Genomic DNA, 59833 nt, shown 5'->3' with positions numbered 1-59833 from the left:
GGGAATTCACATTGAGCTGAGAGGGAGAAGGAAGGAAGGAGGGATGAGAGATATGGCCATGGGGGTGGGAGCTGTGCTCTTGAGAAAAGACCTTTGGCCCAGCTGGCTTTCTGTGAGATTCAGGGTAGAACAGACAAGACCAGACAAACCCTTTCCATCCTTCTGATTCTAGTCCCCAAGAGCGGTTTCCCAGACCCCAAGGACTTCGGTCACTGTTCAGCTGGACCCTCCCCACCATTCCTTTCCTGGCCAACTTCATGCTTGCCCAAAGTCTTTCCCGTGACCCACTGCAGCAGCCGGTGGTATTCTCCCTATGCCTGGCAGTACTCCTCTGATTGCCCTCCAGTCCAGACTACACAAATAGACAGACGTTGGGAAATTAGAGGCACAGTGGACGACCCTTGACAAGAGCCTTATTCAGACTAAGGCTTTAGAGGAACTTACAGAGGCTTAAGGCCAGAACTTAAACCAGGTCTTGATGGACTGACAAGTGCAGGGAGCTCTTTTGGAGGTATTTCAGGCTAGGTAAAAAAGAGGTAGGTATAGCTTGAGAAAATGACTCGAAGTAGAGATGATCATGATGTGTTTATCAAATTGGGTGGAAGCCCATTGGGAAGGTGTTAGGGTCAGGGTCTGTGTGAAGTGGTGGGGAAATTTGGGAAGGAAAGTTGAGGCCAGGCTGTCAAGGTGGGGAATTTGTGCTCCATTCAGATAGTAATAAGTAAGACGAAGATGTCATTTTTATCATTCAGATTAGGGCATTTTTGAGAATAAAGGGAGACACCACTAATAATTATACTAGGACAACAGATACAAATTAACACTGTCCCAGGCAAACCGGAGTGTCTGGTGCCCCTAGTGCTAACAGGCATTGAAAGTCTTGCTTCAGTGGGGAAGGGAAGTGCCATGGTCAGAGGTGCTTCCGGAAGAGTAAGCAGGGGCTCTGGGTCGGATTGGGAGGGGGAGGGGGAGCAGTTAGCACAAGTATAAGTGAGAGGTCACTGTGGATGGAACCAGGGCATCGGTAGATGGGAATGGGAGAAGGCAATTGTGAGAAGATGGGACTAGGTAGGGTGAAATGTCCAATGTTATGGATGGAGAAGCAGGACTGGTGACATGGAACCCACTCAACCTCCACAAACTGTACTTAAAGGGTGGCTGCTTAGACCCAGAAAATTCACTGCCCTCCATCACTCTGCCCCTTACACCCTAATGATACCGAGAGGGCTTGATGTGCTCGCTGTAAGACAAAAGGCCAAGCAGGCGGTGGTAGAGAACTTTAAGAAATGATAAGCTAACAAATCGGAAGATGGTCAACGATCATCCTAAAAAATTCATCTTAAAGGGAACTGATTTGGAAATGTCTTATATAAAGCAAACGGAGTTGGGGTCGGGGCTCAGAAATGTCACGTGATGGATGACTGTAGAACATTGGGCGCCTCTCCGTGGTGGATCTGCTGAATGCAACATTCAACATTTTGGGCAGAGGGCATAAATTTTCTGCAAATAAGTTATTCTTTCTACTGATTAGAGATTAACTAGACTACACGCAGGTCTAAGCATTTTTCCAAAGAATATTGTGAGAACAACATGAGGTGGGGAGCATGTGGCCTTGGGGGCTGATGTTCTAAGAGTCCCCTGCACCGGGTGACTTTCATATTTCTTCACGGGCCGCCTGTGCAAATTCGAGGGGACTCTATGTGTTGCATGCGGTGGATCTTTGGTCTACAATGTGTAAAGCTTGCAATCAGTCATTTTAGCTTCTCAGTGGTCCTGCATGATGCTTCGTCAGGCGGAGGGCTGTCTGCAAGCTGCTCTCTTATCAGCGGTCCTCCTGCTGTTCTTCAAGGCAAGCTCAGAAATGTGGGTTCGCACATTAACCTTGTGGGTACAGGCACAGTTTCATCCTAATCCAGGGGAACTTTAACTCTCCATCCTCAGTTTCGCTAACTTTCCAAGCTCAAGTGCTTCCAATCAAATGGACTGGACTTCCACTTCCTGTCTCAGCAACTCGAATCAGGATTCCCCTGTGGCGTATGAAATCCACCTGCATTTGTGTCAGTCACGTGACACTGTGCCTGGCCACAGAGACCAACTACATCCACAAGGGTAGAAAAAGGTCAAAGGTGCCCTGTTGGTATAGCTCCACATTGTCGCAGGATGCCCATCTAAAAGGCCAATGGCTTCCTGTATCATGCTATGTCCAGCAGGGTCACTGCATTGCATAGCTCCAAGGGGCTCCACTCACATCACATTCACATCACAGTCCCCTCAGGTCACTATAGGTGGCACAAAGCAATATAAATGGTGGCATGAGGCAGAAGGGAGAGCACTGACCTGGGAGGCATGTGACTTTGCTTATATCCCCAGAACATGTCTCTCTCACTATGTTACTTTGGGCCTTGATTACCCCATCCATAATAGGAGGATAATAAGTTTTAGGGAAGGAAGGAAGGGGCCTAACAGATGACTCCTCAAGGTCTCCTGCTTTCTCTTGGAAAACATCACTCTCTCTACCCACTGGGGCAGGGAAGTTTGGGTGAGGGCTCAGTACTCACGTACCCAAGTCAAACGGGGGCTGAGGTGACTGGCACACCTGCTCCATCTCAGATTGAGCCTTTCTGGGAAGCTTGTTTTGAGAACCTCAAGTAGAAGGACCCCAGGAGCCATCAGAGCTTCCAGTGGCTATAATCGCAGGCCCTCCAGGACCAGTTCAACTGACCCCATCTCTTATCAAAAGACTGATTAAGAATTGCCTTTCAGAAAATCTGCAAAGTCACAAAGCCAGAGCATGCGCAAAAGAAGAAATCTTGACCCAAAATGTCTGCAGAACCAAAGATCCTCCTTCCCACGGAACCCCAGGAGCAGGATGCGACCGGCACTTGAAAGTCGGACTCTTGTCAGAAGCGAGGGGTCCCTGGTTCAGGAAGATCTGGTGTAATAATCTCTTCCCCACCTCATCAAAAATGGTTAGAACCCTTTCATGAAAGTTCAGACCCTCAGAAGTGTTTAGAAACCTGTCATAAATTTTAAAACCTTACCATAAATGCTTGAAGCCCACCAATCGCAACTTGTCCCACCAGTGTTTCTGGGTGCCAGCCTGTTCTCCTTAACCTCTTAAATCTCACCTCAAATCCTGAAGTGGGGAGACAGATCTGAGGGCACATCCCCGCACCCCACCCCCGTCTCCCTGCAGGTGGATCTCACAGAATAAAGCTGATCTCTTTTCCCAAAGGCTGATGCTGTAATTAATTGGCCTTTTATGTGCATCAGGCAAGTGAACCCCAATTTTGTGTGGTTGCTGTGGCAACCACAGAATGTCTCCCATTCAGAGCAACTACTGGAACGTCCAGGTTCGAGTCTCTCTGCTTCACCTGCAGCCTGACAGACTTCAGCCCAAATGCCAGTGAGGGATGCACCTCCAAATGTCAGCATGCCCAGGAGGCAGGCACCAGCAGGCCAGCAGTGGGGTGGCCACAGGACACCCTATGATCTGCAGACCCTCTGGTGTCAGGCAAATCTTGAAGAGGGGATCAAGAAGGGAGAGTAGAAAAGTGCCTTCCATTTGTGAAAGACTAAACAGAATTTGCTCACATCCCCTAAGCCAAACTTTCTCTCTTCTCTTTCAAGGAATCCTGAATAGAACGCACCTCTAACAGGGCACAGCATCACCTGCCCCTGGAGTATGAAACTGTGGGCACAGAGCACTGGGGACATTTGAGCCTTCTGATGGCACACAGAGCTCAACTAGGAGCCACGGATGTCACCAAATGGTTTCTCCGGGAAGCAAACTCTTAGATGTAAATCATCATTCTGAGTGTGCTGGAGAGCGTGGAAAGCAGGACCAAGCCGAGAGAGAATTTGTGTTGTGACACCATCACAATACAGGTCTCGGCCAGTCCCACAGGGAGCTTTAGAACTGGGATAGCCCAAATCAGGGCGAGGGCCCAGGCTTTCATTCGCATCTCAACTTGTCATGGAAGCAGCTGCTCCCGACAAAAGGCATGACTGGGCAAGGCAACTCTCTTCAGCCCGGGGCAGGTCCCATGAAGGAGCTCAGCAGAGAGCTGTCAGCTGCCAACACTCAGCAGCCTGGGGAGGAACCTGCAGCACTGGGGGGGAGAATCTGGGCAACGCACCAGGGAATCCACTACAAGCCACCTGTTGTGCTGCTCTGATCCGACAGTTTATATGACGCATTCTCAAAAACTCCTCCAGGAATCTGTTGAGGCTCCTTTTCTCAGGAAATTTGCAAGAGGAAAGACAATGGAGTGAATTACTACCCACCCCCACCCTCATGGCTGCAGCTGGTCCTGAGGCTATGACGTTGTCATTTGTAATAAGAAACATATATTTGGTCTGCAACCTCATTCCTGGTACAGACCTCCTAAAACCTTTGGAATTTCCTGTGACAAACATGATGAAGGTGCCTTTTGCTAATTAGACAACTTTTGGAAAGCACCTAAGGATGGCTTAGGTTGCCAGGGAAACCAACCGTATGATTGGTAGGTTGGAACTTCCAATCCTACCCCAGACCTCCGGGGAGGGGAGAGAGGGGCTGGAGACTGAATTTCATCACCAACAGTCCAATGATTTAATCAATCATAGTGTCGGGGAGGAAGACATTTCCTCTACCGGCTCTGGGTCCTTTGGGCCGGACAACAAATTAAATCCACAAGAGATAGAATAACAGGAGAAAATTAAACAAAGCTTTATAACATGTATACATGGGAGAGACCCAGAAAAACTGAGTGACTCACCAAAATGGTGGAAGTTCTCACCTTAAAAACCATCCTCAGCTAAAGACAAAGGAGGATGTTGGGGGTGGAGAGAGTCAGTTATGGGAGATTACCAGAAAAGCACAGTAAACAAGAGTAAGGTTATTATGAAGATTTAAGTCTTTGCCTTCTGCATTGATAAGAGTTTCTATAGAGAAGGTCATCCCCCCTTCTTCCTGGTACAGAGAGGGAGATACCTTTACAGATGGAGATTTCCTTTACAAATGTAAATGTCTCTTAACAAAGGGTTAAATTCTACTTTTCCGAGTTTCTCTCATGTCTGCAGTTTTTAAAAGTAATCGGCCCAAAATAATCCTCTTGCCAAAGAGACATATCTTGGGGTGGCCAGTTCAGTCCCCTACAGTCCCGCCTTTGAAACTTTTAAGTTTCACAGTCCTTTGAAACTTTAAGAAGTTTCATAGTCCAGAAGCTGAGTGGTAGATGGCTTCATCTCAGCGAACACATTTCTTAGTCCTGAGAATAGATAAGTCCAGTTAAATTTATTTTAGAAAGCGGTGATGCAGGTGGGTTCCCAAAGTTAGACCTACAGTGTGGAAGCAAGCAATCAGGTATTTAATAAGTATTCTATGGAAACAAAAAGAAAAACAAGGTTAATGGTTGGAGCAAATTATAAACTAGTTCCTGAGCCCAGGGGGCAGCCAGTCAACAAGATTTCTAGATGTCAGAGTTGGAGAATCTTTTGCAGCTTGAGATGTCTCTGATGATGTCATCAGGCATTCACATATCTTTCTGAGTGGCTTACAGCTTACACAGCAGCAGACAGGAATCTCTCTTAAGTTTATATCAAGTTGTTCAGCTTCAGTTTGCAAGGCTTCAGGAAATAGGGCAGGGTCAATTCTCAAGAATTCCAAATGAAAATGAGGGAAAAAATTGAAAATGTTAGTTTGGAGATTTGTAGTCAGATATTCCAGGAGTCTAGAAGAATTCAGGATCCTGTACAGTTCAAAGACAATTAACAGAACTAGGATCTAATATTCACAAGTGTACTATAGTTTTTTACTGAAACATAATTTTTCTCTCCAAAATCACCCTCATTTTTACCAAAGATAGCCAAATTAAGACTAATTGGTTTGCAAAATAAATTTAGTTTCAATAAACTTGGCCCAATTACTTACATAAGTGCAGCAAGAATAGCAATTGATCATATAGGCTCCTTTAAATCTGCTTTGCTGGAATTTTTTTTTTTTTTTTTTTTTTTTTTGAGGAAGATTAGCCCTGAGCTAACATCTGCTGCCAATCCTTCTCTTTTCACTGAGGAAGCCTGGCCCCGAGCTAACATCCGTGCCCATCTTCCTCTGCTTTATATGTGGGACTCCTACCACAGCATGGATTTTGCCAAGTGGTGCTATATCTGCACCCAGGATCCAAATTGGCGAACCCTGAGCCGCCGAGAAGAGGAACGTGTGAACTTAACCGCTGCATCACCGGGCTGGCCCCCAGCTGGAATTTTTTATGAGGTATCTCAGATTGAACTTTAAAGCCTCTCAAGGCCAGAAAAGCCGAGCCAAGGACTTGCCATCAGACTTTGCCTGCAATACCTACAGATTTGGGTGAATTTCTCTCTTCTTGAGGTCCTCCAAAATACTTTGAGGTTCCAGGTACCTGCCAGCTAAGTAAGCTTCCTTACTTACCAGGTAAGATTGCTGGAATCTCTGTAAACAAAGTACCAGGCCAATATTTCCAAGTGGTTTTATTCCAGAAAGTCAACCTTACTCCTCAAAGACAGTATTGTCATATCTGAGCCTGTATGCTTCTCTCAAATATGACATTGCAGTCAAAGTCTTGGTAAGATAACCAATGTTTCCAATTATGTCCTGTCATAAGGAGAACAGATTCTTGTTGAACTTATGCAAATAACTACATTGCCATGAAAACAACCATACTCACTAACTAAGTTTCCAAATTCTGGAGGGATCTGGTAGGGAGAAAAAGATAAATGTTTCAGTTCTGCTCACAAAGGTATAATTTCACCAAATTGCTCTAAGTCATAGTTAGCATAAAAGAAAAGAGGAAAAGATTTCATTAAATCTGAGAGAACAAACTATCAAAAAACCAACAGTGTTTCGAACAAAATTCATAAAAAATTATAATCACCCTCATCAGTTCGTACAGTCCTGTGTAATCAATTGTTTTTATCTTAATCTCCTCTAGCAGTTTTACGGGGTCTTCAGTTTCTCCATTAGAATTCTGTAATTTTTTAACCAGTTTAGTTTTATGATCTGAAAGTTTCTCAGAAACCTGCATTCCAGAGTAGGTGTCAGAGTCCTTTCCAGGAATCTCTCTGAAAATGAGACATATTTGCAAAAGTAAAAAACATCAGAGTAAAACAATACTTGTCTGTAAACAACAAAACACTCAAAAATGAAAACTGACAAAGAAATTTGGTTAATTTTGTGACATACAACACCTTAAAATAACCGGAATTATATAACATTTTAGGAATGTTATAATTTTTTAAACACCTATATCAACAACATTGGCCCACATAATGCCATAGGTCCCTTTAAAACAATGTTTAGTTATCCATTTAACTATAGCGACAATTAAAGATTTTTAGGCAAATCCAGAACATTAAATAGCTGTAAGATCTTAGCACCTGTGATTAGAGACTTGATAAACAATACAGGAAACTTATTTTGATTAAACATAAAGTCCCTACTCTTCTGCCAGACTACTTAAAGAAAAAAACTTTCATAATCTCTTTACCAAGAACAGACTAGAAGTTCAGGAAAAGTATCCTTTGAGAGAAAACCAAATTTTAATTTCTGCACCAGCTTATTTTTAACATTAAAACTCATTTACTTTAATATTAGTCAACTTGACCAGCATAAAACTCCTTTCAGAATTTCTCCTTCACAAACTTCTACAACTTTTTTACCTTCAGAATTTGTCCCATGCTTTCCTTCTTCCTTTCTAGTACTTCAGGACAAATTTATCTTTCTTAACACAACAAACAAAAATACTTCCATTCTTTATACCTTCTTTACTGACAACATACCCTTTACTTTCCTTGAATACAGAGCTGTTTTCCTTATTAATTTTTAGTAGCTTTAATTACATATATTAATTTGAGTGTTAAGCCCTTACAGACCCTAGTAAAAACTAAAAAGTAAGCAACTATGAGCTATCCTTTACATCAGCATTCTAAACACTTTTCCTAATTTCTAGAAACACACCACTTCACAGTAATGGACCCAAACACTTGTAGCCTCTCTGCAATAAGAAGCCAAAAGTAGATAAACTTACATTTAATAATTAATGGCTAATATCTTATCTTATTTGGAAACGATCTAGATACTCAATGAATTTTATCATTTAAATTAACCTAGCAAAACTTCAAAGTTTCAAGTTACCAAAAAGATTTTGGAAGGTTTCCCAAGTATACAGACCACAAAACATAATTATCGTACCCAAAAACTCTTACCCATCTTTATCTATTTAAATCATTTTTTTCCAATACTTATGTTCAGAATACCCATGAAAACCTCATGAAATATTAGACAAAATTATCTTTTAAAGCTATTATTTTGCTGACAAATTTCTGACAGACAACATGAGCTTGTCTGACTAGTAAACCCAGGCTGCATGTCTGCATCATAGTCAAACACCGACAACTCTAAGGACATGTCTTTTTTTCAATCAAACCAACAAACTTAAACTTTTCATTTACCAAAGATTAATCTATATCATGTTAACTTAAAAGACATTGGGTTAATTTCTACTACATTTAGAATTTACATAAGCACTTGCTTTAAGACAGTTAAACAGAGCTTTTAATTTTGGCCATACCATCCAGGGGTAAAATATCACACATGTATAACATACATCTAGACACACATAAACACACAGGTAGACACAGACAAGACGTTAAATTTTTGTTATGAATCAGGTGCAATACAAAATGAACTAGTTTCTAAGAAACATTTGTATTTCAAAGAATGGCTCTCAGGTCCTAGAGAAGATGGGAGCAGCAAATTTACATCATAAAGACACAGAAAGAAGTCAAGTTCTCCTTAAGATAGAGTTTCATGGACATATTTGCCTGATCTGTTTCTACTGTCTCAATCTTTTGTCTCAGTTAATATCTTGGAGCATTTGGATGAGCCAGGGGAGGCTTGGGATTGGCAAAAGATGGCTGAACTTTGAACTGCCTTCTAGAACCATGCCTCCAGCCTTGCAGAGATTTTCAAGACAAAGATGGTTGCTTTCATTTCCCCCAAGAACCAGATTACAGCCTGAATGACAAAAAAAAAGGCTTACTCACCCCTTCAGCTACACCCTTCCAATTGCTTCTTTAAATCAGTGAAATTTTTAACCTAAGAAGTGAATCAAAGATTCGTATGTTCTAAAACTTTCTGGACAATGTAGCACACCTTTAAAAGTCTTACAATCAGGAAGGGTAAATATTCCCCAGGGAGGTAATGTCTGTCCACACAATAGAGTCTATAATACAATTGGACAAAGGGATACAATCACTTTCATAAAGGCCATAAATATATCCATTTTCTACAAATTTCATCTGAATGCCATCAACTCTTAGATACCTCTAACTATAGATTTCAGTAGGTCTTTATCAGTAGGTCTTGGTCTTATAATATTGGATAAGGGAAGTATTCCCAACCAGACATTTTAAAACACTCTCAGAGAAAGTTGATATAACCTCTTTATATATATATATTATATATATATATATATTATATATATATATAAAATCAGCTCAAGCATTCCAACCTTTGTAATCTTATCAACACTTAGACTTTTATATCTCATCACTCAACTGTAACCTGAGTCAGGGTCTTAAGGCTAGTCATTACTTTTTTTGCATGTGTGTTTCCTTTTTAATTTGGCCTTTTCATAGATACCAATGAAAATTATGAGGAAAAGGTGTGGAGCTTCCATGCCTTCTCTGAGCACCACTCTCTTGGAATTGTCACATGTTCACCAAACCAAAAGATCTCACAAACTTTTTTACCCAGTTTAGAAGTTTTCCCAATTTAAATGATCCATTGTCCGGCCACATCAACAAGTAGGATCTTAACAGCGACTCAACCAATAAGCTTAACCATGGACACAAGGGGCATCCCCAAAAGAGACCCAGAAAGTTCACTCCCAAAAATAGTCTAAGAAAGTAAAGGCCTTCATTGCACAGTAAGCAATGAAGGTTGAGAAGACAAAGGCCCCTTATGAAAACAATTGGGACCCCTTATGACAAACTCCTCTGAGAGCTGACACAGCCAGACAAAGAGAGTGTGTTGGAACCCCAGTCTACTCAACTGGCCACCAAGATGCGTGCTGGTACATGCATCCTCTGGATGGCAGAGACCAAAAGGTCACAAAGTCAAGCTCTCAAGACATAGAACAAGACAAAAGGCCCAGACAACAGGTTTATAGAGATGTCTGTGTCTTACGACAAACAACAAAAAAAAAGACAGAGACAAGGAAAAGTACTATCTCTGGGAGGAAAAGGATCTGCAACCAGTGAGTACTCAATCAAATCCTAGAGTTGCTGAGTCCAATAAGTTAGCCTCACCAAAATTTTCTTCTGCTAATCTAAATTTAGAAAGCAAAAAGCTCACCACTCTCACTTCCATTGGACCCTGCAGAGAGAGATCTGGGAGACTGATGTGGTAAGAACTCTTACCTCCTGGCAGCTCTTGTCAGGGGTCCAGGATCTCTTGGCTGCAGCCATCCAGGAGTGAGCAGTGTCCGGCCAGTGAAATTTTATCCCATCCTCGTCACCACACTGTAGAGGAGGAAAACATTTCCTCTACCTGCTCTGGGTCCTTCCAGCCAGACAAGAAAATAAATTCACATGAGATAGAATAACAAGAGAAAACTAAATCAATGTAAATGTGGGACAGACCCAGAAAAACTGAGTAACTCACCAAAATGGTGGAAGCTCTCACCTTAAATACCACCCTCAGCTGAAGACAAAGGAGAATGTTGGGGATGGAGAGAGTCAGTTATGGGAGATTACCAGAAAAGCACAGTAAACAAGAGTAAGGTTACTATGTAGATTTAAGTCCTTGCCTTCTGCATTGATAAGAGTTTCTAGAGAAAAGGTCATCCTCCCCTCTTCCTGGTACAGAGAAGGAGACATCTTTACAGATGGAGATTTCCTTTACAAATGTAAATGTCTCTTAACAAAGGGTTAAATTATACTTTTCAGAGTTTCTCTCATGTCTTCTTCAGTTTTTAAAAGTAACCAGCCCAAAATAATCCTCATGCCAAAGAGACGTATCTTGAGGTGGCCAATTCCAGTCGCCTACAATGGCTATGCCATTTAGCCTCCTTGAAAACCTAAAAATGCAGGGTTCAGAGATCTTTTGGGTTGGTGAACATGTGGCAATTCCGAGAGAGAGTGGTGCTCAGAGGGGGCATGGAAGCTCCACAACTTTTCCCCATACCTTGCCCTGTGCATGTCTTCCATCTGGCTTTTCCTGAGTTATTTCATTTCATAATAAACCAGTGGCCTAGAAAGTAAAACCTTCCTCTGAGTTCTGTGAGCTGCTCTAGCAAATTAGTCAAACCCAAGGAAGGGGTCATAGGAACCTCCAGTCTATAGCCAGTAGCTCAGTCAGTGATACCACCTCAATACAAGGCTGACATAAGGGAAGCCATATTGTAGAAAAGAAATCATATTGTAATTTTACAGAACCTCTGATTAACTAAGACAGACATGCTCTGTAGAGTTTGTGGATCTTCCCAGCTGCTATAAATTGATAACTTTGTTTTTCTGAGTTCCTTAGGAAAGTGATGACCCCCAGACAGAGTCTGTGCTGATCGCCATCATCAATGACAACTGAAAGATCCGGGTATAGGCCAATCTGGTCTCTGATGCATATCCAGTAAAACAAAAGACTATCGGGAACTGAGACTAGATATCTACCCCACCTGGAGATCAGATGGACGCCCCAATGGGATTAGGTCTATTTTTCAGAGACTGTTAACATTTGGGTTGTCTACTTCTTATCCTTCTGGTTGGACACTTAATTATTAAATGTGCTTTTAGATGTTCCAAAACTGTAGAGCAAGATACAAAATTCTAATAATGTCAGTGTGAAGCTGGCAAAAAGAGAATATTTCAAAATGATGCTAAACAGTTTCATTCCTCTAACCCAGATCTATGCCCCAATTCGGCAGGAAGTAGTTAGATCAGTAGTCACTCCGAATCCCTCAAGTATGAGGAATGACCAAAGGATAGGAGGAATTGAAACAGGCAAAGAGTTAGTCATTGATGATTAAGTAGCTAGGAACTAAAGGGTTTTTTCCTTTTTGCAATTACTGACTATAGCTTTTAGCTGTTTAACTCATCCATCACTAACTGTGCTGTTTAGGCAATATGCTACCTGACTCCCACTAGGCTTCTATAGATAACAACTCCCCAGAGCCTGGGTCACCATGGTAATGGGGGTTTGAGCTGTTTTTCAGGAATTAGAACTCCTTTGTCCACTCCAGGCCAGTTGAGACCACCAACTCATCAACTAGGCCCACACAGATGTCCGATAGGCGACCTTTTGACGTCAAGAGGCTAAAAACTCCACCATCAGATCATGCTCACACCGCCATTTTGTGAACATGGGTCCTATGAAGAGGCATGGAGTCTGACTACGCTTGTGCACATCATCAATTACCTCACCTCTCTTCACCTCCAATCACCTATCTCCACATTTCAGACCACCTTGCCACCCTATCCCAATCCCATAAATATCCCTGAGTCCCTATTTTGGGGGAAGCAGACTTGAGACTCATGCTCTTGCTTCCTCACATGGCTGCCTTGTGATTAAACTCTCTCTCTGCTGCAATCTCGACATCTTGGTCTTTGATTTTCTGGGCAGCAGGCAAAAATGAAGCTGGCACGGTAACAATAGGAACCTCCAATCTCTGGCCAGTCAGTCAGAAGCACAGATGACAACCTGGACTTGTGATTGGCCTCTGAAGTTGGGGGTAGGGGAGTGGAGTATTATAGGACTGAGCCCTCAACCTGTGGGACCTAATGCTGTCTCCAGGTAGATAGTGCCAGAATTGAGTTAAATTGTGGGACACCCAGCTGATGTCAGGGGATTGCTTGGATGTGGGGGAAAAACCCCACACACACTGGAATTGAATCAGAATCTTAGACACTTATCACCCCCTCCTCAAACACTCATTCTAGGTTCCCCTCCCTCAGCCAACACCTCTGCTGGTGTAGAGCACTTGCCTTCAGGGCTGACTCAGACCCTCCCCACAAGGAGTGGAACCCCTAGTCATCATGCTCTTCTCAGCTTGTGGCTGCTGCTCTTGTATATTTACCATCAAAACTGGGGGAGGGGAGACCAGCCCCACGGTGTAGTGGTTAAGCTTGGTGCACTTCCCCAAAGCAGCCCAGCTTTGGGGATTCAGATCCCTGGCACAGACCTACACCACTCGTCAGCCATGCAGTGGCAGTGACCCACATGCAAAATAGAGGAAGATTAGCACAGATGTCAGCTCAGGGTGAATCTTCCTCAGCACACACACACCCAAAAATACCCTAGGTGAGGGAGTACCAAGATTCATCCAAATGAATCACCTAGGTGCTGAACGTTCTTCTCTGCCCCATTGAGTAAAATCAGTTCTATCCTCTCAATTACCCCCACCAGGATGGTGACCCTTCCCCCACTTGCCTGTAGGTCTCTTCACCTGAAAGTCTAAAGAGATGGAGTATAGCCGCAGCTTGAGGTTTAATGAGACTCTTGCTAGAAACCCTGGTGGAAGCATTCTTCCTCAGGGAACCAGGACTTCCAAATCCACAGAGCCCTGAGTTGTGGAGGTAGGAAACTGCCCCAAGTGGGTCACTGAGAGGATGGTAAGTGGAGTCACTCCTACTTCCACTTCTTGATACACAGGTCCATGAATTTTACCTATTGGGGATTCAGCATCATGTAATAGTTGATTTAGGGTGTATATTGAATCCTAGAGGATGCTGCTCCATCCTTGCAGGATGTCTTTTCCAAGCTGGTACCTCAATAGGCCATTCCGTTCTATCAGGCCAGAGCTTTTGGATGAGGCAGTTACGTGGTGGATCAGTGGATCCCATGGTCATATGCCCAGTGCTGCCCCTTGTTTGCTGTAAAGGGTGTCTCTTGGTCTACAGTGATGTGATGTAGGATCTCACCCCAGTTGATGAGCACCTATAAGCCCTCAGGGAATGGTGCCGACTGAAGTACTGAGCACAGAAATGGCCAATCCACACCTGGAAAATGTGTCTATTCCAGTTAATATCAATCACTGTCCTTTTCACCATAGAAGAGATACGATGTAATTGAATGTGTATTTGCCACCAAATAATTAGTTAGTCTCCTTGATAGCTGATGCCATATCCAGGACTCAACACTGGCCTCTAGTGTCAGCAGGTAGGATATTCAGCTACATTGGTCGTGGTGACTGGGAGCCCATGCTATGGGGCTCTTGTGTAGCCTAAACCCCTCATACATGGCTATTCTCACATGTGCCCACTGTCCGACACCATGGTACCAATGTCAGGAGCTGGCCGGTGTTGACTGGCCACATCGTTCTGTTTACTTGGTCATTCAGTGCCTCTCTTGTTCTCCAAATTCTCTGATGGACATTAACAGCAAACAAAGGACTTCACATGCTGCGCCCTGTTCCATGGGTCCATCTACTTGCCTCTCTCCCAGACCTCCTTTGCCCCAAATTTTCTACCTTTCCCCTACCAACCTTCCAGGCCATTCACCACAATCTATGACTGACATGTATTCTAACCTCAGGCCACCTCTCTTTCTATACAAGTGGATGACCAAAAACACTGCCCAAAGTTCTGCCCATTGTGTCCATCCCCCCTCACTTCTGTCTTTCAAGGCCACCCCTGACCTGGCCTGTCTTGTATCCATGTGCTAACCTGAACCATTTGTGAACCAAACTCAGCCTTTTTCCTCCTTCATCAGCTGATCCTAAGTGACTTCTCAGACAGCTGTGGGTGTGAACTGAGGGAGAGGCCACGGTGTGGACAACTTGTGCGTCTGAGTCACCTGCTCACGTGACTTACTGTGCCCTCTGGTCCTGCTTGTGCCCGGTCCCAGTGCACTGCTTCAGCCATGCATGGATTGCTGCTGGGCCCCCCTGGCATTAGAACTTGATGGGTTTGAGTGAACCCAGCTCATGATGGGCAGTTCTGGCCTCAGGGTCACTGGAATTCCTATGGCCAGGCTCTTTGTCTCTACAAGGGCCCAGTAATGCTCCAGGAGCTTTTGTTCAAAAGGTATAATTTTTCCTTTTTAAGTGACATGGTCTTGGTCTGGAATCCAGGGGTCTATGTTGTGATTCTCCAATTGACCCAGAGACTCTACGGGGCACAGTGGGCTCCTTGTCCCATCACAGTTAACTCTAATACCATCAGGCCTATTGATTGTGTGGGGTGAAGCTGCAAGACTGCTTGCCCCACACGTGGACTTGCAGCAGAACCCGCTCGTGCCCAGCGCCCGGTCACAGCAGGCAGCCCTGTGTGCCCGTGGTCAGACCAGTCTCCCTGAGTATGGAGACGACCAGGCACAGGGCCTCGTTTTTAGTGGTGGGAGGCAAGAGATGCAACAATTAGTCTCTCCCTTTGGAGGGCACGTCCCAGGATGCCCCCAGACTAGTCCTATGGGTGCCCTGGAGCGGGGATGCCTCTTTAGAATTGTCCCAAATTAGGAGAAGGGAACAGGCCTTTCCAGGCCTGTATCACCCATCGCTGGATGTGGTCTGTCCCCACATAAGGAGGTGTGACCGGAGGAAGACGACTCTCTAGAGCCAAGGGCAGTTCCCAGAGGGGCAGTCAGTGGACACCTGCTGGCCACCAGCGTGGCCAAAGCTGGAGAAATGACTCCCTTGGTCCCGATGGGTGCATGGGGTTTAGGCAGAGCACAGGGCATCAGCTACAAGGATGCGGGCCTGGGCCTGAGCCCTGAGCCCCGGCTTGGTTCTGCAGCTAGCTTGTATAGAAATCCACATTTCCTCACTAGGCTTTAGTTTACCCAACCATAAAATGGATTCTCCAACTGGATAGATACAAGGCTTCTAAAGGGCTATGCATTAAAATCACCAGGGACATGTCTAAAAGCACAGATTCTAAGTTATCCTTCGCAAAGACTCGAGTTCAGTGTGTGGAGTGGGGCTGGGGCCAGCAGACCCTGTTCCACCTCCTGGACTGGCTCCGGCTCTGGTTTGCTCTGGGCTGGCTGTGTGCTCCCCAGCAAATCACTTACTCTCACTGGTAAAGTGGGGATAAGAACGCCGGCCAGTGGAGGACCATGTGAACGAAGCCCCCGACATGGTGTGGGGTGCGTGTTGAGCACAGTTAAAGGTCAGGTCCGCACAGAGAGGCTGCTCTCGCTTCTAGGAGCTTTGACCTGTCTGAGGGAGGCATTCAGCTTCTCTAAGCCTCAGTTCTTTCATCTCGATAACGAGTGTCATGAAAGCACTTCTCTCCGCTGTTGATCAGGAGGATTAAATTAGATAAACCCTGCAAACTCTTTCATCCCTGGCATGGAGAACACATGCAACAAACCTGCGTCATTATTTATTCAGTACTTACTGTGTGTCCGTTGCAATGAGCATGGAATGTTTCTTCCAGGAAGTTCCATGAAGCTTTAGAAGAAACTGATAGTAAATCCCAGCTGGTTCTCTTTTGCAGAAGGGGAAACTGAGGCCCAGGGCATGAGAACACAATATAGGGGAAGGTTCATGGGACAGGTCCGGGGACCTGGGCACCGGGACATCAAGGCCTCTGATACCCTGCGTGGCCTTAAGGATTTCATTTGTGTCCTTGGGCCTCAGTTTTTCTATCTGAGAAAGGAGAGCGGCACACAACGAGTTCTCAGGTCCTATTCGATTCTTTCTCAAGTTGTGTGGTCTCGGAGGAAATCTGAGTTTGACTTAGAAAACAAAGCTGAGAGTCTGGATTCGCAGGTTGCACCTGATCATTCTTATTCCTTGGGGACCAGGTAGGAAGCCAGGAGAACTGTTTCCACAACAGGGGGCTCGTTTCCTGCCCCCATCAGAGTTATTCCTGACCACAGACTTCCTACACACCTGCAACAGAGAAAGTGACTTGAATCTGCCTTAGATGAGGGCTGGCTGGGAAGTCACTGAAAGAGAGGACACAGAAAGAAGCCAGAGAGGACCCCCTCCCTGCCGAAGGCAGCTGAGCGGGATGGAACAGTTGCCCAACCTACATGGTCGGAAAGCTTGGGTTAACATTTCACATGAAACGCTGCAGGTGGCATAAATCTGAAGTCTGGAGAGGGAAACCGCAAAATGAACATACCGCACTGAACCCTCGCCCGGCTCTGACGCTGGCATCACTCAGAGGCTGGCATCACACAGAGGCGGTCATCCCTCGAAGCACGTCAGCCACGTTCCTCTGTGGCCCAGAGCACTTAAGACATCCCATCCTTGCCAGGGTACCTGGGACCGCTCCCCTCTATCTGGCATTCCTCGTGGTTCCTTTTACATAACAGACATTCCTGGAAAACCATCCCCACTACAACGTCTCTCAGTTTGGAAGCACGGGGCTTTTATCTCATGGACACAAGTAGGCATTTTCCCCAGTCCCAGGACAGGGACACTCTGGCCTTCCCTTTAAGGAAGTCCCTAAGGGGAAGAATCTGCATCACTTGAAGGTCATAGCCCTTGACCTCCTGATCCGACATCCACAAGAGGTGTCCAATCTCCTCTGGGCAGGGCCTCTGTGCCTTCCTCCACGCCCGTGTGTCATTCATAGATCTTCAAAGAGAACTGTCTGCTGGAGCCGAGGGAGCCTAGTCAGAAGCAGGGATGAGCACAGAGTGCAGGGGTAGCTGGACAAATGTCCCTGGAATGCTTTCAAGTCAGCGTTTTAGGCAGTTTTTCTCCAATGCCTTCCCTACACAATTCACCGTCTCTGCCCCAACCATCCACTAGAGGGAGCTAAACCGCAGCGTTAGAAACCATGTGTGGGCTGTGCTCATACATTGTCTATTACGTTGTCTCCAGTAGGGAGTCTTGATGTGCGTGTCCAGGGCAGGGAGTTTAACTGGATCAGCGCGTCTCACACTGGGCCATTCCCTGGAGCCCAGGATGTGAGAGACAGGGGCCTCCAGTTCTCCAGCTTCTGCACCACACAGACCACTCCACTTGCCCTGGTTGATAGATTAGGATTCCCTCTATGATCTCATTTGAGGAAAGACTTTGACAGCTAAGCTGAGGTTTGAAAACCACAGCACTCTAAGTTCCTTATCTATCAGCCAGCTTTGACATCCTCTGATGCTGAGATCCAAGAGCTTTATAACTGTAGGATTCCTGGAGGCCTCCATTCAGCCAAAGTTCTAACTGAATACCATCTTGGGTTCGAATGAGTTTAGCAGGGTGCAAGCATATGGTTGGGATCCCAGCCACAGTGTTGGGCCCCTCAGGGGGATGCTGCCAGAAGGTCGAAACAGGAGGAACTTTGGATGTGCTCATCTCTCTTGAGGTCAATTACCTGTCTCCCCCCCTTTTCTATAAAAGGCTCTTCAGTGAAGAGGAAGTGGAGCCCCTAAGAGGATGCAACTCAGAATGTTTCCTGTTCTTAGACGGGACACGACTGCACTGCTCCTTCCTGGCTCACCCCCGTTCGTCTTGGCCCTGGATGGACAGCATGCCCAGTCTCAGCCCACTGCTTCCCTTTCTCGCTTCCTGGAAACCTCGCTGGGGCCCAGTGCTTACTCTGCAGATTTCAGATCTCGTTTCCTCATTCCTTGACCATGAACCTACCGAGGGAAAGGCTTTCCTTTCCTTCCCCTAACTCTACCTCCTGCAAAATAATGGATCACAACTCTGTAAAAATCAGGCAGAGCAGCCAGAGGAGCAGAGAGGCTGAGACAAACCCAGAAACTGCCGTGGTCTTAGGAAGTGGGGGCCATGCTCCCAATAAATGGCCTTTTGACTTGGCTGGTCTCCTTGCAGGTTCAAGACAGACGGGGTCGTTCCAGCACTGGGGTTCTGGTGCCCAACATCAGCTCACTGGGACCCAAGGATGTCAGTTGCCTGTCCAGTACCCCCAGCCATTCGTTTCCTCACCTGCCCACCATCCCCTCCCTTCCACCCAGTGAAATTCTCCCAGCCAATCTATTGCAATAGACTTTGGGATTTCTCTCTGCCTGGGGTCCTTCCCATGCATCTGTCCTCAGCCCCAGAGAAATGCTGATCCTACGTGGACTGAGACCTCAGAGGAAGACTAGGTGACAAGACTTCCTAGTCAGATGATACTTTTCAGTGAAGAAGAGATATAAGCAGGATCTGTCCTAAAGGATGGTATGAGATAAGAGGAGAGAGTTCTCCAGTTAGATCAGGATGGACAGAAGAAGAGTAGGCAAGAAGCAGGATTTGCCTGGAATTTGGTCCAGGAACGGGAGAGAAATTGTAGAACGCAAGCTTGAGTCGTGTTTTAGAGGATCTTGAATGACAAGACGGACAGTTTGGGTTCAGTTCTGAAGGTGACAGGGAGACAATGAAGGTGTTTGACCAGTAGCGAGGGGAAGTGCCATGATCAGAAGTAGATTTGAGGAAGAGAAAGCTGGTGGCTGTGGGCAAGATGGCCTGTGGAAAGGATGACCCAAGAGTGGGTTTCTGCGATGATCCAAGCAAGAGGTAGTGGGGAGGGCGGAGGGGAAGAGGCAGCTTGTAGGAAGAACAGGATGCGCTGGCGCTTACTCAAGACATTCAGTCATGAGGAAGCCCAGTGACTCAGGTCCTAGAAACTGCTCCCCAAATACCACAAGATGGTATTTAGGGGCATGCCGACCTTGAGACCCAAATTTTCTTCTCTCTGTCTCTCTCCTCTAAACCCCAATTACAGAGGGTTAGGCACATGCATTTAAAGAGACAGGGTCTCTTCTTCCTGGATGGCCCCCTGAGATTCCACTGCAGAACATGAACTTTACCCGCTCTTCTTTCTCAAAGGGGACCCACTTGTTGGGAAACCAGCCTCCTTGCCGAGGATAGAGACCAACTAGCAGGACTCATGCCCGCTGCTGTAGGGGGAGAGATGGCTGTTGCAGACAGCAGTGCACTCAGAAGCATGGGGTCCTGGAAAAGTCCTGGCCCAGGAGGCAGGAGAGGTTCATGCTGATTATGGAAGTGGCACTGACTCTCTGTGCACTTAGGCATATCAAGCTCTCCGGCACCTCAGTTTCCCTCTCCATTAAATGGGGATAATCCTGTGTCACAGGCTGGAAGATGACAAGTCCCCCCAGCTCCGGGAACTGTGTCTCTTGGCAAATATCATCATGTGCACTGGCTGGGGAAGAAATGGGAGTGTTTCAAATATGCACACAGGGCCAGCCAGGGGGTTGAGTTCCTACGAACCCACTCCCAGCTCAGCCATTGCCTGCTTAGTCACAGAGTTTTTATGAAAGCCCCCGACTAGGTACCCAAGGTCCTGGCAACAATTAGCAGCCAGACAACTTCACTCATCCTCATGCCGGGTCCAGTAGTGCTGTGCGCCTCTTCTGCTGCCAAGATCTCATCTCCAGACACCAATCAAGGGGAACCCCTAAACTTCCAACCAAGTGTAGGAGCACACAGTGGGTTGGAATACAAATGGCTAGGGTGTCACCCCATGTATGGATACTCGGAAGATCCTCTGGCTCTCGTAAGTCTTGGGCAGAAGGCTGGGAAGGGTAAGGGGCAGAGAGTGGTGGCGTAGACTCCATGTGCACAGCCTGCGATAGAATTCGCTTGCACTCCCTTTGTGACGTCACAGCTCTTCCTTTCGAAGCAGTCCTCAGTGCATTTGTCCTCCAGCTCCTATCCATAAATCTGTAAACTCAAAGCACTGGAGACATCAGGGCCTCTGATAGAGCAGAGCTCCCACCACGTATCAGGGACCAAACACAGATGATTGACACATAATTGAGCATTGCAACCTCCACTTTTTCTTTAGGTTGCACCTCTACACTCAATTATCAGGTGAGCTTGTGCAAATCTTCCTTCCATGACACTCGGCTTACCCATCTATGAACATGCTTTTGCTCTAGATCGATGGCTTCCAAATTGGCTACGAATCAAAATCACCAAGGATACTTCTGAAAACAAAGTTTGCCAGGCCTTATCCCAAGATCCTGAATCAGGCCATGGGCTTATGGAAAAATGCCCCTTTCTGATTTTTAAGCAGTTTCCCTGGGGACCTGAGGCACAGCCCCTACTGGGACAAGGGCACGGGATGCTCTCTGAGGTTTCTTTGCTCTCTCACCTTTGGGTTCTCCCCCTTCTTTCTTGAACTTGCATGATCGTCTTTGTAATGACCTGCTTCAACTTACACGGGCACTGCTCATCTGCAGTCCTGGCTCGCCACGCACTAGCTGCGCCACCTGCTGGAAGGCACGTCACCTCTTTATTGTAATGTCTCTTACCACTGTTTCTATGATCTTGTGATCTCTGAACACATCTGGGACAAAGCTGTGAAACACAGGCAGGGCTTGTGAGTGCCAGAATCTCCTTACACCTGACGCCGCTACATTCCTGGGGAATGCCTTAAGAAGACGGAGGTCAGCTTCGATGACAGGAGACCCACTTCTTTCCCAGGGCTAACTTGTCCCTGTCCACCACTAACTTACATCTAGACCACAATTCTCGCCGTCCGCCAGCTCCTAAATTCCAAGCCTGTTGTTGTGTACACTTTAGCTAACTGCCAGGAAGGAGGGGACAGAGAGAAGGCGGGACGACCACCTCCCTGGGGACTGCAGCCGGGCAGCGGGACAGAATAGCTGCAGAACTTGGGTCGTCTTAAGTTTCGTTTTAGCTTTTCACACTAAAATTTCCCAAATCCAGATTCAAAACAAAACCAAAGAAGGGAAATTGCAACATCAAAGGGAGTTGCTGACTGCAGTCTTTGAAATCCTGTAGAACTTGGGTGTGGTGCCTCCCGGTGTCCGTCACACCTGGGATCTGTCTCCCATTCCTTCGGGGGCCCAGGGCATTCTGCACCTATGGTTCACGAGAGGCTCTGGGGACCTCGTTCCCCCCTGTTTCCAGGAGACTCTGTTTATTTCCTCACCTACAGTACAGGCCTTCCTGAAGGGCCATTTCTACCACGTGTCTTGTCTTCATCAAGAAACGTGAGAACAGCTAAGGGAACACTTCTGTCTAATAGTCCACATCCCAGGTCCCTTTGTAGCATCCTTTGATCGCTGCATCCCCCTCATTATGAAAATCTGTAACAGCTAACTTGTTAACTCTTCACCACACGCTAACAGCTCACTGTTCAATGCCCTTTTCCTGTGTCAACTCGTTTAATTCACACTCATTTTACTGAGAGGGAAACTGAGGTACAGAGAGCTGAAGTAAGCATCTAGCATCCAAATCCTGGCAGTCTGGCTCCAGACTTCATTATCTTAACGTCTACCCTGCCTTCTAGAGCTAAGCAAAGAATTCTTCCCAGCCAATTCCTAATGCCCTGAGTGTCTGGGTCCCAGACTGGACCTGTTTCAAGAAGATGGGAGAAGATGAGGGGAGCAAAGGTGTCTCCTGGGGCAGAGATAACCAACATAGCACAGACCTGGGCTCATCCTAATCCTGGGCCATGGAGGGCATCAGTAAGGAACCACATCACGAGTTCTCATGGCCAAAGATACAGCCTCACTCCCTTCCCAACAAATGTCTTGGGCTGACTCTTCGCTGAAACCTATTTGCCATCCCTGGTCTTGAGCATCCCCACGTTTCATGGATGAGGCAGGTGGACCCAACAGAATCTAGTTAGAGCACATAGCTGCTTAACTGGCAAGCCAGGATTATGCCGGCTTGACACTAATCCTTTGCATCTCTACTAACCAACTTATTGTCCTCATGATGGGCTTTCACTACGATTTCTATTTCTGGCCCCCAGATGCACCTTTTGTATCAAGCCACATCACTGGGGAATAAAAATGTCCTCAGCTTATTTAGTGGAACATTGGCCTTGCACGTGGACTGGGGGTCCCACACAAACTTAGTTCCTAAATCACACCAGACTATGTGGCTCAGGGTGACATGATGCAATTGGTGGGGACAGTCCCAAAAGCTTAAGAAAGCTGCTGTCCTGGAAGGACTTAAGTTCCTTCTTCTTCAGAGAGGAAATCCTGAGGTCAGGGGTATGTTTCAGCTTCTGTAACTTCTGTAATGTTAAGAGGTGATACCATGTTTTCGACAAATAGAATATATTCAAGGCAGAAGTGTTAAATTCTCTTATAAATAAATAAGAAAAATAGGTGAATCCCCAAGCTAAGGAAACTATCAAATAATTTACAAGATAAACACATACACCACGAACATGCACATAAAAATACCGACCAAGAAATAAATATGTAAGCAAGCTGATACTGGATGGTTTCTTTTTACTTACTTTTTAATGGAGGTAATCCTTTCCTACAATAAAGTCCAATAAAGTTGTCAGTTTTACAAATGTGTACACTTCATGCAGAACTTTTCCCAACCCCAGCAGCCTCCCTCAAGCCCCCTGCCAGTTAATATCCCCAAAAGGAACCTCTAGTGGAAATCCTATCACTAGAGGATTAGTTTTGCCTCTATATGAGATAATATTTTTATTAACAAAGCATCACACATTTTTTTACTCTTTTTTTTTTTCTTCTTTTGAGGAAGATTAGCCCTGAGCTAACATCTGCTGCCAATCCTCCTCTTTTTGCTGAAGAAGACTGGCCCTGAGCTAACATCCGTGCCCATCTTCCTCCACTTTATATGTGGGACACCTACCACAGCATGGCTTGCCAAGCGGTGCCAGGTCCACACCTGGAATCCGAACTGATGAATCCTGGGCCGCCGAAGTGGAACATACGCACTTAACCACTGTGCCACAGGGCCAGCCCTGGACAACATTTATTATTTGTGGTAAGCAGAATAATGGCCCCCCAAAGTGTCCGTCCCTCACCCCTGGAACCTGTGACTATGTTACCCTACATGGCAAAAGGATCTTTGCAGCTGTGATCAGGGTACAGACCTTGAGATCCAGGGTAAAACTTTCTAGAAAGCAAGCTGGCGAGATGTATTAAAACTTCAACATATCATACATTGTAACATATCAATTCCACAGCTACAGAAATAAACAAAGGCACGTACATATGTATACGCCTGTAAAAAGCCTTTAAAATTCAAGCAATTGAAGAATATCTAATGACTTGGAAGAGTGCATGACCAATGTTCAGTGAAAAAAAGCTGTAAATATCATCGTATGTGCATTATGTCCAGATTATGTGTGTATGTAAATACTTCTATATATGTATGTGTGTCTATGCAAATATACACATGTATGCATATATGTAAGTGTATAGATGTACACAATAGATAGAGATACAGAAACGCATATGTACACATATATATATGTATACGTATGTGTGTATACACACACACACAGAAGTGAAGAGAGTAAAAAGGGACAAAATAAACAAAAATGTCAGCCAGAGTCAATCTTAGTATTTAAAACATGGACAGGGTGACCAACCATCCTGATTTGCCCAGGGCTGATGGGTTTCCTGGGACAATGGACGTTTACCTAAAACCAAGAAATTCCAGGCAAAATTGGGACAAATTGGTAACCCTAAATGCAGATAATTTTATTCTTTCCTTTAGGCATTTCTGCATATTTTTTATGTTTTCTACAAAGAGCATGCAAACATTTAAAATCATAAAAGTCCTTCAGGTGTCCCATTCTGAGTTGGGGAAAATGCCGGAAACATTTCAGAAGTCACTCTTAGCAAAGTTACAGATCCGCACCATGTTTCAGAAAAGTGAAAACGAAGTAGACTTGACTTTTGAGAGCAGACTCTGTTACAGGCTCTTAATTATTACCAACCCTGATGTCGGTTCCCCGCCATGGAACCCTGCATACATAGGGTTAAAGCCAAAAGCATACATCCTAGTCCTTCCCTGCTTCTTTACTTACACTCATATGTAAATATTTGTTTCTTTAACCTCTGACTCCCTGAGCTATGGAGCCAAATACAAGTCACAAACTGTTGAAGCCCAGGTGGCCTCATGCTGGGCTCAAACTAAAGTTGTGACTAATGGCAAGTCTTTGAATTTTATTACAGGAAAACTAATGTCCAGAGAATATCAAGAAACTGAAGGTTCCCAGGCCCAGCTCCTCAGCTTTCTGGCGCCAGAGTCCACCACAGAGACAGACAGATGAGGACACCTGCCTGCAAAATTCCCTTATCTCCCCCTCCTTGCAAATGGCAAACCCTTAAAACTCTGGACTCATTTCTTAATGGAGCTGGCAATTCTTAAGGCTCTAGCCATTGCTTAGCTTCCTCTGCCTGGCAAAGAAAACAAAGCCTTTCCTTTCCACTCCAGACTCTGTGCTCATTATTTGGATTGGCAGCAAGTTCAGAGACCAAACTTTCGGTAACAACTCAAAGAAGCACGGTATTCCCACAAACTGCAGCAGCCCCAGGTAAGCAAACAAGACTCTTTTCCTGATTCTGTGTGATGACAGCAACCTCGGAGACTGGAAAGGGAAAAGTAAGGGAATTAAAAACCACAAAGCTAAAATTGAATAGTTGGAAGCTGTAAATTGCAATAACAATTCCTTTTTTGTTTTTCCTCAAAAATTGGCACCTGAGCTAGCATCTGTTGCAAATCTTCTTTTTTTCTTCTCCCCAAAGCCTTCCAGTATGTAGTTGTATATTCCAGCTGCAGGTCCTTCTAGTTCTGCTATGTGGGACGCCGCCTCAGCGTGGCTCGATGTATGGTGCTAGGTCCACGCCCAGGATCCGAACTGGCAAAACCCTGGGCTGCTGAAGTGGAGCACGTGAACTTAACCACTCAGCCACAAGGCCGGCCCCACAATAACGACTTCTTATTGGAGATCACCAGGGTGGGGACAAGGCCGTCCTTGCTGCTGCAGGTCAGGGTTTCGAGGTCGGCTTTGTGGGCAGTGCTGCCGCTGCTCATTGCTAAGCACCTGTGTTAGCGGATGCCTTGAGAGAGATGTTGTACATTTTTCAACTCGCCCATGTGATAGACTGTATTAATGTTTATTATACTAACCTGAACTGTCTACAGTTGACTTGACGTTATCCATTCTTATCTTTAAAAACGTAGAAGAGCACCAGTTATTATTTTTGATGTAAAGATAATAAAACATGTTTGGTTCAGAACATTATAGAGTAGAATGGGCATTATTAAATCAGATTGACTTCTTGGTCTCCATGTTTAAAAAACACTGATATAAACAAAACAAAGACTATTTTGTATGCTATGTGGAACACTTAATAGTACAATGACTCCTTCACAGTGCCTGATAGGTACTAACCTAGATGATCTGAGCCTTCATAAGCTTAATTGTAGTCTTCATCAATAATCAAATAAAAATCTCACTCTAGGGACCAATTAGCACCTGTGTCCATTAAGGGCTTTATAATAGTTTCCCACTTCTACTGAGTTGACGTGGATAGCCTGATGGGCAGTCACTGGGACATTTCTCTGACATTTAGATGGACTCAGTTGGGGTGGAGGGACAAGAATAAAGCAACATATTTGATACAGATATCAAAGATAGAATGCTGTGGCATGCACTCAATATTATGAAACCATTTAGACTCACCACTCTGCCTCAAGTTAAAATAAAAAATGTTTTTTAGGGGCTGGCCCCGTGGCCGAGCGGTTAAGTTCGTGCACTCTGCTGCAGGCGGCCCAGTGTTTCGTTGGTTCGAATCCTGGGCGCGGACATGACACTGCTCATCAAACCACGCTGAGGCAGCGTCCCACATGCCACAACTAGATGGACACACAACGAAGAATATACAACTATGTACCGGGGTGCTTTGGGGAGAAAAAGGAAAAAAAAAAAAAGTTTTTTAAAAAAGAGTGGACCACAGACAGTCCCAGACTTAAGATGGTTCAACTTACAACTTTTCTACTTTACGATGGTGCGAAAGCCATACACACTCGGTAGAAACTATACTTCGAATTTTGAATTTTGATCTTTTCCCAGGTTAGCGACTCGTGGCACGATCCTCTCTCGTGATGCGGGGCAGCGGCAGCGACCGAGGCTCCAGGCAGCCCGTCAATCACAAGGGTAAACGAGGGATCCGCTTACAACCATTCTGCACCCATCGGACTGCTCTGGTCCTCACTTTCTGTACAGTATTCAGTAAATTACAGGAGATAGTCAACACTGTACCATCAAGTAGGTTTGGTGTTAGAGGATTTTGCCCAACTGGAGGCTGATGTAAGTGTTCTGAGCACGTTCAAGGCAGGCGAGGCTAAGCTGTGACGTCCAGTAGGTTAGGCATATCAAACGCATTTTCAACTTAGGGTATTTTCAACATAGGATGGGTTTAGCAGGACGCAACCCCATGGTAAGTGGACAAAGATCTGTATTTTGACTGTGAAGTATTAGAGATTGTGTAACCTAGGAATGACACATGGCATGGTCACTTCTTTACAACGCTTAACAGCTACTAACCTGATATGGATAACAGGGAGTGTGTGGTGGTGCCTAGAGATATCCACCTATATTTCTAGTTCTTGTGTGCACAGTAGGGTTGCACTTCCACGTCATCTTGAAGATGCACAAGTTGTATAACCTACTTTGATCAATAAAACGTAAGCAGAAGTGACACGTGTCACTCCAGGCAGAGGCCTTTAAGAGCTAGTACAAGATTCTCCATGTCTCTTTGACCTGTCACAATGACTGGGGATATTCTCAATGATAAAGACTCCAACAGCCTAAGTGAGGAAAGACTAGGGCAGATCTAGAACCCTCCACTCAGTTACTAGTGAGTAAACTATCAGAAGCTGGATGAGAGGCAACCCATGTTATGCTGTGCCATTCTGTACCACACTGTTCCATGCATTACACTTGAAACCAGGGGTGCTGGGAAGAGCCTGGCCTGGACAGCCAGAGACCTGGGTGCTCTGTTTTGTGACAAATAGGACATATCAAGACTTCATCCTGTTCTTTGGCTGCTCCATCAATAAAGCTGAGATAATGTGTGCATTTAGGAAATGTGAGTATCCCATAGATAAACCCCATTTCACCTCTTGTTCTTGAAGCCACGTCTCTCGGACCACATCACCTTGGTCACCAGCGGAGACAGAATAAGGGGAGAGAGTGCCTGAAATCCACACTACCGAGCCAGCCAGGAACCCAGGGTCGTGGCAAATGCTCCCCACTTAACCAGCAGAGCAGGCCAGGAAACTTCCATCCACGTCCCAGTGGCACCCCTTCAAGCCCCAGGAGCAACTGAACAGTTTGCAGCCATCACAACAACGTCCTAGTTCCCATAACAGCATGGACTTGCCCTCACGTTAAGTCCAACAGCCCCCCCTACCTGACCTCCTCACACCCAACCCTTAGCCCCAAACACCTTTCCGGGGCTTATCCTAAAATTCCTATTGATTCCATGGAGTGGAAAAGGACAAGAATAGACATTATTAGATAGTTTATTGGGTCTCAGAAGGCCTTCTGTGCTGAGTAAATATTAGGCATTGCATGGAAAGTGATGACACAAGGGCCTAATGGGATAAGCCATGTGTACTCAAGCCCAAACAGCATATGTCCACACTCCTTGTGCCAGGACATAGCAAATAAGCCTCCTTGAAAGCATTTACATTCCAGCTGAGCCCACAACCACTTATCCCTGCAACATGAGCTTACTGACAAACCCTGGAGATCCTGGGGCCTCCATCAGGATGAAGACCCTCCCGTACCAGGGACCAGACAAGGAGGCCCAAGCATTATCAGGCGAGGTGACCCTATCTCCGAGTTCTGGTTTTGGTTCTTTACTAAATTGTCACAGTGACTTTGGGCAAATCATTTTCCCACCCTGTGCCTCAGTCTACATATCTGTAAATGAGGGCTTTGAACTAGGTAAATGGCTCCCAAATTAAAAGTTACCCGGAACACTTCAAAAACAGAGAATTTGAGGCATCATCTCCAAAGATTCTGAGTCCGTAGGCTGGAGCGGGTTAAAGCATCCCTTCTATATTATTAATACTGGCCCAGGGCATCTTGATATCGCAGGTGGATCTGGGACCAGTGCATTGGCTAGTCTCTGGGGATCTGGACACCTCACTGTACTTTTCCGCCTGGTTCTCATCTTCTGACGGGGAGCTGCACGATGGCTTTTGTTCTGACGCTCCCGCTCACCAGTGCTGGCTTGTCCTGGAGGAGCTGTACAACCTATGACAAATCCTTTCACCTCTGGAATTCTTCCTCTCATCTGTGAAGGGAAAGGGTTGAATACATTAAATGCAAACATCTCTTTCAACTCATTCTATAATTTGTGACCACTGAGGACACTTGGGACAGAGCTGAAAAATGAAAGCAGAAATCCTGATTTCCAAGATGCTCTCCCATCTAATCACATTCCTTGAGAACCATGTAAGAATCTAGATCTATTTCCACAGCAGGGTACCCATTTCCTGCCCTCTATCCACAAAAAGTCATTTCTGATCTCAGGGCCCCCTTCGCCAGCCACTAAGGTGTAGGCGAATTGTCAAAACTGCTTTAGGCAATGCTCTCTGGGAAGACACCGAGGAGAAAAGGCAGCATAACCACTTCCTCGAAAAACACAGCCAGGCTGCCAGACAGAGCAGCTGCTGAACTTGTGTGGCCTAAAGTTTCATTTTAAGTTCTTATGTTAGGATTTCTGGAATTCAGTTTAGAAACAAAACAAAAGAGGGAAATTGCACAATCAAAGTGACTTTTACCAACTGAAATCTATGAGTTCCCTGTAGAAATAGGACCCTGGTGCCCTTTGCCACATCAGCAGTGAGATCTGACCCCCATCCGCTCTGAGGTCCCATGACATTCCACGCTTCTGGTTCCTGGCAGGATCCAAGGACCTTACATCTCCTCTGCTTCTGGGAGACTCTATCTGTCTTCATCTACAACAGACATTTCTGAAGGTCTATCCCCACCACATATCTTTCTTGGGAAGCAATTTTAGGGAAAACTTGTATGAGAGACCAAGAACCACACTCTGGGTCCCTTCCTAGCATCTTCTAGACGCTACACCCACCTTATTTGGCTATTGATAACAGCTAGCTTATTGATCACTTGCCATATGCTACTCATTCTTCAAAGCAAGTTTTCAGTGTCACAAAATTTAATACTCACAGTAAACCTCATTTGCATGTAATAAAAATAAAAACTAGGTAAGGAATTTGAAGTATAAAAAAGTTAGATAATTTGTGCCTTCTCTGGCATAGATCTTAACTGTGTTACTAGTATCCTAGCGTCCAATTCCTGGTAGCCATCGTGCTTTTCTGCTTCTCCTAGAGTTGACAGCTAAGAACACTTGTCTGCCAGTTCCTACATTCTAGCCTCTCTGGTCTCTAATTGGATCCTTTGCAGACAATCACAGATAAATCAAGTTGGAGAAAAGTTTAAGCATTATTTAATCCAAGAATAGCAGCGTTACATCCACAGTGCCATTTCCTGTTGCTGTACCCATGAAAGACATCGCCAATCAATCATAGCATTACATTCAATAACCCAAGGTAAGGTCTCACTGGGTTTTTGGTTTTGGCTTTTTCAATAAATCTGTCTAGTCATCCACCACCATCAATCCATCAAGCTAATACAAGATCGAAAACTATTTGTCATCCCCGGACTTGTCAGAACCCCATATTTTATAGACAAGGACAATGAATCTCAGACTCAAGAAGATCTGCTCATGGTCACATTGAGCAAGTTATTGGCTAGATATTGGCTAAATCAAGTTGCTAGACACTTAATTCTCCTCATTTGACTAACCCTTGTTGATTCTCCATAACTATGATTTTCACTACTATTTTTGTCATCTGCTCATAGATGTACTTTCCATATGAGGGCACCTTGGAGGAGAAATTAACCATGTCTTGAAGGTAATCTGTAAAACAGTGGCTTTATTCCTGAATGAAAAATATATGCAAACTTAACCTCTAAGCCGATGCACTCCCATGGGACACAGTGCTACATGGTTCCCCCAGCAGAGGGACTGTCCCCAAATTCGTAAAAAGCTGCCTTCCTGGGAAGAGCTCAAGTTCACTTCTGGCCAGAAGAAATCCTGGTGACACACATGTTCTGCAAGTTCTTTACTGTTACGAGTTTACACAGTATTTGCAATAAGAGAAAATGCGTGAAGCAAATGTTCAAAAATCTCTTCTGAATCCATAAGAAAAATAAAAGGCTATCTGACATAAAAATCTGAATGCATTAATCACAAGGGGGAAAAGCACTTAACACACACATTAAAAAACATAAATTGAGAGGAAGCAAAATAAAGCTGTGCTCTTTTCTTTTTATTTACTTTATATGGAAGTATAATTTCAATATAGTTAAGTGGAACATCTCATGAAGTTTACATAAGTAGAAAACTATTTAAGTACCACTTTAAGATACAGAACAGGACTTCCTCTCTAAAGCTCCCTCATGCTGTCACTACCACAAAGGAAACCACTATCCTACAGGTTAATTTTAACTTTTAACAAGATAAATATCTTCTCCTAAGCAATGGTCAAATACTTTCAAGAATAATAAACTCACATTTTAGTGAAGAGGAAAAATTTCCAGCAATGTGCTAATTCTATAATTTGACAAAGATTCTTAATGATAGCCACGCATTTTGATTTATTAATCCCTTAGCTATGGAACTGAAAGGAGGCATTAATGATGATGCTACATCAGTTTCCTCAGAAGTATTGTTTATGATTGTGAAAAAATGGAAATTGTGTAATTCCCAACTATAGAGAAATGCTTACATTAATTATGGGGCATTTACAAATGGACACCTATGGGGTCTTTAACATTCAAGATTATTGAAGAATATTTAATGACTTGTAGAAAGCCTAGAAATGTTCATCAAAAGGCAGTATGCAACCTTGGTTTTGATGATGAGATTTTAGATATAACACCAAAAACAAGATCTATGAAAGAAAAAATTCATAAATTGAATTTTATTACAGTTAAAAACTTCTGCTCTGTAAAAAATACTGTTAAGAAAACAAGCCATGGACTGGGAGGAAATATTTGTAATGCATATATCTGATAAAGGACTTGCATGCAAAATATACAAAAAACTCTGAAACTCAATAGTAAAACAGCAAACAACACAATTTTAAAAATTGGCAAAAGATTTGACACCAAAGCAAAGGCAACAAAAGCAAAAATAAACAAGCGAGACTATATCAAACTAAAAAGCTTTTGCTCAGCAAAGGAAACTATCAACAAAATGGAAAACAACGGGCAAAAGATCTGAACAGATGCCTCACCTAAGAAGATATGCAGATGGAAAGTAAGCATACGAAAAGGTGCTCAACAATTTCTGGTTACTTCTGACACATAAAGAGCTTGGAAGTCATCACTGTTGTCCTCAAAAAAAAAAAAAAAAAAAAAGAAGAAGAAGAAAGAAAAGAAGAAAACTAAACAAACTGAAAATCAACAACTCTTCCTACATCCTTCAAAGATTTGAGGTCACGGTATACTGCTGCCCCAAAACTGGAGACAGAGAGGAACACCGAGAACCACAGCTTACCAGAAGCAGAAGCTGCTGGAACCAGGAAGTTTTAGAAAAACTTAAAGCATAATTGAGAAAATGACGGAGGCTGAGTGGGGACTAGCTTGAGAGCTAACCCCCTTGGGAGCCCAGTCTTAAGGGGACACCACACTTTCATGAGTTTTAGTTCCAGGATCTCCACCACGTTTTCATAGTGAAGATCAGAGAAATAGTCCCTGTGCTTCCAGCAGGGGGAGGGAAAAGTAACCATTTTGAAATACACAAAGGGGAAAAGTAGCCATTTTGGAAAATGCCCAGAGCATTATGTTCTCCACCTGCCTTCAAGGCAAACTACTTTACCAGAGCCTAACCCACAAACATGAAGGTGAAACACCCAGCTCCTACCCTCTCCAGCGTTCCTGAAAGTGAAGAAAGGGCTGCAGTGCACTTATAAAGGCCACAGTCCAGGGGCATAGGTCCACTAAAAACTGAGACTTAATCACAAGAATATAGAATGCTTCCCCTCCCACAACATCTGACTACCACATCAAGAGGGTTCCAGTATCATGACAGCTGAAAGAATGGCAAGGCCCAGACTTTATTTAAGGAGGAGTTTCTAGAGAAACCCAAAGACAATGGGGAGCCAAGTCAAGACACTAGAGGAAACTGATGGCTACAACTATAGCCAACAGTAAACACAGACTGACTTTTAGCCACAAAAACAAACCCTCACACTCAACTCCTGTTTATCTCAGTTCCTATTACCCCAAAGATCGTGGTGGCTTTCAACAAAAATGTGTGAGTCATCCTAAAAGGCAGGAAAAGACATGGCCTGAGAGTAAAAAGTAAGCAACAGAACCAGATTAAGATATAACAGAGATTTTGAAATCATCATACCAAGGATTTAAAATAACTATGACTAACATTCTAAGTGCACTAAAGGAAAAAGTGGATGAGGTGCAAGAACAGATGCATAAGGTAGGCAAAGAGATAGACTCTAATAAAAAACAAGGAAATGCTAGAAATCAAAGACACTGTAACAGAAAATCAACAATGCCTTAGATGAGCTTGCTGTTAGTGTGGACATGGCCAAGGGAAGAATCAGCATCATTAGAAATTTCCCAAACTGAAACACAAAGGGAAAATGGAAAGGAAAAAAATGGAGCAGAATATTCAAGAACGGTGGGACAATTGCAAAAGGTCTAACACGCATGTAATGGGAATACCATTGGGATTAAGAAACAGAGAAAAGAGGAGAAGAAATATCTGAAGCAATAATGGCTGAGAATTTTCCAAAATTAATGAAAGATACCCAAGTCACTATTATAGTTGAAGATTCTATCAGTAACGGACAGAGCCAACAGGAAAATCCATAAGAATATACACACCACCAATCATCTGGAGCTAATTGACTTGTATAGACTACCCCACCTAATAAAAACAAAACACAAATTCTCCTCAAGATCATATGGAATATTTACCAAGATAGACCACATTCTGGGTCATAAAACAGCTTAAAATTTTTAAGATAAAAGAATTTATGCAATGTCTACTCTCAGACCACAATGGAATTACACTAGAAATCAATAACAGATATCTGGAAAATCCCCAAATATTTGGAGATTAAACAATATGTTTCTAAACAACACTAGGGTCAAAGGAGAAATCTCAAGAGAAATTTAAAAATATTTTTAATTAAACAAAAATAAATATACAATTTATCAAAATTTGTGTGATGCAGCATAAGCTATACTTCAAGGGAAATTTATAACATTAAATGCACATATTCGAAAAGAAGTAAGATCTAAAATTAATCATCTAAGCTCCCCTTAGCAAACTAGAAAAAGGAGAGCAACATTAACCTAAAGCAAGCAGAAGAAAAAATTGATAAAAACTAGAGCAGAAATTAATAAAATTGAAAATAGGAAAAGAATAGAGAAAATCGATGAAAAGCTGATTCTTTGAAAAACTGAAAGCTGATTCTTTGAAAACAGTTATAAAATTGATAAACCTCTGGCTAGAATAACCAAGAAAAAAAGAGAGCAGACGAAAATTACTAATAACAGAAATAAAATTGAGTCATCACTACTGATCCCATGGACATTAAAAGGATAATAAATCCGAACACTGACAACCCCAAATGCTGGGTGGGATGTGGAGTGACAAGAGCTCTCATTCGTTGCTGGTGGGGATGCAAAATGGTCCAGACACTTTGGGAGACCATTTTGCTGCTTCTTACAAAGCTAAACTTAGTCTTACCATGTGATCCAGCAGTCACGCTCCTAGATGTTTACCCAAATGAGTTGAAAATTTACATCCTCACAAAAGCCTGCAAACGAATGTTTATAGCAGCTTATGCATAATTGCCAAAAAGTGGAAGTAACCAAGACGTCCCTCAATAGATAAATAGATAAACTGTGGTACATACATAGAGTGGAATATTATTCAGCAATGAAAAGAAATGAGCTTTGCACGCCATGCTGTGGCAGGCGTCCCACATATAAAGTAGAGGAAGATGGGCACGGATGTCAGCTCAGGGCCAGCCTTCCTCAGCAAAAAGAGGACTGGCAGTAGTTAGCTCAGGGCTAGTCTTCCTCAAAAAAAGAAAAAAGAAATGAGCTATCAAACCATGAAAAGACATGGAGGAAACTTAGATGCATATCCCTTAATGAAAGAAGCCAGCCTGAAAAAACTATATGATTTTTTGTAAAACTTCTTTTTACAGAGTTTTGTATATAAAATATATATTTTTTATATCTAAAACCTCTGTAGGTTTTATAGAACCTACAGAGAGATAAAAAGATCAGGGGTAGCCAGAGATTTGCCAGGGAGAGAGGAAAGAATGAATAGGAGGAACACAGGAGATGTTTAGGGCAGTAAAGCTTCTATATGATACTGTAATGGTAGATACACAATTGGAGGGGAGTAGACAAGGTCGGTGGATTGAGAACCTAGTTCCTTCCCTTTGTGTCCCCACCCCCTGCCCCACTGTCAATGAACGAAGGGAATTGAGAAGGCTTTTTCAAACAAACCCATTCTACCTGAATCTGCATGAAATATTGGGCTTCTCCATATGATTTTGCTTGGAAAGAAACTTTAGTGTCTAAATAAAATATTTGGGAAACACCACCCTACAAGATCAGCATGTGCTGTCCAGTTCTTATGCTCCACCACATAAGATTCCAGGGCATTAGGATTTGAAGCTTCCTAGATTCTGTCCTCCCGCCAAGCTTCTATCCAGCTACCTGTGTGGGCACCTACAGGAGCCTGACTCGTTTAGGATGGCGGGGCCCTGAGTCTGAGAGAGAGTACAGGCAAAGACTGGGGGCCCATCCCAGACCTCCTGAGCCCTGGGGAAGGTCGGCTCCTTAATTCTCTTCATTTCCCCATGACCTCAGCTTCCATTCTTCCTTTCCAGCAGATCCTTTCCATTTCAAAGAAATCACGGCTCTTTATAGTCCAATGAGGTCACTTCCTACACTTTGCTGGGTACAGCCGCATACCCTTCCACTTCTGCTCCACAGAGTCTAACCAAAGATAGAAACTTCACAGCTTCCTTCTCTCATTGTTTGGAAATCACCCTCAGGGTCTGGTGCCTACTCAGCACATTCAGGGTCTCCCTTCATCCTTCCTTGCTCACGACCCGGCCCACGCTCTCTGCTCCTATAAAAGGCAGGCAGAGTGGCCAGGGGAGCCAGAGAAGCAGAGAGGCTGAGACCAACCAGAAGCCAACAACTCTCAGGCTGAAGTTCTCATCCTCACCCTCCAGCATGAAGGTCTCCGCAGCCCTCCTGTGCCTGCTGCTCACAGTGGCTGCCTTCAGCACCCACATGCTGGCTCAGCCAGGTAAGACCTCTCTCTTCCTGAGGCTTAAAATTTTAACTACCGCAGGTCCTAACAGCTAAGCATGAGTCATCCCATGCTTGCAGGTAGCCTACATTATAAAGACGGAGAAAGTGAAGTCAACAGGGGAAATAAGAAGAGCCATCGTGTCACAGCTAGTCAGAGGCAGAACCACAACTAGATGTCCAGGCCGCTGAGGCCAGTCCCCATGACCTTTCCTGACACCAGCTCTGGAAAGAGACACTAGTGGGAGTAGTGGAAAGGAAGAAACTATTGCTTGAGGTTTCAAATTTTGGATTATGGTTCAGTGTAGCTTCCAGAACAGTGGCTGTGTGAGGTGGATAAGGACCCAGAGGCATCTCAGCAGGTGATGTGTGTTGGCTCTAAAGCCCATGGGGACCGATAGCTAGGAAGGAAGTCCTTAGAGCTTATTTTCCCAGAGTCTGAAGTTTTGAGTTAGTGGACCCTCCCAATGACACTACAAGGATTAGTCTTGTTACACAAGCTCTCTTCTTACCCAGTCAACAGTGAGGTGCCCCACAGTTCAACAGAGAAAACTGACTCATGAGTAATAGTTTATTTGTGGGACCTGGGCTAAGGCACTGAACTTGGGAGGGGTGAGTCATAGGTAGAACTTGTATATTTACTTTGTCTTCTCCTACCTTCTCTTCCTTCCCTTGCCAATGCAAATTTACGATGCATCCTAACTTGTCTCATTCTTTGCAAAATGTTTTTCAGATGCAGTTTCCATCCCAGTCACCTGCTGCTTTGGTGTGGTCAAGAAAAAAGTCCCCATCCAGAGGCTGGAGAGCTACACAAGAATCACCAGCAGCCAGTGTTCCCAGGAAGCTGTGATGTGAGTGCGCCATGCCCCGGCACCGTCAGCCAAAAGTTCTGTCTGAGTTCTATAGGAGGGAAAGAGTCAGGATTCATGTCCAAATGAGTCAGATCAATATGCCATCTAATCCAAAAGGCCCTTTGCTCCAAGAGAAATTGAGCTGCAAGAAGGAATCCATACTCACTCCCTTCTAGAAGGCATCCCTTCTAGGAGCTTGGTCACATCCTCCAGTTTCCTTCACCCAAGAGCCTGGAGGCCTTCCCCTGGGATGGCAAGAGCAGAGCTTCCTTTTGAGGCCTCTTCCTCCCATCCTTCCCTTCCTCCTGTCCCAAACCAGGCCCCTCACCCGGGGAGCAAGGGCTGATCAGGTTTAGCGGCCAATGGGCCATATGGCGGGGCAAAATCCTCAAGGTGCTCCATCTAACTGTGCCTTCTCTCCCCCACAGCTTCAAGACCAAAGTGGACAAGGAGATCTGTGCTGACCCCAAGCAGAAGTGGGTCCAGGATACCATGAAGCGCCTGGACCAAAGATCCCAAACCCCGAAGCCTTGAACCTTCACACCTGGCCTGAGAGACAGTCAGAGCCTGAGGAAAATCTTATTTATTTTCCCCCAGCCTTCTCTAGATGCAGAGTCATATTATTTTATTATTTAAAAAGAGACACTTTGGTTAATAATTTAAAGCATAACATTTCTTAAATAATATTTATATTTAAGTTATTGATGTTTTGACTTTGTCTGCCACGAATCCTCGCGAACGCACAATGCAAAATTTGGAGATGTGCTTTCTTTTCTGAGAGCTCAGTGAAGCTCATGGCAAGATGGCGTCATTCTCCTTCCTGCCTCCCTGTAACGTTGTGAGGTCCTCCCATGGATCATCGGAGCAAAACACTTGTACGTTCTTAGGAAATCGGTGCTCCTGAAGTCAAATGCGTGCTATGGAGTGGTGTTGTTGAAATTAATGTTATTAGATGACTATGGAATTTTCAAAGAAAATATATATATAATTTTAAACTATTTGGTCTCATTTTTCATGGGGTAACATTTAGCTGGGAGGGAAAAAATGGTAGCAGTGTGTGCAATTTGGGGTATGGGGCATCCTCAAAGAAGTCTTTTGGACTCAACTGAGGATCAGGGAGAATCTGGAAGGACCAGACCAGGCTGTTGCAACCCTTTGGCTCCACTCTCCATCATTACCTGCCCTGTTAGATAAGGTCTTGATTCCTATTTTTTTAGTCACCACACCTATCTTTGCCTAGTCTCTCTTGCAACAGTCTTCAAACTTTTCTCCATAATCTGAGGTTTTTCTCCATCTAATTAATTCTCAGACCCAGAGTAATATCCCAGGAGTGAAACCAAATCTAAAAGGAAAGTAGATGTCTATAACCTAGAGGTCCACTTACAGCTTTTCAATGAAGACAAGGCTTCAGCAGGCTGGTCTTGGGGGATGGGATGCGATGGGAAATGGAAAGGGTTCTTCAGAGCTGGTACGGGAAGGAGAGGAGGGGAGTGAGCCAGAGGAAGGAAGCCCATCCAGCTGGGCTCTGGAAAAACAGAGGAGTTTGAAGTTTCAGAACAAAAGGCTGGAGCCAGATTGTAGGGGTTCTTGAATTTCAGATTGAGAAGTCAGCAGGTAACAGGGATGCACTATAAGTTTTAAAATAGGAAGAAGGAAACCACACTCGGAGGCATGCATCAGGAAGAATAACGCGGTATCTGAGTACAGGCTGGAGTGTGGGCGGGAGGGCCCGAGAGCGGGGAAGATGCAGCAGACAGCAGTAGACAGCAGTAGGGGTGAAGTCAGGAAGAACGACAGACAGAGTGTTAAATGTTGTAGAAGGAGGAGGATAATTGACCCAGGACATAGGTCTTTCTCTTAGAATCTCACAAAGCAACTATTTAGAGGGCTGGCGCTCTTGAGACCCAGAATGAATTCATCTCCATCATCATACCCCCGACCTCATCCCAATCACTTGCAAGCACCCGTTTGAAAGCGTGAGGCATCCTTTTCTTAATAGTCTCTTAAGGTCAAGATTCCCTTGGACTTGGTGAGCATGGCTGGCTCCTTTTTCAGACAGGAGGCCCACCATACTGAGCACAAAGACCACACCCTCACTAAGCCAAAGAAGATCACTGTCCTGCTGACCCAGCTCAGCAGGGCGTGTTGTTGGCAATCGTGGGGAGAGATGTCACAATTCCAGCACACTTGGAAATGTGGCAAGGTAGGACACTTGGCTTCTGATCCCAGAACTGACCCCGACTTTCTATGTCCCTTAGGGCAAGTCAATTTCTCTCACTGGCATTAAGATGCCCCGCACAAAAGTGGAGGTAGTACTGTGTCACAGACAAGAAACGAGGGGGTCTGGCAGACGACCTCACAAGCTCCCTCCAGCTCTAGGGGCCATGTCTCTTAGAAACTTGGCCATGTCTGTCAGCTAGGGTAGGATGGAGAAGCAAAGCGCCTGGGATTAAAATTGTCAAGCCAGCCGGGAGCCCAGCCTATGGTGAGTACCTGTAAGCCAGTCCAAGGCAGCACACCCAAACCCTGGGAGCAGTAGGACAGCTAAGTGTCGGCTGGTAGGAGGAGCACCTCCGAGCCACAGAAGACCCCATCCAATTCTCACCTTCTCTTCCGCAGCCTCAAGGCCAAGTTGGCTATGGACATCTGGGTCCAGGGTTCCACAAAGTGCCTGGACCACAAATCCAAAATTCCAAAGGGTTGAAGACTCACCCCAAACTAACACCAGGCCACAGCACAAGGCACAATCTATTTGTTTTCCATGAGTGTCACCCAGCTGAACTCTGGGGTTATGTCATCATATTTCAAATCACGATGAACTTTGTTCAAGACATTAAACAAATGTCTTAAGTATATATCATCTTATTTAAGTTATTGATATTATATGCTCACTGACTTGGAAAAGGTTAATAACAGCAAGTGTTGGTGGGAATGTAACGCACTGAAGCTCTGATACATTGCTGCTGGGAAGTTTGGAACCTGCTGTTTGGCAGTTCCTAATGAAAGTAAATATGCGCTATCCTATGACTCAAAAATTCCACTTCTAAGTAAATATCTAAGACAAATGAGTCTATGTGAACACAGAAAGGTTTGAACAGGAATTCGTAGCAACTCTATTCCTAATAGCCCCAAACTGGAAGCAACCCCAATGTCTAACAACGGAAGAATGGAGAAACACACTGTGGTATATTTATATGATGAAACATTACTTAGCAATAAAAAAGACAAACTACTGATTTGCTTTTTAAAAAAGCATTCCATTAAGTACAAGACTTCAGACGCAAAAGAATGCATACCATACGATTCCATTTATATGAGTTTCAACAATAGGCCGTCAGTGGTGACAGAATTCAAAATAGTGGTGATGTCTAGGAGACGGAATGCTGACTGGGAAAGACAGAAAAGAACTTTTGGGGATGATGAAAACGTTAGTCTTGATGTAAGTGGTGGTTCTATGTTGTATACATAGATGAAAAAGTAATCAAGTAATACTGGTAGGGTTTGTGAATTTTATTTATGTATAATATGTAAAGACGTTAAAATAAATTTGAAAATATGTTTGAATAGCCTGAAACTGTTTATACTATTGATCCAGCAACCCAGCTTCCATGTCTATGACGTAAAAGTGATGCTGATAAAGATTTACTATATGCTTCGCAGCAGTACTTAGAGTAGCAGTAAACTAGACAAAAATGCCCAAAACAGAGTATGGTCTAGATAAATGATGGCATATAACAGATAACTATCCAGCCATTAAGAAATTAAGGTATTGAAGGCCACACAATGACTTTTGACAAGGTTTTTGGTGTAACATGAGCTAACAAATCTGAGACTAACCTATACATAGTAAGATTCCTAAAATTTTCACATGGAAAGAAAACAAGGAACAAAAAACTTTTTCCTGTGATTGTGTCTTAAAGCTGAGTGTGCAAGTGCTTTATCATATTTTTATGCTTTTTAAGAAATATTTTCCAAGTAATCCAAGTCAGCAGATATTTTTAAAAATATTTCCACAAAATTGCTACCTCATCAGAAAAACTTTCGCTTCTTGGCTCACAGCGCCAGCATGTGACGAATCCAAGGTTTTTCCTGCCTGCATTTTCTTTTTAGTGGTGGGAAGGGGCAGCCTCAGGCATTCATCCTGGGAGTTTCCCACAACAAAAGGATGGCAGAAACTAGAAACTGTAAGCACCTGAATCGGGAACAGAACATCTGGTAAGATGCCAACACTCCAGTGGGTAGGGGGACTGCACACCCCAGCTTGCCCGGTTCAACCCTCATAGACGCCTGTCTGGTTTGGAAGATAGATTCTATGATAATCTTCCACAGAGGAGCCCCCTTGTGGCCTCTTAGGCTCCTGGGATCATGGGTAAGTATTCATGTTTGGCTGTATGCTGGTCCAGAGAATGCCAAGAAAGATGACTCCATGTGCTGGACCAGAAGTAGTAGGGCTTGCTCTGGAAGGTCATCAACCGTCCCTTTCGGAGCGTGTTTTGGTCCCCTATGAAATCTGTGTGGGCTGGGACGCCCTCGTGGATGAAACACAATTTAAGCCAGGCCTCAAATGATTCTTGTTTGGGCCAGAAGAAAAGAAGGATGTTGCAGGTGGAAGAGATGGATGATGAGATGGTGATAAGACGGTGGATGAGATATTATAAGCACATGCAGAGATAGCAGAGAAGGTGGTGTGAAGGAAGAAGGCAATGGCCTGGCAACGTTGACGTGGCTGGTGGATGGACGGCTTTCCTCCGGCATGGTAATGGCAGTATTCTCCATAAATGGCTTGCCTTTCTCTGGAGAGACCCAGGCTTAGGGGCAGAGAAGGCTGTTTGGTGCTGGCTCACTCCCCTTTTTATCAGGCACTCTAGCAGTCAGACATCTGTTCTGTAAACTGGAAAGGCTGCACTGTCTCAACATTCCTTAGAGCCTTAAAGAGTGAAATGAGATGGGCAGGGAGAAATATAAATAGACGGTGCCCCAGCTCTGCTTTCCTGAGCAGCTGTAGCTCTAATATGATGTGTGTCCGGGCTCCCCAATAAGTTATTCCTTGAGAGGAGACTTCAGCAGGTAAACACACCTCTGAAAACCACCACATGGCATAGTGAAGCCAGCCCTACTACGTTAGGATCTTCGTTGGTCGGGCGCTAAGACTGCCCAGGGCTGTAGGAGGCACATCGCAGGATGCTTGCGTGCAAAGACTCTACAGCAAGGCTCTACAGCAAAATCGTGATTCTAAAATCACAGGATTCTATAGTTCTAGAGACTTCTATGTGTAAAGATCATTGAGCTGGAAAAGAGCTAACTGACCTTTCTGCTTGGACATAACTGAGCAACTGGTATAGGGCCTTCTTAAATTCCCACTCCGATCGGCAAGTGGGTGGATTTTCAGGTCTCCCGAGAATGCCAACCATTTAGAGCCATCATCAAATCATCCCAGAGGGTGTCAGTATTTCTTTCCCCTGTGCGGAGAGACCCCGGAATAGGGCAGCAGGCTCCCCAGGGGAAGGCTTGGGGAAGATTTATATTACAGACCCATGGGTTTCCAAGTTTAGCCAAGGGCATATTTATTCCAAAAAATTACTCACTGTTTATCTGAAATTCAAATTTAACTAAATGTCCTGTATTTCATCTGGCAACCCGGCATTACAGGGCTCTTCCTGAAAGAGACCTGACCCCTCCACCCATAAGGGGCTCAAAGTATATGAACTGGGGTAACTCTGATGACCAGGTAAGAGGCCATGAATCTCTTCTAAAAAGGCTTGTATTAGGTTTCTTCCCATGAAACCTAGAATTTGCTGCGTAAAGCCCAACAGTGCCTTAGTAAGCATCTCATCTATTTCATGTCACGGGGTCCCATAGATCCTGTAGTGTTCGTCAAAACACTCTGATTACCACTCCAGGCCTGGGGCTTGTTGGGGTGATTGTGCCCACCTTGTTTCTGCTGCTTCATAAGCACCACTGTCAGGCCTTTGCCACCCCAGGATCCCATTCCTCCTACTGAGATCCAAATCCAGCTTCATTACAGCCGTGTTTCTCCCACCATGGTCCCCAGACCAGCAGCATCAGCCGCAACTGGGGCTTATTAGAAATGGAAAGTGTTAGCACTATGCTGAGCACCTTCCATGCATAACTCACAAGATTCTCATAACATCACAGTGAGGTAATAATTAGAAATCAGTTCCTCTTAGAGGCTAAGAGAGGTAAGCAATTTGCTCCAAACCACACAACCAGTAAATGGCGGATACAGGACTTGACCCCATGTCTGGCTGATTCCAGACCTCAGGCTTCTAAACCTACTCTTCTATAAGATGATAGGGCCTGGAGCAGAGGGAAGGACAGACAGACTCCTTACAGATGGCAGGGTTTGAATGTCCCCTCGTCCACTCGATTTGGAGAAAAGTTTGAGGGGCATGTGTGGGAACGGATTCTAAGAGGAGAATAACACAAGATTCAATCAGTCAACTCATTGGCACGGGAATGGCCATTGGCATGGGAATGGCCCAGAATTCAGGACTTAATGTGTTAGCACAATGGGAGTGAGGTTAATATTTAGCTAGATTGGCTAATTGGAGTCTAGACTTAAAAAGTAGCCTGCGGTCAGTGAAGTTGAAGTGCTGGAACTTCCCTGGAATGTTAAGAAAGAGTCCAAAGGCTCAGAGACGTGGATATGTTGAAGTGGATCCATTGAAGTGGATCCGTTATGTGTAAGCTGCTCAGTTGTCTCCTAGGTGCCCTCCCTGGGAAGGCCGGGGCACGTCTCCTTTATCGAGGCATCAAGAGATGCTTTGACGAGGTCGTGAGAGGAGGGCAGCATCCTGAAGGGCTCTCTGGGGGCTATTCACTCCAGATGAGAGCTGGCCGTGGGTAGGCTGTAATTCCACGGTTCTCAGACTTTAGTGCACGTCAGAATCGCCTAGAGGGCTTGGTAAAACACAGCCTGCCATACTACTGGTGATCGTTTAAGTAATCATGCTGCCAACAGACGCCATCATTGTGCTCCTAAAATATATCAGCAACCTAGTTCCAAAATCCCATTTGGAAGGTCTATTTCTGGTACCCAAACCTATGCCAGTCAGGGTCCCAGAAAGAAACAGAGGACACAAATTTGAATGACCTGAGGAGAGTTTAATAAAGATCTTTACTAAGATCTTTACTATCTTTACTAAGATGTGGGCTGGGTGTGGAGAAACCACAGGGCTGCTTCAGTATTCGGAGGCTAATCACAATGTGGTGACCACCCCTAGACCCGAAGGGAAAAGGACACAGCATGGGTCCCCAAACCTGGATGGAGAGAGTCATGGAGAGAAGTGAAGCCATTGGTTGAGGGCTACATCGAGACTGAGACACAGGGGAGACAACAGAGGGGCCAGCACTTCACTGGAGCTCTCCTCCCTCCCTCCAGCTCGCTGTGGGGCTCCCCTGTGTCCGACCCCAGCCCGAAGCCAGAAGATCTGCGGTCCCATTGATGCGAGCCTCATAGCTGAGCTTCCCGGGCCAGAGAAGAGGACGGAAAGGAACAGAATGTGTGTCTGGAGAGGCAAGGTTGCGATCTTCTTTTCTCACATGTTCTTGACAACTTTTTTTGTATGAAAGTCCTAAGATTCATGAAGTGAGTTGATCAGTGTACACACTCTTGATATTCTCTGGAAGAGATTGTGTAAGACTGGAGTTACATTTCTTGGAATGGTTGGAGGAACTAGCTACTGAAGCCTTCAGGGCCCAGAGGATGATTTGTGGCAAGATTTTCAATTACTAATTCCATTCTTTAAATAGTTTTAGAATTACTTTTTTTTTCATTTTTTCTTGCAATCTGGTAAGTTATGTTCTTTAGACAGTCAACCATTTCATCTAAATCAAATTTGTTAGCATGTGGTTCTTATTTTCTTCAGCGTCCACAGGCTTGGTGGTGACGTCCGCTTCTTCTATTCCTGCTGTTGACTATTCGTGCCCTTCGTCCTGGTCAGTCTCGGGACGGCTTTAGCTATGTGATAGGCTCGTCAAAGAACCAGCTTCGGGCTCCCTCAACCCTTTCCGGGATACATTCTTTTCTATTTCGCTAATCTTAGCTCTTTATTTCCTTTCTTTTGCTCTCGCTGGGCTTGTTTTGCTAGAGTGGAAACACTCACAGGAATGAAAAGTTGAGAGTATTCCAGGCAGGTGCAAAAAGTAAGTAAAGTCTGGGAGCCAGGAGGGAGCGTGGGGAACGGCAACATTCAGGCAAAGGGCCTTGCCAGGTTTTCCATCAGAGTCCAAGCTGTCCCCTCCTTCCCCCCATGCCCCTGGTGGCACTTCCTAGCTCTAGCTCAGGCACACACCCCTTGCAGGAGGGAGCCAGGCACAGGAGCAAAGAGCCCACTGCTTTGCTCCACTCCTCAACCCTCTCCCATCGACAGCTCTGGAAACCCAAAGGTCCTTCCTGAAAACAAGGGACCTGTACCAATCAGTGGTTTTCAAACCATATCCCTCTGAGCCTGAGCGGCCGAAAGGGGCACCAATATGTGATGTGAGGGGCTCCTGTCACCAGCAGCTGGCTTTGGTTTGCTTCACGTATGGGACTTCCACATGAAACTTGGCTGAGAAAAAGACTTCTGCACCTAAATGAAAGTCTGAAACTGCCTTGGTGATTATATGTAAATAGTCTAGCTTTATCTTCCTGCGTCATCGCTCACTTCCCATGAGACTTTAAGTTATTGTCATTAATCTCTTGGTCCCTCAGTGTCTTCTGTAAATGGGCATGACGGTAACGGTATGTCCCTCATCAGGAGTGAATGCCTAAGAGGTTTTTTTTTCACTGCCTCCTTTTCATCTTGGAGAAAGCCAGGCCATGGAACAGTGCCTTGGATCACTTCCTGTGATGAGTGCCAGCACATCTGTGCTCTCTTGGCACGGCCTGGGCTGCTGGACGGAAACAGTGCCACCGGCTGCAGCCTACAGCTTCCGTCTTACATTTCTTGGAAAGCGCTTTGGCAGCCCAGCCTCCAGCTCAGCAGATTCGGGACCCCCCTTCATCCTAACTTGACCATGACCCTTCCCAGGCAAAGATCCCTCTGGGAGCCCCCACCCTCCCTGCTTCCTATAAAAGGCAGGCAGAGCTGCAGAGCTGCAGAGAAGCTGAGACCAGCCCAGAAACCAACAACTCTCAGGCCGAAGCTCCCGTCCTCGCCCTCCAGCATGAAGGTCTCTGCAGCCCTCCTGTGCCTGCTGCTCACCATGGCCACCTTCAGCCCCCAGGGGCTGGCTCAGCCAGGCAAGTTCCATCTCTCTCCCGCCCTCCTTCTCTTTCTCTCCCTCTGTTTCTCTCTCCTTCCAGGAAGCTCTGAGCCGAAGTGTCTCACTTCCTAGCCTATCCTAGCAGCAAGGCTCCTCAGAGCTTCACTTTAACATGTAATTTCAAAGACAGAAAGCAGAAGCCTACGCTGAAACAGGAGGAGGCCTCCCCTCCCCCACCTCCAGGCCATGGCAGAGCCCGAATAAAACCTCAGCTGTCCACTCCAAAACTGAGGCCTTTTGGACCCTGGCTGATCTTCCCAATCTCTGCAGATGGTGGGTCATATCCAGGACCCGTCACATTGGCCTCCCCCGGTCAGCAATGACTCATCCCCACCGTGCAGCAGAGAGAACCGTCTTCGAAATCTTGAACCACATGTTCCAGGTCCCACTCCATCTCTGGGCCTAGCGCCAGAGCACTGGACCTGGAGCGGATAAGATCACGTCTACCTCTTTGCTTCTCTTCCCCTACAGACGCGTCCTGCTGCGTTCAAGCTGAGAAAAACCTAGCCCCTCCTGAAAGGCTTTCTCTTTTTGACTTTCTATCTAGATGCCCTCAGTGCCCTGGCCGCTTGCTGCTTCAAGTTTAACAGTAAGAAGATGCCCTTGCAGAGGCTGAGGAGCTATCGAATCACTGGCAGCCAGTGCCCCCAGGAAGCCGTCATGTGGGTAGAAACACCCTCACCTCACCCCCCACCTCACCTCACCCCACTCCACTCTCCGCCTCCACCAGGTCCAAAGCTCTCCCCAGAAGACAGACATCAGACTAACTTGGGATCATATACTCAGGAGATAAGATCTAACTAGACTATGCAATTCAAATCCTCCCATCGTTACATTGATGTAACGATGTAACATCCCAAGAAAGCCAGCAACAGCCCACTCCCCGCTCCCTGAATGGGCGCCGGCTGGCACCCTTGTGGTTGCTCTGCCGGATGTCAGGCCAAGGTCTCCTGGGGAGACAAGAACAGTGACTACCACCAGAGGCCTCTTCTTTCCACACCCCTCCCTCCTCCAGTCCCAGGGCGGCTGCCTCACCTGTGGCAGGTGGGCCAAGCAGGTTTTAGAGTCCAATGAGTTATCCCTTGGATAAAACCCTCAAGTGTTTCATCTAACTGTGCCAACGCTCCTTCATCCACAGCTTCAGAACCAAACTGGCCAAGGACGTCTGTGCCGACCCCAAGGAGAAGTGGGTCCAGAATTACATGAAATACCTGGCTCAAAAATCTCCCACCCGGAAGACTTGACCTCCCCCAGCCACACCAAGACCAAGCCAGATGATGAGAAACGACTATTTATTCTCCTCCAGCCTTCCCATCCACACGCTGGACTAATTTGACTGTAATTTTCAGATAGGATGAGTTCCGTTTTGTGATACAAAATGTTCTACGTCTTGAGTAATATTTAATATTATTTGAATTGTTGCTGGTTTGGGGATTATTTTGAAGCTTGGTGATCTTTTTGGTCAAGCAAAGCCTTGAGCCTGTTGGATCTTTCTCACGTAAGCTGTGGGCAGGGGGTCTCCCTCCAGCCTAACTCCTTGAGGGTTGTGTCTGCGAGAATCACGGAGACGAAGGGCAGCTACCATGCAGGGAGGCGAGGGCCTGGGAGCGCGAGATATTGCTAAACATGTTACAATGGAAAGATGAATGGAACTGTGGGACTGCTGACTTTCTGCGGAAAATAGATTTTGTTTAAAATCTCTAACTGTGGTGTTTTCTTTGGGGGTAACTCTTAACCAGGAGGGGGTCTCTAAGGTGCAGGTGGATGGCAGAGGCACTAGAGGAATGTGGATGTCACGGAGGCCCTGGCTGCGGCTAGCCTGGGCTCATCTGATGACAGGGAGGGCCTGCTCATCCTCCTAGAATATTCTAGAACAATGGCTCCAGTCCCAAGCATCAGCTTCTAACAGATCTCCTTGCCCCTGTGCCTCTCCACTCTGAGCAGCCCTCCACCTTGGAGTAATACAGACAGTAACTGCACCTGAAGCCCAGGGGAAAACCAGAAGACCCAGTCCTCATTAGCACTGGACTTGACAGAGAAGATGGGACTTGGCAGACCTTGGAGGATGGTGTAGCATGGTCGCAGCAAGATTCTTCTAGAGAAGATACAGAACGGAAAAGGGGAGAAAGGGAGTGGGGAGGGTATGTCCTCCTATGGTGAGAGTCTGGGTCCCAGAATGGAAAAGGTAGAGATGTCTAGAAAGGAAGGTTGAAGTGTGGTCCTAGAGGAATTGGAATATCGAGGTGGGGAGTTTGGAGCGAGCTCTGAAGGCGGGAGCGGGGTACCGGAGGCTTTGGAGCCCCTGGGAGGGCAGGAGATGCCGGGAAGAGCAGCCTATGGCCGTGGGCAGGACAGAGTTGACAAGGCAGAACTGAGGGCCGCCTACGGCCGTGGTGCAAGCAAGAGGGAAGGGACGAGCAGGGCGGTGCTGGGGGTGGAAGGAGGATCCAATTTAAGAAGAACAGGACAGACTGTGACACGTCGAAGGCTGGGGAAAGATGGAGGTCTTGAGACAGAGCACATGAGACCTTCTCCTAAAGCCACCAAGCTGGCCTTTAACGGGGTGCCGATGCCGAGACCCAGAAGTCACTGCCCTCCCTTGCTATTCTCCCAAGAATCACACATTACACAAACTGGAGCTTGTGATGGCCCCTTTTAAAGGGACAGGGCTTCTTCTTTCTCTGTGTCCACCAGGGTTCCCCTGCCCTTCTGGAGACTGCCTCCCTCCTGTGGACGAGCTGTGTTGGCATCTCCATCAGACTGCATCCACCCATGCCTGCACACTCCCCAGGACCCTCCCCGAGAAGAATGCCCTGCTACCCCACGCTGCAGGGTCTGTCTGGTGGAGAGAGGGTGCCTGTGCCATGCTGTGCCGGGCAGTCACTTGGCAACCCGTTCCAGACCCGGAGGCAGAGCTCTGGGCTCTCACACCAGACCTGACCCTGACTTGCTCTGTATCCTCAGGCCTGTCCGTGGCCCTCCCCAGCCCTCAGTTACCTGCTCTATAAAATGAGGCTAGCATTGTGTGACAGGCAGTTGACCTCACAAGATCCCCTCCAGCTAGGGCAGCTGTGACTCTTAGATAACGTCAGCCCCTGAACCCTCTGGGCTGGGCAGGGAGGGAGAACATCCTGCACCCAAACGTGGACCCATCCCTGGGTCCCAGCCTTGTCCCACTGCCGAAACCGGAAGCAGAGCATTTACACCACAACCCCAAGTCAACGCTGACCCCCAGGACAAAGACAAAGCAGAGAGGCATGAGTCATTTATTGGCTCCTATTGACAAGCAGTCAGCTCCCCAGCACCAGATCCAACGGGTCTTCTCCCCTCCCCCACCTTTCAACCCCCTGGCTCCAGCCCCCAGCCCCTCAATCTAATCAAATTTGTGCCCTGCCATCCCTGTGGGGTCCAAGAGGCACCAAGGGGCAGGAGTTGAAGATTCTAGAATTTAAATATGTAAAGTGCAACAACATAGCTTATCAGGACCCAGCAGACTCTCCATGACCCGACAAAGGTGGGGCAGAGGGACCCGTGTAGGGCTGGGGATGGGAGGACAGGGGAAGCCACGTGGTCTCTGAGTCCAGGATGGAAAGGAGGCCGCTCATACTTCCTATAGCAGGCAGGTTTTCATGCTTTTTAAATACTCCTGAACCCATCGGGCTGTCTTCAAGGCACAGCTCTGTCTGCCTCCCCTCAGCTGGAGTCTGTGGGCAGAGAACAAAAGAGGGGGTGAGTCACCCAGGCCATCCCCTGGGCACCACACACAAGTCCCCTCTCCCCCTCCTTGCTGCTGGGTGCCCCTGAGTCGCTCTGAGTCTGTATACAAAGTCCTTGCAGAAGACCTGCAGCTTGCACGCCAGGAGGAAGACCCAAGCTTCAGGGGGAGCCTATTAAATTGAGTTTCCTGGACCCATTTCCAGGAGATTCCCATTCGGTGTATCAAGCAGGGCTGGGGGCTGAAGACTTTGTGAGGATTAGCCAGCATGGAAAATGCCCCTCCTAGAAGATCTCCGAGGGCCCCCCTGCTCCCTCTTTTCATGTGCCTATGTCCATCTGGGACCCTCAGTCATTGCTCTGGACTTACTCTGTGTGTGTGTTTCTTTTCTGATCCGCCCGCCTCCTAAACTTAGCTATTGTCCAAACTATAGACCAATTCTGCCTTTTACTATCTGAGTGAACTTGGGGACATCTCTCTACCTCCCGGAACCCCAGTTTTCATCACAATGTAAATATGTGCCCAAGAGTGTTAGCCGAGGTAATATACATGAAAGTGACTTATAGGACACCGAGTGGCAAACGTAGCTACCTCAGCCAAGCCTCATGATGACCCTGTGACGCAGCTGTCATATTTACTCCACTTCCCAGACAAAGAGTGCAAAGGAGAATCCAGATCATGAAGTGCAGAACAGTTACCTGCCCAAGGTCGCCAAGACTATAGGTTGGCAAATCCAGAGGCAGGAACTGATTATGGCCCCCTCCCTCTTTCCGCTTTGCAGTAACACCTGGAGCTTTTTTTTTTTTTTTTTTTTTTGAGGAAGATTAGCCCTGAGCTAACTACTGCCAGTCTTCCTCTCTTTGCTGAGGAAGCCTGACCCTGAGCTAACATCATGCGCATCTTCCTCTACTTTCTATGTGGGACGCCTCCCACAGCATGGCTTTTGCCAAGCGGTGCCATGTCCACACCCAGGATCCGAACAGACGAACCCTGGGCTGCCAAGAATCTGAACGTGCAAACTTAACCGCTGCGCTACCGGGCTGGCCCCTGCCTGGAGCTTTTAAGTAATTCCTGCCTCTGAATATAAAATATTAAGATATAGTACTTGGCACCTTGGAGCTCAAGAAACTCAAGCTACTGCAGGAGCACAGGTGCAGCTGTCTGGGCGCCTGCTAGAAGGTGCGGAGCTCCCCCTAGCGCCCACGCTCGGCTCTGCACACGGGTTTTGGCGGCCTCGCTGTCCGCGTTTAGAAACCTTCATCTGGTGGAACATCGCCATCTACTGTTCTAATTCCAGCTGGGCCGCTCTCCGTTCTCAGGAGGGAGCCAGATCTAAGAGGGGACAAGGGACAAGCACTTACATGAGACGATCACCGTAGGGGCAGGTGGAGCTGGTGTTTCTGTAACACCGTATTTTCTCCTGGGAAATCTTTTTCTTCATAAATGTAAAGCAGCAATTGGAGGACGACACGTGCACTAGAAGAGAAGCGCAAAAATAGTTTGCATCCGTTTCGCAACCTGAACTTTCTTGTTCTCATCCAGGATGATTTAAAAAAAAAAGAAAAAAAAGCACCCTCCAGGACAGACCCAGCCTTTGGGACCACATCCAGAGGGCCCTGGTGCAGCTGTGTCTTATTGGCCGCCCAGCTTTGTATTTAGGCAAAGATTCAAGACACTGGAGTTCAGATCCCAGCTCCCCACAAACCAGCTGTGTGACCTTGATCAGGGTGAGCCCTCCCCTGGGCCCCAGACTTTTTAGACAGCCCGGGGTCCTGACTTCAGACACTACCCATTGCCTGTCACACTGTGGAGGCAAAACCAAGTCCCTCCTGAGGACCCCGGGGCTCCCACTTGGTCTAAATAACCTCCCCGCTCCCCTCCAGCAGTCCCCAGAGTCTGGATGAGCCAGGGCCTCCTTGTGTTGAAGCTAGTGGCTCAGCTGTCTGTTCGCCAAGGACTCATGATTCTCCTACTGGTCCCTGGCCCCCACCATCCAAACCCTCCAGTCCTCTTTAGGAAGAATCCTTCCTGGAAGAGGGGAGATGGAGGCAGGGAGTTCCGGGTAAGCCCTGCCCCCACCCCAGAGCACCTGCCTCGTTGCTGCCCTCCCCCAGGGGAAGAGAAGTGACTCCAGCCACACTCACTGCTTTTGCTGTCCGCATCCTGCAGCCACACCCCAGCCAGCAGCAGGCACACCAGGGCCACAGCGATGAACTTCATCTCGGGCAGTCTGGCTCGGGCCTTCCTGGAGTGGTCTCGATGTGTCTGGTGCAGCTAGGAGCTCTCCCCTGGCCCATCCTGCGGTGCCCAGAGCTTTTATGAGATGATCTAGGTGGGGTTTCCCAGGCCCTGGTGCAGAGGCGGGGAAGTCACAGGGAGAAAAGATGGTTACTCAGTGACCGCGTGGAAAACTCCTTTCCCCACCTCTCCCGGGGGGTGTGCGAGGTATGAGGAAACTTGCCCAAGGGCAGGAGCAGATAAGGATCTCGAGCAAATGAGTGGGAGCCGTCCCGACTGAGTGGGAAGTGGAGAAAGGTGAGTGAGAGGAAGTGGCCTGTTTGTGGCTTCTCTGACCCCACGTCTTTCCATCCAGGGATGGAGCTACTGTCCCCGGAACGTGGCGGAGCAGATGAGTCCTGGACTAGGACTGAGAGACACCTGTGCTTGAATCCCAGCTCTGCAAATGAGCAGTTGCATCAACTTGCCCAAGTCACAGAAGATGGAAACAGTGTGTCCCATGTCAAATGATCTGCTCTGTCAAGCATGATCTGCTCTGTCAAGTGCCTGGCCCAGAAATTTGCCATTTCTATTTTTTCAATTGCTCCACACTTTTCAACAGCTTGCATTGTTCCAGGTCCTCAGTCAGCCCCAGAAAAGCCCAGTGAGATGCAGTGCCTGACCTTGAGGCGCTGCCCTTCAACTCGCAGATAAATACGTAAGAGCCACTCCATGAAGGACCACAGTAGACGCGCCATATGGAGGTCACAGAGGAGGGTGGGAGCTGCCCACAGGCGTCAGAGTGCCTCCCGGGGGAATGCTCTTCAAGCAGAGTCTCTCCAGAAGGGCTGAAGTGGAAAGGCGCACACCACAGAGGGAGGGGCTTGCATAAGGACAGCAAGGCAGGAAGGAGCACGTTCATTCAGAGTTGTCAGAGCGCACTGGGGTGTGGGGTGTAAGGAGAGCGACAGGAATGAGGAAATGGCTGGAAAGAGAGGTGATTGTACAGCTCCAGAGCGGCCAGGTCATGAAGACATTGTGTGCAGTGCTTGGAATAAGTAGCACGTAGTAGGTGCTCAAGGAAAAGGAGCGGGACCGAATCTGTGTATTAAAATGATGAGGCCGTGTGTCTTATATACCCATGGGGGTTGGCTAAGCTGGTCACCTTGGACCGTGCACGCTCTAGCTCAAAGCCCTGCATGGCCTCCCGTTGTCAATTGGATGACGTACAATCTGCTCGCCTGGACATTCACAGTTCCTCATGTTGTCTCTCCATGGATTCCTGCACGTTGGGATATTTGTAATTCCCTGAACGTGCCTCATGCTTTCCTCACTCCAGGATTTTGCTCCCACTGGGACCTCCATCTGCAGAGCCCTCCTCACTGTCTCCCTCTGTGAGCTTTCCACCCATTTCAAGTGGCGTCGTCTCTACAAAGACGCCTCAGCTATCCCCAGCAGGTAGACATTCAGCCCCCCTGTGCCTGGGTCTCCCACGTGACGGTCTTGTATCTCTCAGTTCAGTGTATTCTCCAACCTCACGCCTGGGTGGGAGTCCTGGCACATCAGAGTTGAAAGGGTCCTGGAAGACCATCCACAGCAGTGGCTCTTAAAGTTTCCCAGGAGAGCTTTTGAAAAAATGCCTATGTCTTGGCCCATTTCAGAATCAGAATCAAAGCGTACATGCCGATCTATGTTAGGGAGAAAAACTCCAGGTAACTCAGGCACCAGGAGACAAGAATTGCATATCTGGTAAATTCTTCTCATCTTACAGATGAGAAGAAAAGGAGTCTCAGAAGAGGAGACCGCCTCGGCCAAGGTCACACTGAGATTCCCTGCAGAGAGGGGATGCTGGATGCTCCAGGCGTCTGGTCCTCTGACCTGCACGTGTGGCCGCCTCTGAGAACACACTTTCACCAAGGAGCTAGGACGCCAGCTAACGGCTGCTCGGCCCCATCCGTTCCCGTCTGTGCTGCCAGCTGCTTGCTGCCCCCCGAAAAGTACTTGAAGCGCTTGAATCCACCAACCCACTAGTGTGGCTCTCCTATTCTCTCTGTCCTTGCAGATTCATACTTTTTTATTCCTTTATTGTTTTTAGTGGAGTCTCGGGAGAGAAAGGAGATAAAGCTGTGTGGTCCCTCAGCCAAATGTAACCGTGGGTCCTTTAGACTTGCTTGGGACACAGAGAGGGGCAATGCGGCCACCCAGGAAATTCTTTGCTCCTGCCCTCCTCCTGGGGAGGCTGCCCAGCCCCTCTGGCAGCTCATTTCCCCTCCTCCCCCTCACTGTGGCCACGGCCAGCCCAGGACAGGAAAAGAGGAAACAGCAAGACTTAGTCATGCCTTCTCCTTCCTGGCTCCCTCAGCACCTGGAGAACTGGCTGGAGGCTCCCACCACACAGAAACCTAGGGCTCCACCTGGGCATCTCCCTCACCCCCAACCAGCCTCCTCTTCTCTAGGCCCCGGCACCATGGTGAGGGCCAAGCAATATCTCAATAAAATATGTGGCCTTGAAGGAGACAGGTCAGAACAGCATAGGATGATGGACAAGAAATGCTCTCAGCATAAACGTTGAGCCAATTATTCGCGTGAACAATCATCTTCTTAGAAGTTTGAAAACCAGGAAGTGCCGGTGGAAAGGTTTTCTTATCAGTCATCTCTTATGACATGGGTTCCAATTTACCCAGGATGGGTAGACAGCAGACAGAGCACAGCCCGTGTGGATTCATCTTAAGATCATCTCGCCCACGGGGGCTTAGGGGGGTCTGGCCTGAGCGGGCTGGAGCCTGGCCTGGCCTGCTTGCTCTCCACTTACGTTTCAGCCTGATCCTTACAGACCAGGACACAGAAACCCTCGGGGGAGAAGTCGTTTGCCAGGCATTGCACAGCTGCAGAAATACTGGTCCAGCTTTGTCCACCTTTGGGGACGTCTGAGTTCCCTCACTTAGGGAGGAAGCATGTTATGGACTCAGAGATAACAGGTCAGAGCTCAGCCCCACCACCTTTTAGCTGTGTGACCTCAGGAAAGTAACTTAATGCTTCTGAGCCTTAGTTCCTTCATTGTAAAATCCACTGCCAACTGGACCTGGTATAACTCTCCTCACGGTTTTCAAGATAAGCTCCCAACACCTTAATCTAACTTTGGGCTATTGAAAGGATTAAATGAGATTTCTCACCTTGCATTGGAACAAGGGAGGAAGAAAGGAAGGAAAGGAGAAAAAGAAACAGGAAGGGAAGGAGGGGAGACGAAAAGAAAAGAAAGTTGATCATTTAAAATCGTTGTGGAGCACCCAATAAGCTCTAGGTCCCGGGGATACAGAGACACAAGACAGACACTGGCACTGCCCTGGTGGGCCTACCCTCACAGCGAGTGCTCAAGGAGAGACCTGTGTCCTGTGAGCTGCAGAGCATGCGAACGTCCCTGCCTCAGGGCCTGACACACAGTGGATGCTCAAAACCTAGCTCCTCTCCCATCTCCCCCTCAATCCTGGACCATCTGAGCCTGCCATCACCTGAACCAGGCAGAGCCACCACCTCCCCATCCGGGTCCCCTTCCTGGTCTCTTTCCCTTCTAATGCCGTGTGCCCCAGGCCCAGGCCAAGCTCTCTGTCCTCACTCACGTGAGCAGTGTCCTCTCCAGTCCCCACCTCTGCCGCAGGCCCCTTCCGCCTCCTGCAAGCACCAGTCCAGCCCCCAGCAAGGCCCCCCAGCACCCAAATACCTCAGAATTCAAAACCCTTTCTCGTGTTTTCCGAGTGTTACCCTCTGCCTCTTGCACTTACACTCTTTCCTCTGTTTTTTCTCTAACATTCAGCACGTTTGTTCGTTGAAGGAGAGCTCTCTTATCTAGTTCTCAGCGACATGTGAAGGAGGCATGGAGCATCTTTCATAGCAACAGCAGACCTAAGGGTGCCCAAAGAATGTCACAGCAGCCGCAGTCACCAGCTTTTCCATGTGCATCCACAGCCACTGAGCCGCTGAGCTGACGACCACTCGGCCCGCTGTGCTTGTGTGCAGTACAAATGTCTAGGCTCGGCTTACAGTGTCCTTCACAACGTGGCCAACATGGCTCTAGCTGCATGGCACCACCGGTGCTCTGCACACACGCTGGGACGGCACTGCCCCTTCTCCTGGGATGCTTGTTCCAGCTTTTTCTGGCTGACTTTCTGCAGGCTGTCCCACCTGAGCTCCTCTCAGTGTAGGCTCCTCACACTATCGTAATTGCCTGGTGACCCACACCCCTCCCTTGTCTGGAAGCTCCTAGAAGGCAGGAGTCCCTCTGTCATGGTCCGCATTTCATGTCCTGGTGACCAACACAGGGTGCGCGCAGTGGCGGTTTGCTGGAGAAGAGGGAAGAAGGGGTCTTAATATCAGTCATCGTCCCCAATGAGAAATGGAGGCCCTGGAGATTACAGGAGTCTCACAGGTGGCAACTCACTGAAGAAGGATCAGGAGCTCCGGACCAGGTCCTGCGCTTGTTTATACTGCCCTGCCCTGTCTCTCCTGCCTCACGCACGTGGATGGAGACAAGGCTGTCTGCAATTTCCGAGGGTGCTGGTGGGCGCCAATCTACATGCGGGGTCCCGGTGCCAGGTCTCAGTTCCTGATATATTCGTTCACTCACTCGTTCATTCACTCAGCAAGCATCTTCCGAGGGCCACTCTGTGCCAGCCCCTGTGGGGTCAGACCGCTTATCAAGGAGACCCAACTACAGAGCTGGGGCCTAGAGAGAGAAATGGACACACAAGTCAGGGAGCCGCAGAGCTGGGCAAGCGGTGCCATAACATGCAGACCAGAGGCGGCACATGCCAGGCCAAGGGGCCTCCTTGGGGTGCAGTGTGGCATTTCAACCGAGCCTGGAAAGAAGGGGATGGAATGTGTGCGGGTGGGGGAAGGGGACAACATGGTGCAGAGTGGTTATGAGAGTGAGCTCAGGCCCCCAGCCCCAGGTCCTCTGTACACTGCTTACGTGACTTCTATTCGCTTAACCTCTGGGCCTCATCTCTAAATGGCGATAATAATGGTACTTGCTTCTAGGCTTGTGCGAAAATTAAATGTGACATATTTCTTAAGGGAAATAAACAATTGCTTCATAGGGTGAAAATAGCTAGTGTGTGGGCTGCTGTCTCTGGGGTGCAGGGGAACAAGGCAGGTCTGCTGGGAATGGCCAGAAATGAAACTGGGAGGACTGGGGATCGGGTTTCACAAGATCCTTTTTAAAGCAATCTTTTGTTTAGGATAGGGGTGCGGCTGGATTTGGGGTTTGGACTGAGGGCCTGTGCTACAGGCTGGAGGAGAATGAGTAGAAGGTTGCAGAGGTTTGAAAGAGTCTAGGAGAGGTGACAGGTGAGGAGTGGGGTTCCTCAGTGGAAAGAGCATAAAAATCTGGGCATGGGGCCTCTGGGCTCTGCCACTCATTTCCTGTAGGACCTCAGGCAGGTCACTTCCTCTCTCTGGGCCTTAATTTCCTACCTAAAAAGTGGAAAGGGTAGGGCTGGCCCGGTGGCATAGTGGTTAAGTTCGCATGCCGCGCTTCAGTGGCCCCAGGGTTCTTGGGTTTGGATCCCGGGTGCGACCTACACACCGCTCATCAGGTCATACTGTGGTGCCATCCCAGCCAAAAGAGGAAAATTGACAACAGATGTTGGCTTAGGGCCAATCTTCCCCCCCTCAACAAAAGTGTAAATGTTGACCTAAATCGATGACTCTTTTCCCAAGAACGGGATTCATATCAGGGTCATTTGGGAAGCTTTTATCAAAGATGCAGCTTGAACCCCACTCTAGACCTTCCTGCTCTGAATCCAGGGCAGTTGGAGCATCTTGAACAGCCTTCTAGGATGATCCGATCCCACCACGTCACTCCGTCAGGAGCCCCTGGCCTCAGCAGCCACTGGGACCCTCTCTGGTTCGGCATTCAATGACTCTCTGGGTCTTCAAGTGCAGACAGACCCCTGCCCACCAGCCACACCCAAAACAGCCCCCTCGCCCATCCCTGGTGGAGCTGGCCTTTGGATCAGCCTTGTTGTGCTGAGGTGGCCTGCTGGGGGCTCACCCTCTCCTTCCTGCCGAGGATCAGGGGCAGTAGAGGCCAGTAGGTCTGATCTCAGCCCCTCAGGCACTTAGATGCCACCCACGCTGGGAGCTGCAGGCCACATTTAAAACGCTTCCATGTGAAACCTGGAAAGTGCCAGGAAGTCAGAAGCTCAAAGAAGCCCGGTAGGTAAGACTTGGGCTTGGATTCAGAATGCTTTGTGGACTCAGTTTTGTGATTCTTGAGCTGTTTGGTCCTGAATCAAAAATATCCACCTTGCAAAGTCCTTGTGGATATTCAAGGAGGTGGTGGGGGTCAGGTCGTGCCATATTCAGCCTGGCACTCAGGAGGACACCAGCCCTCTGGTCCTTCTCCCTCCCAGCCTCCACCCCACACAGCAGGAAGAACCCCTAGGAAGGACTAGGGTGGGCTATCTCACACGGCAGATGAGGAGCTGGAGGCCCAGAAAGGAAAAGTGAGCTGTCACCTGGGGACCTAGCGACAGAACCCCAAAGACAACCCTGCCTCTTCACTCCCAGGCTGGGCTCATCTCTGTGATTTTCCGACTTTGTGCTCATGTCTCAAGAGCTGGGCTGTAGCCAGAGAGAAAACGTAGACTTAATCAGGACCCCTAGGATGCTGGAAAGACCTGTAGGATTCCTGCAGCCCAGCTGGAGGCCAGGGCATGGTGCCACCTTCGCAGAGAATGGTGGAAAAAAGCCCCAGCACTTCCACCCCTCAAAGCAAGGATGTAGGGGCAGGAAGTGGCGGCAATTTGACTCCAAAGTATGCCCACCAAAACCAACAAGGTCACCCATGATTCAGGTGACACACCCACAGGCTGCTGGGAAAGTCCCCTGAGGAGATCTTCTCTCCCTGGGGTGGCGGATGGACAGTCTGGGCCCCACCACGGCCCACAGCCTATTTCCCAACACATCCTCTGTCGACTGCCTTGGGGGCCCGGGTCGGCCTGAGCAAGGATGCCCTCTGTACTGACAGTGTCCCCCAGGCCTGGTTCCGGGGCGCAGCTCAGAGCTGTCTCACCTAGAGAGATGCCCCCATCACCAGATTTGGCCTCCTGGGCTCTGAAGGGAGCTGAACCGACCACAGAGAGTGCAGAGCTCACACCCCTCACCTCTCGGGACTGGAGCCGGGCCTCGGGTGTGCTGGCCAGCAGAGCCCAGACATCCAGTTCTCCTGGCCTTAGCCTCCGTCCTCTAGCATAGAGGGGAGACCACTGGACTTAGGGTCCAGACGCCTGAATTTTAGTCCAGGTTACTACTTCCCAGCACCTGGTCAATTTGGATTATCTTCTTGAACTGCTGAATCATAATCTCTAAGGCCGGGTTCACAATGGCTCTCTCTCGGGATTGTGACAAGGACTAAATATGGAAACGTCTTTGTGAGGGCTTCGAGAGCCCGGCTCCTTATCGTGGTTTCTGGGAGTGTTCTGTGTTCCCTCCCTCCCTGCTTGGTCTGTCTGAGGCATCTCTGAGTTGCTTCCAAATTGGTCCAGTCCTGTTTCCCAATTATGGCCAGCTCGCCTAGCTTTCTCGGAGGTGGGTAAGTTTCAGGAGCCAAGTTCATGTGGGGAGCATCTGAAGTCAGGCTGCTGCCTGCCACACCTAGCCAGAGTCTGCAGTCTGTGTG

At 47.0% G+C, this 59833-nt stretch overlaps 2 protein-coding genes, 1 long non-coding RNA gene and 1 other non-coding gene across 5 annotated transcripts; 2 read left to right on the top strand and 2 right to left on the bottom strand.

Moving 5' to 3' along the window:
* Window positions 1-28536: 28536 nt before the first annotated feature.
* On the bottom strand, window positions 28537-32252 carry LOC138916172 (uncharacterized). Its single transcript, XR_011423037.1, has 2 exons — window positions 32031-32252; window positions 28537-28996 (listed from the first exon to the last, which is right to left on the bottom strand). It is a non-coding gene; the product is annotated as an uncharacterized lncRNA (long non-coding RNA).
* A 3699-nt stretch (window positions 32253-35951) lies between these two features.
* CCL8 (C-C motif chemokine ligand 8) lies at window positions 35952-37951 on the top strand. The gene is made up of 3 exons (NM_001081864.2): window positions 35952-36100; window positions 36836-36953; window positions 37382-37951. The coding sequence occupies exons 1-3, from the start codon at window positions 36025-36027 to the stop codon at window positions 37485-37487; spliced, it is 300 nt and encodes a 99-aa protein (NP_001075333.2). The 5' UTR covers window positions 35952-36024; the 3' UTR covers window positions 37488-37951.
* Window positions 37952-46124: 8173 nt separating this feature from the next.
* On the top strand, window positions 46125-47467 carry CCL13 (C-C motif chemokine ligand 13). Its single transcript, NM_001163887.1, is given in 3 exon segments — window positions 46125-46200; window positions 46771-46885; window positions 47362-47467. Coding segments are annotated over 3 exon segments (297 nt in total).
* Window positions 47468-49473: 2006 nt separating this feature from the next.
* On the bottom strand, window positions 49474-52798 carry CCL1 (C-C motif chemokine ligand 1). Of its 2 annotated transcripts, XR_011423557.1 has the most exons (4): window positions 52400-52798; window positions 52083-52287; window positions 51300-51414; window positions 49474-49927 (listed from the first exon to the last, which is right to left on the bottom strand). It is a non-coding gene; the product is annotated as a C-C motif chemokine ligand 1 (transcript). The 2 variants fall into 2 exon arrangements; XR_011423556.1 differs by lacking the exon at window positions 52400-52798 and having other exon boundaries at window positions 52083-52369.
* Window positions 52799-59833: the final 7035 nt, after the last annotated feature.

The sequence above is a fragment of the Equus caballus genome, chromosome 11 (genome assembly GCF_041296265.1).
Source record: "Equus caballus isolate H_3958 breed thoroughbred chromosome 11, TB-T2T, whole genome shotgun sequence".
Classification (NCBI taxonomy): domain Eukaryota; kingdom Metazoa; phylum Chordata; class Mammalia; order Perissodactyla; family Equidae; genus Equus; species Equus caballus.
This window is presented reverse-complemented; position numbering and strand designations above follow the sequence as displayed.

Bases quoted from the DNA above. Each gene is read 5' to 3' on its own strand.
- CCL8 (NM_001081864.2), top strand. From the start codon at position 36,025: ATGAAGGTCTCCGCAGCCCTCCTGTGCCTGCTGCTCACAGTGGCTGCC. The intron at 36,101-36,835 runs GTAAGACCTCTC...AATGTTTTTCAG, and splicing joins CCACATGCTGGCTCAGCCAG to ATGCAGTTTCCATCCCAGTC. The intron at 36,954-37,381 runs GTGAGTGCGCCA...TCTCCCCCACAG, and splicing joins TGTTCCCAGGAAGCTGTGAT to CTTCAAGACCAAAGTGGACA.